This window comes from Halictus rubicundus, unplaced genomic scaffold (assembly GCF_050948215.1).
Source record: "Halictus rubicundus isolate RS-2024b unplaced genomic scaffold, iyHalRubi1_principal scaffold0119, whole genome shotgun sequence".
In the NCBI taxonomy this organism is placed as follows: domain Eukaryota; kingdom Metazoa; phylum Arthropoda; class Insecta; order Hymenoptera; family Halictidae; genus Halictus; species Halictus rubicundus.
The window spans coordinates 1404-73492 of record NW_027488660.1 but is presented as its reverse complement, the minus strand read 5'-3'; the positions used below and the strand labels follow the sequence as shown (position 1 = coordinate 73492).

General features: G+C 38.7%; 5 protein-coding genes and 2 non-coding genes across 7 annotated transcripts in view; 2 read left to right on the top strand and 5 right to left on the bottom strand.

Annotated features, from left to right (window-relative positions):
• Positions 1-413, bottom strand: part of LOC143363761 (uncharacterized) — a 4567-nt gene extending 4154 nt beyond the window's left edge. Inside the window, exon 1 of the mRNA XM_076804299.1 lies at positions 226-413. The gene's annotated coding sequence lies outside the window, so the exon portion shown is untranslated. The remainder of the gene's footprint in view (positions 1-225) is intronic.
• Positions 414-7725: 7312 nt separating this feature from the next.
• Positions 7726-8562, bottom strand: LOC143363765 (uncharacterized). Its single transcript, XM_076804304.1, has 2 exons — positions 8320-8562; positions 7726-8163 (listed from the first exon to the last, which is right to left on the bottom strand). Exons 1-2 carry the CDS (start codon positions 8352-8354, stop codon positions 7881-7883), a joined length of 318 nt encoding a protein of 105 aa, XP_076660419.1. The 5' UTR covers positions 8355-8562; the 3' UTR covers positions 7726-7880.
• Positions 8563-17797: 9235 nt separating this feature from the next.
• Positions 17798-22322, top strand: LOC143363760 (uncharacterized). The gene is made up of 4 exons (XM_076804298.1): positions 17798-17985; positions 18342-18467; positions 18945-19068; positions 22205-22322. Exons 2-4 carry the CDS (start codon positions 18377-18379, stop codon positions 22320-22322), a joined length of 333 nt encoding a protein of 110 aa, XP_076660413.1. The 5' UTR covers positions 17798-17985; positions 18342-18376.
• A 3275-nt stretch (positions 22323-25597) lies between these two features.
• Positions 25598-25700, bottom strand: LOC143363774 (U6 spliceosomal RNA). Its single transcript, XR_013083913.1, has one exon. It is a non-coding gene; the product is annotated as a U6 spliceosomal RNA (small nuclear RNA).
• A 3059-nt stretch (positions 25701-28759) lies between these two features.
• Positions 28760-29596, bottom strand: LOC143363766 (uncharacterized). Its single transcript, XM_076804305.1, has 2 exons — positions 29354-29596; positions 28760-29197 (listed from the first exon to the last, which is right to left on the bottom strand). The coding sequence occupies exons 1-2, from the start codon at positions 29386-29388 to the stop codon at positions 28915-28917; spliced, it is 318 nt and encodes a 105-aa protein (XP_076660420.1). The 5' UTR covers positions 29389-29596; the 3' UTR covers positions 28760-28914.
• A 9235-nt stretch (positions 29597-38831) lies between these two features.
• On the top strand, positions 38832-43356 carry LOC143363759 (uncharacterized). Its single transcript, XM_076804297.1, has 4 exons — positions 38832-39019; positions 39376-39501; positions 39979-40102; positions 43239-43356. The coding sequence occupies exons 2-4, from the start codon at positions 39411-39413 to the stop codon at positions 43354-43356; spliced, it is 333 nt and encodes a 110-aa protein (XP_076660412.1). The 5' UTR covers positions 38832-39019; positions 39376-39410.
• A 3275-nt stretch (positions 43357-46631) lies between these two features.
• Positions 46632-46734, bottom strand: LOC143363773 (U6 spliceosomal RNA). The gene has a single exon (XR_013083912.1). It is a non-coding gene; the product is annotated as a U6 spliceosomal RNA (small nuclear RNA).
• Positions 46735-72089: the final 25355 nt, after the last annotated feature.

The following is a 72089-nucleotide window of genomic DNA, read 5'->3' as shown; positions in this document are numbered from 1 at the left end:
TGGATAATAAAAATCTCCTTGTACATTTTAACCAAAGAACCCTCCCGCGCCCTAAAGAACAAATTCGGTCATTCAAAATAGGCAGAAGTTTACATCAAAATAGACAGTTTTTGCAAATATCTCGGAAAATAAAGAGACCGCCGTACTGTGCGGACAAATGGCCTGTTTTCGGGAAAACTTATCAAAATGTATACTCCAAACCTAATCGCCATAATACGTACTTACAACACACGGCACTGACACGAATGGCTGCTCTGAAGTGAATACTGGCCGACGCTTGCGAGCGAATGTTCGATGGCATTCCTTCGACCGCCTTCGGAACCGATCTTCGCTTCTTTCTCTGCAGCTTCCCGTGGACCGTCGCCGCGCCGCCGCGTATACAATGTATGTTGGCGGTTCGTCGGCGTGCTTGCCGCTGCGCGATGCCCAGGCTGCCACATGTCCATTTTCATCTGTCTTTTTCGGCGGTTTATTTGACTTCGAATAATTTCCGGAGGCGCGTTCGAATGCTGTAACGAGGACAGAGCAGTCAAAGACTGGCGCGCGCGTTGCAATGTATGTGGTTGTATCGCCCAATGACAAAGCAAGGATCAAATAAAACTCTAGTCTATATATAGACACTTATGAATCGTAGTTCTTTTTAGACCTTTGAAATTTTGAATCATTTCATTTTTGGTTTAATTTAGCTTCACACATGAATTTATTGACTCTGTTGTAAACATTTATTTCATAATAAAAAAAGAGAGACCGAGGTGTGTGCATGAATAATAGTGGTAAAGTATTTTTAAGTTATAACATTCGCAAAACATCGTATCCGGACCTAATCTAATCATACATTATCATTATTAGGATCATACTCTTATGCAAATGCACGTAGACTTTTTGACAGTGATACTGAAATAAATGTAATGTAACAATTACAATTTTTATTCTGTTATAACGTCTGACACCTGATCGTTCCATACTCCGGGTAAAAAAAAACATGTCCACTTAGGACCCTCCTCCCTATAAATATCCAACATTTAATAAAATTGAAAGATTCCCTTTTCAGTTCCTTTCTTATTCGTTATCCAACACGCCGGTGTTTCCATCTCGTATTCATCAGTCAGCTACACATCTGTAGGTAATACCATACCACAGACGAGGTATAGGAGTAGACCAATCACCCAATGTATTATTCTGTCTCACGCTCGGGGGGCTCTAGAGCCCCCGTACTATTCCGTGTCACATCCTACCGTATCATCCAGAACTAATATTGTGGAACCGATATTCTACAATGGCGCTGTTGCTGATATAATTTTAAATCTCATGTCGAGGATTCATATGATGAATGAAACAAAAGAATGTTGTTTCCTCTTAATTCCATTACGGCTGACACGCGAGTGCATCGAAGGAGACGTAATGTAATAATAATAATAACGTAACGTCTCCGGCTGAGAATATTTTGGTCCCGGATCGAATCCCGCATGGAACGATTTTTTTTTCGTTAAACACTTTTTTCTTGTTCTTTCTACTACATCAGTCGTCTTCCCTGTGCAATTACAACTACAACAGTGTAATAACATAATTATAAAAAATTAAATTAGTTCAATATTAGCCAAAAGTAAGAATGTAGTTTAAATTTAATTAAATAAAATACGACGTTGATATCATTAATTTCATTTGACTATTTAATAGCTACTTATTCAATGTACTTCTGATATTGCTTTTCATTCGCAGCATATATATTCTAATAAATTTAATTATTTGGGATTGATAAAAGATTGAACAACAATATTTATAATAACTAGTTTTGAACATTTTTTAAGGGTAATTAAATTTAAAAAACAAAAAGAATGATTTAAAAATACAAAATATATTTCAGTATATACCATTAAACCCGATTCTTTTTAATTTTTTCAGTTTAAATTTTACTTTGGTATTGTTCCGTCACAAGACAAAACAAATATTTCAATATAACCAAACATCTGGGTGGCAGACTTCGGCCTACCTCCAGTTTATCATGTTTGTAATGCACTAGCATTTATGGTAGCGGCCCGGGACAAAATTTACAACACTTTACCGGGCGCAGGTTTATAACGCCTTTCCGGACCCATCGAGTGAGGGTACCGCGCGTCCACCTCGGCACAAGGTTACCCTCCCTTTGGCAATGGTAGGCGCCAACGAAGATCAATGACAATGATTGACCAATCACGAACAAATTAGAAGACAGAGATTCTTAGACCCCACCCACACCGAGATTAGCTGCAAGGAGTGAAGAGACGACAAGACCAGTCAACCAACTAGCCTCAAATAAACAAGTATTCCTCCGAGCAACCGTAGAGTCGTAGTCCACCAGAGCAGCAGCGGTCGTAGTATCCGCGTATTTCTTTTTATTTCTTCGGTTCTGTTAACGTCAGAGTCGATAGTGCAAACCGACACGGACAAGAGTGTCCCTTGCACTGCATTCCAGACAGAGTTGGGCACTATTTAGATAACAAATTATTTAAATAAGGATTCGAATCAAAGATATTTTATCTTTATTCGTTATTCGAAAGTTCGAATAAAAAAAGTATCTCTGTCGAATAAATAATTTTATTAGACGAGAATTTATCGGACGAATAGAGAGAATTTTTTTTATTCGAAGCGGATTTATTCGAACTTGGAATAAATTTTCATCTTTTATCTGTATCTTTTATTCAAAGGCTTCGGATAAATCTTCGAATAACTTTTGCCAGCTCGAATAAGCGGCGACGAGGTCCGACGAACGCCGATCTTCAAAGACCCAGCGACTGACAAACGGTATACAATGTAAGCAGATGGAGAATCGCGCACGAATGAAAGTTCAAACTTTTAGATTTTTCAATATACCTCCATAAAATTGCGGCGAGTGAATTGAGGGGCTTTTCCTGATGAAAATGAGTCCAAACTCGAGTGTAATCGAACAATTTTATTGATACGTAATGTTACGATAAAAATTAAAATCTTGTTGAAGATAATCCAAATGATGTCGTGTTTGGACTCATTTTCATCTGGATAAGCTCTACAACTTATTCGTATTAAAAATACTATTCGCATTAACACTATTCCTACCGAAACTTCGCGTATACCTATTTCTACCGCGACCGGTCAAATGACCGGTCTGTAGCACAACTTATATTTTTTAATATAGAATGAAGATAATAGCCAATTTGACAGTATAAAAATATAGTTTCTTTTATTTAGGAGTATATAATGTATATTTTATTCGTTTTCACCGCATAATATTTCGTTTACTATACCCTGTTGGGCCTGATGTTCCCCTAAACATATTATGAATAGGTGCTCTTCCAGGATTAGACCCTTCTTTTACTTCTTGCCAAACAGTTCCGTCTATAGCAGTTTCGATTACCTCTTCCTCATTCTCGCTATCGGAAGTAACTAAAAATCTCCTTCTCTTTCGTCCTCTACGTACGTTCGAAACATTCCCTTCGTCCTCATCGGTGTTCGAGTCGTTCTCAAATAGATCATAATTTTCCGTATTGTCATTTGCAATATCAAAAATTTCGAACGTCTTTACATTTTGGGAATGAATATTCAAGGGATAAAATAAAAACTAAAATATAAAAATGTAAATCAAGATGGATAAAAAAATGAACAAAAGATAAAATGTGAAACTTGCTACGAAGTATTGTTGGTTTGTTCACTTTTTTGAAAGTGACACTTATAACGCGTAATACAATAGAAAATAAAAGTAGAATAATAATAGAATAAAAATACAAAATAGTAAAAGACTGCCGAATATGCTCCTTGTAACTTTCACGTTTTGATGCTCTCTGTCCAGCTCACGAGACTTTACTGATTTGAATTCGTGAGAAGACGTCTAGGCATCTCCTTCGGCTATGATTTTATTTATTTTACAGTCATAGTAGATAAGACGGTGTAAGAAAATCCGAGGTTCTGGACCGCTTCGGATACCAATCAAGCAAATAAAGACCGCGAGGCCGATAGGCGAGCGAGGACTGTAAGCACTTTTCGGCTAAAATCATGCCACAACTGCATTACCTTCCGTTTGTAACGACTTTATAGTTTCGGAATTGAGTCTTTGAAAGAATACTATTACAAAAAGATATAAATCGATCTACCGGTCAAATGACCGGTCGTGGTAGGTAAGACAGACTACAAATTTTTCTCAGAAAATAAACAATAAAAAAAGAAGTAAATATTGAAAAATGTATTATACGCATATTGTAGGAAAAGTCGTGAAGTTTAAAGGCGATTCAACTACGTTGTATATAGGAAATTCTAATCGAAATTTTAAAAACGGTCATTTGACCGGTCGCGGTAGGAGTTTGGACTCATTTTCTTCAGGAAAAGCCCCTAACAATTCACTCGTCACAATTTTATGAAGGTATATTGAAAAATCTAAAATTTGAACTTTCATTCGATGCGGGTTTCGATGGCGGACGAAAAGATTCTCAGCCGGAGACGTTTTACGGCCTGCACCAACCGAAACTGTTGAGAGTCAGAGTTATATATTGAAATGTAACGCAAATAAAATATTTTATACTGCAGTTTTAAGTTTCTACACTGTTTTCCTCAATATAAAAATGTTCAATATTACATAATACACCTACAAAACGATCAGGAGGCATCGAAACAATTGATTTTTTTTTTAACGACGATGCAATTTATAAAAAAATAAGAAAAATTGTTTCAGTATTATCTAACTACTGAATTTTTATAAAACTGGTATCTCGGAAACTTCAATTCGAAATGTGCACTTTCTTCAAATGATTGGACAATTCAATTATCCAATTTTCTTAAACATGTTTGTATAATCTGGAAAATCTTTAAAAATTACACATTAATAATCACGATGAGACACAAATAACATAATAACATAAACGTGGTCAACTGAAAACTTCGATATAAAATCGGCAATTTTATGCTTTCGGATTTATTTAAAAATCTATTTTGCAGCCAAAAATTCTGAAAAAGTCTCAGTCGTGTATGATATTAGGTAGAATATTCAAGAATTCTTTCGTAATTTTTTGTTGAGAATGGTACGACTAAAAATTAATTTGGTTTGGAGACACTTTTGACCATCTTATCTGTCTTTGTCTTAAAAATCAACAAAAAAAATTATTTAAAAAATATATAACATATTTCAGTATACGCCATTAAACCCGATCTTTAAAAAAGATTTCTAGTCCAAATTTCGCATTGATATCTTTTTTAGTTTAAATGTTGTAGCAAAATGTGCGCCTCGCCGAACCACGAATCGATTGTGCTAATCGATTGCGGCTCAGGCGCTCGAAACTTTGGTAACGTGAATTCGGTGGAACGCGTCGAACAGTCGAGCAGGCAGCTCACACGGACAGAATAGAGATACGCTTGTGTGTAGCGCGTGCATAGTAGAAGCAACGTAAAGGCTCGTACAGACCTGAAGATTTCGACGAACATTGCGCCGAACGGCGCGCCGAACAGCGAACGAAACGCAAAATCGACATTCATTTCGGCGAACCGAACGGCGCGATCTTGCGTTTCGTTCGCTGTTCGGCGCAATGTTCGTCGAAATGTTCAGGTCTGTACGAGCCTTAAGGAGACGACGGTACGAGAGCCAACCCTTCACGTGGGACGGCGAACAGTGGTGCCAAGGCGGCAAAAAATCCTTTTTATAAATTTTCGATTTTTATAAAAAAAAATTATTTTTGTATAGCCTAATAGTACGTGCATGATGTGCCAGTCAGATTTTTGAAAAAATTTTTTTTACGGAGATATACGCATGGTAAATAACCATTTCCTCGCTCCTGAGAATTCATCAGTTTTCAGTGCGATAGTTATGTAATTACTCCGCCTATAATTGAATACTTAGGGGTCTACAAATCATATGGGTTATTGCAAATGGCTTCAACTATTAACTGGTAAAAAAAATTTTTCCAAAAAACGTTGTTTAACACTAAGTAATATGGACTAACCTGAATTCCCTTTGCGTTACGCTCATTTTTTATTTATGGAGGAATACAAAAAATCCTTTGAATAGCTTCGATTTGGAACTAATCGTTTTGGCAAGTTATAATATTGATCTAGCTTTGTGCAAAAAATCATGAGATACTTCGAGATGCTTTCGTCGCAATTTAAGTTCAAATATCAACTTTCGGAATTTCCAAGAATGAATCGCGTGTATGTCACGATTATTTGATGTTTCAGGTGGAATTTTTAAGGGATACATATCAGATAATAAAAAAAAATGACATTCATACATATAAAAAAATATTTAATAACAATTTTTTATGTTAAATAAACAAAGTTTTCGTTCACTGGACCACTGTCGCAAAAATGCAACAGGTATTTTTTGGTAGTGCTCCAATGAACGCTATAAAAATAATTTATGTAAGATAAAAAAAATTGTTATTAAATATTTTTGTATACATGAAAAATTAATAAATCATATGCACTTCACATTTTTCTTTATTAATTAGAAATATTCCTAAAAAATTTCACCTGGAAAATCAAATAATCGTAGCTTCCGCACGATTCACTCTTGGAAATTCTGAAAGTTGATATTTAAACTTAAATTGTGACGAAAGGGTCTCATGAATTTTTGCACAAAGTTAGATCAATATTACACCTTGCCAAAACGATTAGTTCCAGACCAAAATCTATTAAAGGATTTGTTTTATGCTTCCATAAATAAAAAATGGGCAGAAAACAGAGATTTTCGATTAGCCCATATTACTTAATATTAACAACTTTGTGCAAAAAGTTTTTGCCAAATAAGCGTTGTAACTGTGGTAATCTTTCCACAGATTTTCAAACAAATTCGTTGGATAGTTTCATTTTACAGATTTTTTGCCGCTTTTTGGCCATTTGGCACCACTGTGCGGCGTCACGCTGTTATGCCGCAGGAAGGGGTAGATGAAGAGTATCCTCGAATAAACTCCAAACTCTTCTAGCACAACTTAGGTTTATTTGGGAATAGGTCGCCAAGCAAGAATACAAAGCGATTTTGTACACGACGAATAACTTTGTAACAAACGAGTCGACTGACGGGTTACGTGTAACTTCTTCTCTGTGTGTGTGTCTTTCTGCGCCCTTTCGCAGGGCCTTATATAAGGGTACAACTATGGAAGTTTGGTGGGGATGGATGACACTAGCACTTAGAGATAGGGAATGACGTGGAGGTCGGAATTTTCGCAGGGTTGGACTTTAATCTGAAATCTCAGTACCAGTGAGTAATTTGCCTTAGTCTAGTAGATGAGAAAGCCCGTGAGTTCTGACTCATCTATTTGTCTGACTTATCTATAGAGAATAGATAAGTCTGGTAGTCTCGCATAACAACGCGATTCTGGCATCACGACTGAACAAGTGTGATCGAGCTCGATGAATGCGGTAGTGTTTGTACGTGTCGTACTGTTATGCCGCAGGAAGGGGTAGATGAAGAGTATCCTCGAATAAACTCCAAACTCTTCCAGCACAACTTAGGTTTATTTGGGAATAGGTCGCCAAGCAAGAATACAAGCGATTTTGTACACGACGAATAACTTTGTAACAAACGAGTCGACTGACGGGCTACTTGTAACTTCTTCTCTGTCTGTCTCTCTCTCTCTCTCTCTCTCCGCGCCCTTTCGCAGGGCCTTATATAAGAGTACAACTATGGAAGTTTGGTGGGGATGGATGACACTAGCCCTTAGAGATAGGGAATGACGTGGAGGTCGGAGTTTTCGCAGGGTTGGACTTTAACATGAAATCTCTGTACCGGTGAGTAATTTTGCCTTAGTCTAGTAGATGAGAAAGCCCGTGAGTTCTGACTCATCTATTTGTCTGACTTATCTATAGAGAATAGATAAGTCCGGTAGTCTCGCATAACATCCCCTTCCTTATTTTAAAAGAATATACCTTGGTAAGGTATGTTCTTTTTACAAGATTGGTTTGAGTACGGTTTTACGCTTTGACGGTTTTACATAAATTGGTACGGGTTCGTCGCTAACTTCATCGACAGTGAATGCTTGGTCATTTTGAGGTTTTGATGTGAACCTGACAGAATACTGAGGTGACGGTGTCGTTACATTTTCGTTATAAACGTGGGTACCTCCTGTATTGAAACAGTTTACATACTGATTGCAAGGTTTGAAGCATAAACTTATGAGTTTCCAGACTTTTAATTTGCATAATACATATAATAGAGCTAGTAGGATTAAACTAACGGTGATAATTTTAAGTGTGGTCCAGATGGTTTCGGTTATACCTAAAGATATGTGATGAATTAAAATATCTTCTTCTTCTTTACACGTTTAGAGTAAAGTTGTATCCAGATGGGATTTAGAATTTTGATGATGGATATTTGATATTTCCTACTTTCTGGGAATATATGAATTGCTTGCGCTATACATTGGTCTTGAAATGATGAAGTGAGAACTGGAGTCGTTCTTTCACAAATTCGGATTTTCTCGAAGATTTTACATTTGTGAATATCCATAGACTCGACAGGGCTGTAGTATTTAGTTGTGCTGTCTAGTAGTATATATCGAACAGTTATGCTAACTACATACATTAGTTTGTCCCGAATAAGGGGGATTGGTACTAGTTGATAAAGGTTATATTGTTCTGGTTCAAGAATTGGAATTTTCATTTCAAAGCAAAATTGTGTATCATGTAAGACAAAAGTATTAACTTCGATGACTCGTTGATATAGGAAGGCTGATTCTTTCGTGGCAGGAAATAGCATCCTTTCAGCTCCAAATTTGGATTCAATGCTTTTTAGAATTGTTACTAAGTCTACTGAATTTAGCAATGTGGGGTCCAATTTTCCTTGGATTCCATTGTTGATTAAACTTCTGAGTTTGTGTGTTAATTCCCCGTATTCAGTTACAAGTTCAGATAATAAAGTTGCTGTACTGAGTTGAATTTGTCGCTGTTCTATCTTATCTGTAACCTGATAGATTGCTTCAGTGGTTACATTTATGAATGATTGAATTCTATCACGATAATTGGAAAAGTCTTTAACAATGCCTTTTACAATGGTTGTTTCTTTATCTAGGTGTACGGCTAAACTTTTACTATCTGTATAAAGTTTATCAAGTTCCGAATCGTAATATTCGGCGTCCTTTTGACTAAGGGTTCCGAATAATACATTGGCTAAATCTCCAATGGGATTCAACCAACCACGTTTTACATGTTTACTTCTATTAGGTAAAGTTATGCCTATACTGTATAACATACGCCATTTTTCGTTAATATCGCGGTTAAAACGTTCGTGTAGGAGACGATAAGTTTGATTAATTACCGGATTTCTACTAAGTGCATCAGCGTTAGAATTCAAACATCCCTTTTTGTATTGAATCTCGTAATCATACTCTTCTAAAATGATCCTCCATCGCGTCTGCATGGCAGTTGGGTTTTTCATGTTATTTAGCCATTTCAGTGGCTGATGATCAGTAATTATAACGAACTTTCGACCATATGAGTAGGGGCGGAAGTGCTTTACACTCCAAACCATGGCAAGCATTTCGCGATCCGTGGTTGAATATTTTTGCTCAGCTTCGTTTAGGGTCCGACTTGCAAAGCTGATTGGTTTTTCTTTTCCGCTCTCATCTTTTTGTGCCAGTACCGCTCCTAAAGCTTCACCGGATGCATCAGTAGATAAAATGAATTGTCTTTTAAAATCTGGGTACATGAGTACACGATCTCCGCAAAGTTCTGTCTTCAGATGTTGAAAAGATTCCTCTTGTTGTTGCTTCCACTCGAAGTTCCTGTCCTTTCTCAGAAGCGTATTCATTGGTTTAGCTAACTGCGAGAAATTTGGGATAAATCTCCGGTAATATCCTGCCAATCCTTGGAACTGCTTGACATATATAGGGGCTTCATCTGTGACAGGTATGCTATGCTCGGTCAGTTTTGTCATAGGCAGTGCGTCGCCTGGCAAAGCAAGGATGTCCTCAAACTCTCGCGATACCTTCCTGACTAATTCAATAGCTTTCGGATCTGTCAAATGGGCTACCCGTGTATTTTCGTCTAATAATTTTAAACGTTTTTCTCGACCCTCAATCGAGTCCTTACTAAAATGTAGGATCCTATGCAAAGTACCTGTTAGTTCTATCGTCCTATGCTTGGTATCTATCTTGGCTTCCTCCCCCTCAAGGAACGGCATGCCGAGTAACCCGTCTTCTTCTATAGGAAAACTATCTGGTACTATTGCTAAAATATGTTCACGATTTCCTACTGTAAGTTTAGCTTCTCTGGTTGAGACGACTTCTCTATCATCAATTCCATAAAAACGATTGATTCGCGCTCGTGTAGGTAAAACAACTGCTGCTGCTGCTTTTATTAAATTTATTCTCGCTCCTGTGTCTAGGAGGAATACTCGACTTGACCTGCTTTGTCCCATTCGGAGAGCAATTGTAATGTTTCCTCGATTTGTAATTCCTCGGTCAGATCCCGTGGGTTTGTTGACTGTATAAACCTGTCTTGATTCTTTCGTTCTCCTGAGCAAAACGCGTTGTTCGTCCGTTGACCGAAAGGAGCTGTCACTTTCATCATCTCTGATTCTAACGTTTACAGGTTCTAGTGGTACTGAAGTTTCCCCATGTCGTAGTTCGTCGATTTCTTTCCGTTGCTCTTCGCAGAGAGTCATTAATTTAAGACATTTTCTCAGTAGTTCAGCCATTTGTTGTTCAAGGCTGCTTCTAACAGGGCTCGCGGGTCGACTCATTTTCTCGAGAGTTTTATGAATAAAACTATGTAACGACTCGCTGCTATCACTTTCGGTGTGAATTTCTGATTTCGGGTTCCAATATGTGTGAAAAGGCATTCACTTACCCGAATAGAATTTTCATAATCGTCTTATATCCTTCCAGATTTCGTCTTGTCGCCTTGTTGACCTCGGTCTTCTTGCTGAATTGCGGCCTATCCCACCGCTGCCACCAAAAATTAGTCCTCTGTTATGCCGCAGGAAGGGGTAGATGAAGAGTGTTCGAAATCACTGCAGGCGTTACCGAGAATCTCGGTAACGCAAACATCATTTCTTGTGCCATAGTTTTTGCGACCTAATCCGCAGGCGAGCGGCCTCGGTGCGACCGTGTCTCGGCGTTGACAATAGCCAGCTGATCGAGCACGGCGCCGAGACCGGGTGAACGCACTCAGACGTAAACTTTGTGTTTACTTCTAAACGTTTACTTGTCGCGTGAGCCACCGTTCCCATAATCCAAAATATCAAATCCGTCACCCACCGTCCTTGTTTCCTGTGCAGTAGCGGCCGTTAGGGCATTGCCCTCGTGCGCTAGCTAACGTTCGACACTGCCAAATCCTTTGTCATTTTCAAAAACCCCACTCCTTATTCCTTCCGACGCCGGTGGCCACGCATAGTATAAATAACCCGCGATAACCGCGAAACGAGGTCTTTAGACACGCTCGATCGCTCGATCACAGTCTCGCTTTACTTTCGTTTATTCGTGCGCTCCACGACACTTCACTCTCCCAAATCGTGCGCTTCACGATTTGCGCGTTACATCTCCGACTACTATCTATTCTCCGCTTTCGTGTACCTCTGCACTTCACCGCTATCTTGTATTCTTTCCGCTTTATTCTTAATACATTATTTATTATTTCATACAGTCCACTATTATTCTCTACCTGTCTCTATCGCAACCTATACCTCTTTCCTTTCGCTATAGTTCCAAACAAAGAGTATCCTCGAATAAACTCCAAACTCTTCCAGCACAACTTAGGTTTATTTGGGAATAGGTCGCCAAGCAAGAATACAAGCGATTTTGTACACGACGAATAACTTTGTAACAAACGAGTCGACTGACGGGCTACTTGTAACTTCTTCTCTGTCTGTCTCTCTCTCTCTCCGCGCCCTTTCGCAGGGCCTTATATAAGAGTACAACTATGGAAGTTTGGTGGGGATGGATGACACTAGCCCTTAGAGATAGGGAATGACGTGGAGGTCGGAGTTTTCGCAGGGTTGGACTTCAACATGAAATCTCTGTACCGGTGAGTAATTTTGCCTTAGTCTAGTAGATGAGAAAGCCCGTGAGTTCTGACTCATCTATTTGTCTGACTTATCTATAGAGAATAGATAAGTCCGGTAGTCTCGCATAACAGTACGTTGCGTTCGTCGTTTATTTTCTCATTAGAAACGTGCAAAAAAATAATACAACTACGTTCTGAGTGAATAGTGAAATAGATTGACATCTCGCAAAAAACGATCAACTACATAATTATTGATTAATTAATTCTTAACTCTTTCGAATTTCACAATTAATATTAATTGATATTTTACATGATTCTTTAAAGCTAAAATTTATGTTGTTTAAATGAAATATACATGGAAATATATAGTAAATTTCAATTTAATTTCTTTTTCAAGTTCAGTTACAAAAGATATTCAAAATGAATGCGTATTAATAGTGTTAAAAAATTGTAGAAATGCGAATAATTATACGTATGGAGAAATGTTATTTACGTTCAAGATTTATGAAAATTGTATTTCTATAATTTGGAAACATGGTATCTATATTTATTAATATTGTATTGATAAAGATAATTGTAGATATATAACATAATGACATCAAATTAAAAAATATAATTTGAACATATAGTCATAACTCTGATCATAACATCAGATATGTACATAACTCGTCAATCATTTGTATTTGACCACATTTGATAATTTTTTATGATCTAGTTCCAACATTTATCGTTCGTCAGCGTAGAGGGCGTAAGAAAACCAGTTGTTTACATGTGAGACACGAAACCGCATATGGTGATTGGTCTACTCTTATACCATAAAATTGCCGATTTTATATCGAAGTTTTCAGTTGACCACGTTTATTTTATTATGTTATTTGTGTCTCATCGTGATTATTAATGTGTAATTTTTAAAGATTTTCCAGATTATACAAACATGTTTAAGAAAATTGGATAATTGAATTGTCCAATCATTTGAAGAAAGTGCACATTTCGAATTGAAGTTTCCGAGATACCAGTTTTATAAAAATTCAGTAGTTAGATAATACTGAAACAATTTTTCTTATTTTTTTATAAATTGCATCGTCGTTAAAAAAAAAATCAATTGTTTCGATGCCTCCTGATCGTTTTGTAGGTGTATTATGTAATATTGAACATTTTTATATTGAGGAAAACAGTGTAGAAACTTAAAACTGCAGTATAAAATATTTTATTTGCGTTACATTTCAATATATAACTCTGACTCTCAACAGTTTCGGTTGGTGCAGGCCGTAAAACGTCCCCCCGGGTTAGTTCCCCGGTGTAGGGGGGTGTCGGTCCGTCCCTCCCCGATTGGGGAGGGGGATCCGTGGGGGGTATTGGGTGAGGAAGGGTCGGGGCGTGCCGGATCACGCCTCCGACGGCCCTTCCTTCCGGTGGCGGCGTCTTCTTGCCTCGGCCGGGGCTGGTTCCTTCGGGATACCGGCCCCGAGCGGGGCACGAAGACTCCGGGAGCTGTGGGTGGACCGAGCTGGGGCTCGGGAAGCCCAATCCGAAGGCTCCAGGGATGGGGACACCGGGCGGGTCCCTCCGCCCGGGGTCTTATAGCGTAGGCAGTGGGGGAGGTTAACCCCTCCCCCGGGGTATGATGATAGCTGGGAGGTGTCCTGTTGAGTACTCGCGTGATCCAGGCACCTCCCGTGTAGCTTAGGTGGGCGTGAGGTTTTAGTGGGTAGTCTCCGGGGGCTTCGCCCCCCGGAGAGAATCCCACATAACCCCGGCTTCCCCCAGGGAGTCGGGGTATGTATAAAACATTTCCTCACGATAAAAAAAAAAAAAAAGGCCGTAAAACGTCTCCGGCTGAGAATCTTTTCGTCCGCCATCGAAACCCGCATCGAATGAAAGTTCAAATTTTAGATTTTTCAATATACCTTCATAAAATTGTGACGAGTGAATTGTTAGGGGCTTTTCCTGAAGAAAATGAGTCCAAACTCCTACCGCGACCGGTCAAATGACCGTTTTTAAAATTTCGATTAGAATTTCCTATATACAACGTAGTTGAATCGCCTTTAAACTTCACGACTTTTCCTACAATATGCGTATAATACATTTTTCAATATTTACTTCTTTTTTTATTGTTTATTTTCTGAGAAAAATTTGTAGTCTGTCTTACCTACCACGACCGGTCATTTGACCGGTAGATCGATTTATATCTTTTTGTAATAGTATTCTTTCAAAGACTCAATTCCGAAACTATAAAGTCGTTACAAACGGAAGGTAATGCAGTTGTGGCATGATTTTAGCCGAAAAGTGCTTACAGTCCTCGCTCGCCTATCGGCCTCGCGGTCTTTATTTGCTTGATTGGTATCCGAAGCGGTCCAGAACCTCGGATTTTCTTACACCGTCTTATCTACTATGACTGTAAAATAAATAAAATCATAGCCGAAGGAGATGCCTAGACGTCTTCTCACGAATTCAAATCAGTAAAGTCTCGTGAGCTGGACAGAGAGCATCAAAACGTGAAAGTTACAAGGAGCATATTCGGCAGTCTTTTACTATTTTGTATTTTTATTCTATTATTATTCTACTTTTATTTTCTATTGTATTACGCGTTATAAGTGTCATTTTCAAAAAAGTGAACAAACCAACAATACTTCGTAGCAAGTTTCACATTTTATCTTTTGTTCATTTTTTTATCCATCTTGATTTACATTTTTATATTTTAGTTTTTATTTTATCCCTTGAATATTCATTCCCAAAATGTAAAGACGTTCGAAATTTTTGATATTGCAAATGACAATACGGAAAATTATGATCTATTTGAGAACGACTCGAACACCGATGAGGACGAAGGGAATGTTTCGAACGTACGTAGAGGACGAAAGAGAAGGAGATTTTTAGTTACTTCCGATAGCGAGAATGAGGAAGAGGTAATCGAAACTGCTATAGACGGAACTGTTTGGCAAGAAGTAAAAGAAGGGTCTAATCCTGGAAGAGCACCTATTCATAATATGTTTAGGGGAACATCAGGCCCAACAGGGTATAGTAAACGAAATATTATGCGGTGAAAACGAATAAAATATACATTATATACTCCTAAATAAAAGAAACTATATTTTTATACTGTCAAATTGGCTATTATCTTCATTCTATATTAAAAAATATAAGTTGTGCTACAGACCGGTCATTTGACCGGTCGCGGTAGAAATAGGTATACGCGAAGTTTCGGTAGGAATAGTGTTAATGCGAATAGTATTTTTAATACGAATAAGTTGTAGAGCTTATCCAGATGAAAATGAGTCCAAACACGACATCATTTGGATTATCTTCAACAAGATTTTAATTTTTATCGTAACATTACGTATCAATAAAATTGTTCGATTACACTCGAGTTTGGACTCATTTTCATCAGGAAAAGCCCCTCAATTCACTCGCCGCAATTTTATGGAGGTATATTGAAAAATCTAAAAGTTTGAACTTTCATTCGTGCGCGATTCTCCATCTGCTTACATTGTATACCGTTTGTCAGTCGCTGGGTCTTTGAAGATCGGCGTTCGTCGGACCTCGTCGCCGCTTATTCGAGCTGGCAAAAGTTATTCGAAGATTTATCCGAAGCCTTTGAATAAAAGATACAGATAAAAGATGAAAATTTATTCCAAGTTCGAATAAATCCGCTTCGAATAAAAAAAATTCTCTCTATTCGTCCGATAAATTCTCGTCTAATAAAATTATTTATTCGACAGAGATACTTTTTTTATTCGAACTTTCGAATAACGAATAAAGATAAAATATGTTTGATTCGAATCCTTATTTAAATAATTTGTTATCTAAATAGTGCCCAACTCTGTCTGGAATGCAGTGCAAGGGACACTCTTGTCCGTGTCGGTTTGCACTATCGACTCTGACGTTAACAGAACCGAAGAAATAAAAAGAAATACGCGGATACTACGACCGCTGCTGCTCTGGTGGACTACGACTCTACGGTTGCTCGGAGGAATACTTGTTTATTTGAGGCTAGTTGGTTGACTGGTCTTGTCGTCTCTTCACTCCTTGCAGCTAATCTCGGTGTGGGTGGGGTCTAAGAATCTCTGTCTTCTAATTTGTTCGTGATTGGTCAATCATTGTCATTGATCTTCGTTGGCGCCTACCATTGCCAAAGGGAGGGTAACCTTGTGCCGAGGTGGACGCGCGGTACCCTCACTCGATGGGTCCGGAAAGGCGTTATAAACCTGCGCCCGGTAAAGTGTTGTAAATTTTGTCCCGGGCCGCTACCATAAATGCTAGTGCATTACAAACATGATAAACTGGAGGTAGGCCGAAGTCTGCCACCCAGATGTTTGGTTATATTGAAATATTTGTTTTGTCTTGTGACGGAACAATACCAAAGTAAAATTTAAACTGAAAAAATTAAAAAGAATCGGGTTTAATGGTATATACTGAAATATATTTTGTATTTTTAAATCATTCTTTTTGTTTTTTAAATTTAATTACCCTTAAAAAATGTTCAAAACTAGTTATTATAAATATTGTTGTTCAATCTTTTATCAATCCCAAATAATTAAATTTATTAGAATATATATGCTGCGAATGAAAAGCAATATCAGAAGTACATTGAATAAGTAGCTATTAAATAGTCAAATGAAATTAATGATATCAACGTCGTATTTTATTTAATTAAATTTAAACTACATTCTTACTTTTGGCTAATATTGAACTAATTTAATTTTTTATAATTATGTTATTACACTGTTGTAGTTGTAATTGCACAGGGAAGACGACTGATGTAGTAGAAAGAACAAGAAAAAAGTGTTTAACGAAAAAAAAATCGTTCCATGCGGGATTCGATCCGGGACCAAAATATTCTCAGCCGGAGACGTTACGTTATTATTATTATTACATTACGTCTCCTTCGATGCACTCGCGTGTCAGCCGTAATGGAATTAAGAGGAAACAACATTCTTTTGTTTCATTCATCATATGAATCCTCGACATGAGATTTAAAATTATATCAGCAACAGCGCCATTGTAGAATATCGGTTCCACAATATTAGTTCTGGATGATACGGTAGGATGTGACACGGAATAGTACGGGGGCTCTAGAGCCCCCCGAGCGTGAGACAGAATAATACATTGGGTGATTGGTCTACTCCTATACCTCGTCTGTGGTATGGTATTACCTACAGATGTGTAGCTGACTGATGAATACGAGATGGAAACACCGGCGTGTTGGATAACGAATAAGAAAGGAACTGAAAAGGGAATCTTTCAATTTTATTAAATGTTGGATATTTATAGGGAGGAGGGTCCTAAGTGGACATGTTTTTTTTTACCCGGAGTATGGAACGATCAGGTGTCAGACGTTATAACAGAATAAAAATTGTAATTGTTACATTACATTTATTTCAGTATCACTGTCAAAAAGTCTACGTGCATTTGCATAAGAGTATGATCCTAATAATGATAATGTATGATTAGATTAGGTCCGGATACGATGTTTTGCGAATGTTATAACTTAAAAATACTTTACCACTATTATTCATGCACACACCTCGGTCTCTCTTTTTTTATTATGAAATAAATGTTTACAACAGAGTCAATAAATTCATGTGTGAAGCTAAATTAAACCAAAAATGAAATGATTCAAAATTTCAAAGGTCTAAAAAGAACTACGATTCATAAGTGTCTATATATAGACTAGAGTTTTATTTGATCCTTGCTTTGTCATTGGGCGATACAACCACATACATTGCAACGCGCGCGCCAGTCTTTGACTGCTCTGTCCTCGTTACAGCATTCGAACGCGCCTCCGGAAATTATTCGAAGTCAAATAAACCGCCGAAAAAGACAGATGAAAATGGACATGTGGCAGCCTGGGCATCGCGCAGCGGCAAGCACGCCGACGAACCGCCAACATACATTGTATACGCGGCGGCGCGGCGACGGTCCACGGGAAGCTGCAGAGAAAGAAGCGAAGATCGGTTCCGAAGGCGGTCGAAGGAATGCCATCGAACATTCGCTCGCAAGCGTCGGCCAGTATTCACTTCAGAGCAGCCATTCGTGTCAGTGCCGTGTGTTGTAAGTACGTATTATGGCGATTAGGTTTGGAGTATACATTTTGATAAGTTTTCCCGAAAACAGGCCATTTGTCCGCACAGTACGGCGGTCTCTTTATTTTCCGAGATATTTGCAAAAACTGTCTATTTTGATGTAAACTTCTGCCTATTTTGAATGACCGAATTTGTTCTTTAGGGCGCGGGAGGGTTCTTTGGTTAAAATGTACAAGGAGATTTTTATTATCCACCCTATGAAATTATCGAGTCGATGTTCTCCCATTTTGCAATCAAATTCACAGAAGTTATTTATTCATGATCACTATAAGTTGTTTCTATATATGTATTCATTGAGTGATACATGTTATTATTTATTTCCAGTGTTTTCAAATGGGTGAGGTTGGCCAACGGATGCAATGCTGGTTCGGTCTTTACCTCACGCACTGGTTCCTCGGTCACCCCAGGGTCTCATGTTTCCTTTTCAACGGTTAAGAAGTAATTTTGCAGGTATTTCCTCATTATTTCTTTATCAATGTTTTAATTTGAATAGATTTTGTTTTCTTGAATTTGGAATTTATAGGATACGGGTCTTAGGGATTGCTATTCCCTTATAACTTCTGCGAAATATATTCTTTAGGTTCCATGAGTTTTAGCGCCTTATATATATATACATTAATATATGAAGGGAGGTATGAAATTATCGAGTCGAAGTGGTCAATGTTTTTTCACTTTGCAATCATATTCACAGAAGTTATTTATACATGATCACTATAAGTTGTTTCTATATATCTATTCATTGAGTTTATAAACGTTGAATGAAGTGCACAAGTGGATGTATTTCAGGTAGAGACAATTTCTAATCGCACCGCAAACGATCCCTTCATTTATTCTCAGGTTGTCCCTATAATTTATTTTCCTTACCGCGTGTAGTAGCTTAAAAACTTTACCTTCTGCCGTTGAATACATGTTATTATTTATTTTCAGTGTTTTCAAGTGTGAGGCCGGCCATTGGATGCAATGTGGGTTCGCTGTTCACCTCACTGACTGGTTCCTCGGTCACCCCAGGGCCTCGTGTTTTGTTTTCAACAGTTAAGAAGAAATTTCACAGGTATTTTCTCATTATTTCTTTATTAATGTTTTAATTTGAATAGATCTTGTTACCTTGAATTTGGAATTTATAGGATATGGGTCTTAGGGATTGCTATTCCCTTGTAACTTCTGCGAAATATATTCTTTACGTTCCTTGAGTTTTCTCGCTTTACATACATACACTAACCAGCAAAACTGAGTCTACACTATTTGAGCCAACATAACTTTTTAAAAATCTGATCAAATGACTTGAATTTTATTGAGAAGTTGGAAGGTTTAGTTTGTTAGACGAGGTGTAAAAAATTTTTGAAAAAAGTTTGAATTGGTCGGAATCGCAAAAGAAATAGTAACAGTTGGTTTTTTTAGCTTTTTTATCTGAGCCTGTATTGAAAATTTAAAAAATGTGTTTGATTCGCTTGAGTAAATTACATCCATGCTGAAAATTTCACCGATATTGGTTAATTCGTTTACGAGTTATAAACGCTTAAAAGTGGAAAAATTGCCGTTTTTCATGATTTTCGACTTAAAACCACACTTTTAATCGTTTATAACTCGTAATCGAATTAACCAATATCTGTGAAATTTTAAGCGTAGATATAATTTATTCGAGCAAATCAAATACATTCCTTAAATTTTCAATACAGGCTCTGATAAAAAAGCTGAAAAAACCAACTTTTACTATTTCTTTTGCGATTCCGACCAATTAAAATTTTTTTCAAAAATTTTGTACACCTCGTCTAATATATATATCAATTATTGATTCCCCTCGGGGTTACAATTTTAATTACATCTCCCTCTTACCCCAATCTTAACCTTAAACTTATCCTAACTTACCCTAACTTAATTAAACGTGTCCTAAAAACACGCCATAGAGAGAGAGAACGATCTTTCACTAATATCCGCCGCGTTATTATTTTTCCCTGTCCCACACATACATGCTTCTCTGCTCTCTCCCCTCCCTGCACCTCACCCATCCTTCCCATGCCTCCTGGACCTCCTCTTTCGGCTGCTCTCTCTTTCACTCCATTCCTATGCATTCTCTCCATTTACTTCATCTCCCATATCTCTCCATTCCTGCTCTTCCTCCATTCATCCACCTTCCTCATCCATTCCTCTCCTCCTTCATCCCCTAATACTTCCCCACCATCCCCTGCCAACCACTCCCCTCAACCCTCCCTTACACATTTCCCACACATGTTCCCACGTTTCCTCCTCTCACCCACAGACCTTACATACTTTCTTCTCCTCCTCCAACCAATACTTTCCACCTCTCATCTCGTTTCCCAACCTGTACCTGGCCACCCTTTGCCACCTGCTCTCTCCCCAGCCTTTCTTCAGATACCCCGGTATCCGCTCTCCCTTCACCCTCCCGTACCACATGTTGTACCTTGCGCTTCCTATCTTTTCCCATCTCTCCCCTGTTGCTTCTTCTTTTCCCCTTTCACTATCTCCTCACTCACTGCCTCTATCCTCTCCTCCATCATCTCCTCCGCCTCCTCCGCTGTCCAGCCCCTCTCTTCCCAAAAACGCCGTCACTCCTTCACCCACCCTACTACCTCCCCTCCCCTTCTGCCCCTTCCTCTTCCCTGCTCCCAGCACAACCTAGCTAGCTCCCCCCTTTTTCCACCCTCAACTTCTTCTGGTACCCCCATGCCCTCAACCCCGCCCTCCCTCTCAACAACTCCCTCTGCAGCTGTTACCGCACCATATACCGCGGTGCGTACCTCTCTACTCCTAGGACCCACCTCAGAAACCTCTCCTGCAACCTTTCCACCTCTTCCCATTCCTTCCTACACCTCGTCTAATAAACTAATCCTTCTAACTTCTCAATAAAATTCAAGTCATTTGATCTAATTTTTAAAAAGTTATGTTGCTTCAAATAGTGTAGACTCAGTTTTGCTGGTTATTGTACATTAATATATACATTAATAACCAAATTACGAGAAGTGCCCGAAGACAGACCATTTGTCCGCACTGTACGGAGGTCTCTTTATTTTCTGAGATATTTGCAAAAAACTGTCAGAGTCTCCATTGCGAATTCTGCCTATTTTCAATGACCGAATTTGTTCTTTAGGATGGAGGAGAGTTCTTTCATTAAAATCTATGTTATGTCGTGCAGTTTCTCGCAATTGTAGGAGAGGTTCTGCGTGTTATTTTGTCGAATTAATGACCCGACACCTTCCTTTGCAATAACAACTTTGGTTTATTAGAACAATGACTATATACAGTTTACATTCGGACTGGTGATTATTCGGTTTCCTTTGAGAACAAGTTTGTATCTAATTTCTGCTCTGGGGTCAGCTCGCTCTTCACCTCGGTGGTGACTTTGGAGAAGAGTGGGAGATGGTCCCATTTTTGGGGGAAAGAAATCTCACTTGCTGATTGACTTGAGGGAGGAGTCATTTGTATGCAACCCCTGTTGGTGGTGGAGGAAGTCCCCACCCCAAGTCAAACGCGTAGAGAAAGTGCCTAGACCAGCACGTGACGATTGCCAGACCCCAGCGTGACGTTTATTACCCCCTTGTCCCATGAGGGCGAGGACCATCGAGTTTGGGAACAATGCTTCCTTGGAAAAGCTAGATTTTCCAAGGACTTGGCAGAAGAGTCACTTTGTTCCAGTCATCTGGCAACTATGTTTATTAGGGGTCCCCAAACTGATGGCCCAAGGGGTCTGCCTTAGGGTCTCTAACCCTCACGCACTACGCGGATGCCTAACCCGTGACGATTAGGCCTTAACTGGTAACGTGTATATAAAAAATGCTTAGGCCTTCTCGAGACCCTTGTAAAAGTATCCCGAGGTCTAATGGTCTTTCCTCGGAAATGGCTGTGTGTCATAACAATCTACAAGGGAATTTTTATTATCCACCCTATGAAATTATTGAGTCGATGGGGTCAATGTTCTTGAACTTTGCAATCAAATTCACAGAAGAAATTTATTCATGATATACTATTGTATATGTATCCATTGAGTTCATCAACGTTGAATGAAGTCTTCACAAGTGCAAGTATTTCAGGTAGAGACAATTTCTAATTGCACCGCAAACGATCCCTTCATTTATTCTCAAGTTGTCCCTACAATTTATTTTCCTTACCGCGTGTAGTAGCTTGGAAACTTCACCTTCTGCCGTTGGATACATGTTATTATTTATTTCCAGTGTTTTCAAATGGGTGAGGTTGGCCAACGGATGCAATGCTGGTTCGCTCTTTACCTCACGCACTGGTTCCTCGGTCACCCCAGGGCCTCATGTTTCGTTTTCAACGGTTAAGAAGTAATTTTGCAGGTATTTCCTCATTATTTCTTTATCAATGTTTTAATTTGAATAGATTTTGTTTTCTTGAATTTGGAATTTATAGGATACGGGTCTTAGGGATTGCTATTCCCTTATAACTTCTGCGAAATATATTCTTTACGTTCCATGAGTTTTAGCGCCTTATATATATATACATTAATATATGAAGGGAGGTATGAAATTATTGAGTCGAAGTGGTCAATGTTTTTTCACTTTGCAATCAAATTCACAGAAGAAATTTATTCATGATATACTATTGTATATGTATCCATTGAGTTCATCAACGTTGAATGAAGTCTTCACAAGTGCAAGTATTTCAGGTAGAGACAATTTCTAATTGCACCGCAAACGATCCCTTCATTTATTCTCAAGTTGTCCCTACCATTTATTTTCCTTACCGCGTGTAGTAGCTTGGAAACTTCACCTTCTGCCGTTGGATACATGTTATTATTTATTTCCAGTGTTTTCAAATGGGTGAGGTTGGCCAACGGATGCAATGCTGGTTCGCTCTTTACCTCACGCACTGGTTCCTCGGTCACCCCAGGGCCTCATGTTTCGTTTTCAACGGTTAAGAAGTAATTTTGCAGGTATTTCCTCATTATTTCTTTATCAATGTTTTAATTTGAATAGATTTTGTTTTCTTGAATTTGGAATTTATAGGATACGGGTCTTAGGGATTGCTATTCCCTTATAACTTCTGCGAAATATATTCTTTACGTTCCATGAGTTTTAGCGCCTTATATATATATACATTAATATATGATGGAGGTATGAAATTATTGAGTCGAAGTGGTCAATGTTTTTTCACTTTGCAATCAAATTCACAGAAGTTATTTATTCATGATCACTATAAGTTGTTTCTATATATGTATTCATTGAGTGATACATGTTATTATTTATTTCCAGTGTTTTCAAATGGGTGAGGTTCGCCAACGGATGCAGTGCTGGTTCGCTCTTTACCTCACGCACTGGTTCCTCGGTCACCCCAGGGCCTCATGTTTCGTTTTCAACGGTTAAGAAGTAATTTTGCAGGTATTTCCTCATTATTTCTTTATCAATGTTTTAATTTGAATAGATTTTGTTTTCTTGAATTTGGAATTTATAGGATACGGGTCTTAGGGATTGCTATTCCCTTATAACTTCTGCGAAATATATTCTTTACGTTCCTTGAGTTTTAGCGCCTTATATATATATATATACACATTAATAACCAAATTACGAGAAGTGCCCAAAAACAGGCCATTAGTCCGCACAGTACTGCGGTATCTTGATTTTCCGAGATATTTGCAAAAAACTGCCTATTTTGATGAAAAATTCTGCCTATTTTGAATGACCGACTTTGTTCTTTAGGGCGGGGGAGGGTTCTTTCGTTAATACCTACAATGCACAACAAACTTTCTTTAATACACCCTGTGAAAGTATCGAGTCGAAGGGGTCAATGTTCTTCCACTTTGCAATCAAATTCACAGAAGTTATTTATTCCTGATCACTATAAGCTGTTTCTATACTATATGTATCGATTGCCAAATGATTCCTTCAAATATCTCGATGCTTTAAATTTGACTGTGATTTCGGACCTGACATGAGTATAGAAATGCCGCGAGTGGAAATACTGGAACATTTCGGCAAGAAAAAAACGTAGATAAAGCGAATATGTACGAAATAGACATAATAAAGGATTTATTTTGTACATATTAAGAAGCAATATTTTATTCACTATATTGTCTTTTAATCTATTTCTTTTTTTTACTAATTATTTCGCCAGTCTTTGAGAATACTCTTTCGGAAGGAACAGATGTTGCCATAACACAAAGATACTCCTTTGCAAGCTTTGATAGTGTTACGTCCCGAGTGGGATGAATTACGATTTTAAGAGGATAGGACGCAGTTTCAAACCTACCTGCATACACCGGCTATGGTTCGGGAAATTGAGGATCGTTTAAATAACTTTGTACCCTTATTTTGAAAACAACAATATTATTGATTTATTCAAAGTGTGGTTCTGAATCAGAGATTACAAATTTGATTTTACAAATATGGTTTATATAGCGCATATACTGGAGTGCTTATAAATAGTTTGATAATAATAATAATAATATTAATATTACCGTGATCACGGGTTCGAATTCGGTTACAATATACTCCGACTGCTGACACTGGTCTTTGAAACGGTTTGTCGCGAAACAACTGAACGAACTATTTTAACTTCAAAAGAGACTACTGGACTATTGACTATGACTGAATAACTGATTGTTCACGATTGTCTGACTGACTGACTGACTATTTATAACTGAATTTTAGGAGTTGGTCCCCCTTTTTATAAGATGCACAATCCTTTGTTTTTCAAAGATGCTGGCACAGGAGTCTCTACCTTGCATCTTTTTATCTTCTTGATGTCTCCTGACTAGTCAGCTGTACGCCGACAGGATCTTTTTACCATGAAGTCGGCGTCTTTTCTTATAATTTGGCATATTTGGACACCTTTCCTGTTTGTTCTCAGCGTGTAAACTGAGAACTTCATCTGCGTGTCTTGCAGGAAGAAAAGTTGGAGTCGTTTCTCGTGCTACCTTACTGCGTAGAATTTTTAACATATATCTTAATCCTATTTTTACTTCTCCTCGTGCGACATAATCGGATGTCCATAATAATTCATAATAATTCTTCATCTGAGGGTTTATTCGTTGGCGGTCGAACCACCGGACGTTCACTGCCTCTGTCTGCTGGGACTGTGATTGACTGCAATTCTGTTCCCCGCGGGGAAAAAAAAAACAGTAATAATCTATCTATCTATTATAACGTATCTATCTATTATAATCTATCTATCCATCTATCTGTGCATTGTGCGGCCACTTCTTACTTACAGTAACGAGCAAAACTGAGTCTACACTATTTCAAGCAACATAACTTTCTAAAAATTAGATCAAATGACTTGAATGTTATTGAGAAGTTAGAAGGATTAGTTTATTAGACGAGGTGTAAAAAATTTTTGAAAAAAATTTGAATTGGTCGGAATCGCAAAAGAAATAGTAAAAGTTGATTTTTTCAGGCTCTTTTATCTGAGCCTGTATTGAAAATTTAAAGAATGTATTTGATTCGTTCGAATAAATTATGTCCATGCTGAAAATTTCACCGGTATTGACTTATTCGTTTACGAGTTATAAACGATTAAAAATTGCGATTTTAAGCCGAAAATCGTGAAAAATGGCAATTTTTCCACTTTTTCTCTAAAGGGTGTGTGCCTGGATCACGCGAGTACTCAACAGCACAGAACGCTTCACGATTTTGCGTGTTATCCTTGCGCAGGGACCATGCTAATCTTCTCTGTATCGTTCCAAATTTAGTATATGTGCTGTCGAAGCAATTACATGTCAGACACAACCTCCATAATTTCCAACCAGGGCGTTTGATATGTCCCACCGGATATCTGGTGCAGCGAACGGACGATTATCGTCTGTGAGTTATGCACGATCTAACCACGAAATTATACTAAAGGCATAGAACATGTCAAGACACAACACAATCGTCCTACATATTTCATCGTCCATTACACAAGTATATATCATCGGAATTAAATCATATTTGGTTTAGTTTTAATCAGAAACATGTTGGTAAATATGTTGGTAAAAGTTTCATAAAAAAAAATAATGACAAATAAAGAAGTTTTGTAACTGGATTCGATTAGTCTTCTGGTCTCACACCGATATAGCCGACAATGTGTGCCACACTTCTCGGCGACGACGGCTCTTGACCTTTGCTGTTTTCGCCGTTTTCATGTCAGTAGCGTTTTCAAGTTATAGGTTTCTTATGACTTGAAGAGGGTACGACGGTTTCCAGCGTTCCCTGTGTAGTTCAAATGGGACGCTCGGCGAGAACCTCCGATTTCGTATCTTGTCAGTAAAAACGGCGGACTGACAAACAACGAGATTTCACTGTAATAGGCAGTCCTTATAGTAATAGTTATATAGTATTTGTATGGAGTTTTCTATTTTTTAAATATTTACCTCTTTGTGTATGCACAGGATCACGAGCAGGTTGAACCCATTTACGAGCAGACCCAGGAGGGAGCACAGCAGGATGGGCACGTCAACAAAAGAAGCGTCCATCTTCGAGTCTCTTGCTGAAACACGCCATTCGTAGCTTTATCTTAGTATTAAATAACGAATTTGTACGGTGTCACGTTGCCCTGATTTTCGGCCCGTCCGACGGGAGAAAAACCCGGGCAACGGCGGGTTTTTACAGACCGTGAAGCCGGGCCACGTTCGGCCGCGCGAAACGTGGTCCACCCGGGACAAACGGCGCACAGTGGTGCCAAGGCGGCAAAAAGTCCATTTTATAAATTTTCGATTTTTATAAAAAAAAATTATTTCTGTATAGCCTAATAGTGCGTGCATGATGTGCCAAAGTCAGATTTTTGAAAAAAAATTTTTTACGGAGATATACGCATGGTAAATAACCATTTCCTCGCTCCTGGGAATCCATCAGTTTTCAGTGCGAAAGTTATGTAATTACTCCGCCTATAATTGAATACTAAGGGGTCTACAAATCATATGGGTCATTGCAAATGGTTTTAACTATTGACTGGAAAAAAAAGTTTTCCAAAAAAAGTTGTTTAACATTAAGTAATATGGACTAACCTGAAGCCCCTTTGCGTTACGCTCATTTTTTATTTATGGCGGAATACAAAAAATCCTTTGAAAAGCTTCGATCTGGAACTAATCGTTTTGGCAAGTTATAATATTGATCTAGCTTTGTGCAAAAAATCACGAGATACTTCGAGATGCTTTCGCGGCAATTTAAGTTCAAATATCAACTTTCGGAATTTCCAAGAATGAATCGCGTGTATGTCACGATTATTTGATGTTTCAGGTGGAATTTTTAAGGGATACATATCAGATAATAAAAAAAAATGACATTCATACATATAAAAAAATATTTAATAACAATTTTTTATGTTAAATAAACAAAGTTTTCGTTCACTGGACCACTGTCGCAAAAATGCAACAGGTATTTTTTGGTAGTGCTCCAATGAACGCTATAAAAATAATTTATGTAAGATAAAAAAAATTGTTATTAAATATTTTTGTATACATGAAAAATTAATAAATCATATGCACTTCACATTTTTCTTTATTAATTAGAAATATTCCTAAAAAATTTCACCTGGAAAATCAAATAATCGTAGCTTCCGCACGATTCACTCTTGGAAATTCTGAAAGTTGATATTTAAACTTAAATTGTGACGAAAGGGTCTCATGAATTTTTGCACAAAGTTAGATCAATATTACACCTTGCCAAAACGATTAGTTCCAGACCAAAATCTATTAAAGGATTTGTTTTATGCTTCCATAAATAAAAAATGGGCAGAAAACAGAGATTTTCGATTAGCCCATATTACTTAATATTAACAACTTTGTGCAAAAAGTTTTTGCCAAATAAGCGTTGTAACTGTGGTAATCTTTCCACAGATTTTCAAACAAATTCGTTGGATAGTTTCATTTTACAGATTTTTTGCCGCTTTTTGGCCATTTGGCACCACTGTGCGGCGTCACGCTGTTATGCCGCAGGAAGGGGTAGATGAAGAGTATCCTCGAATAAACTCCAAACTCTTCTAGCACAACTTAGGTTTATTTGGGAATAGGTCGCCAAGCAAGAATACAAAGCGATTTTGTACACGACGAATAACTTTGTAACAAACGAGTCGACTGACGGGTTACGTGTAACTTCTTCTCTGTGTGTGTGTCTTTCTGCGCCCTTTCGCAGGGCCTTATATAAGGGTACAACTATGGAAGTTTGGTGGGGATGGATGACACTAGCACTTAGAGATAGGGAATGACGTGGAGGTCGGAATTTTCGCAGGGTTGGACTTTAATCTGAAATCTCAGTACCAGTGAGTAATTTGCCTTAGTCTAGTAGATGAGAAAGCCCGTGAGTTCTGACTCATCTATTTGTCTGACTTATCTATAGAGAATAGATAAGTCTGGTAGTCTCGCATAACAACGCGATTCTGGCATCACGACTGAACAAGTGTGATCGAGCTCGATGAATGCGGTAGTGTTTGTACGTGTCGTACTGTTATGCCGCAGGAAGGGGTAGATGAAGAGTATCCTCGAATAAACTCCAAACTCTTCCAGCACAACTTAGGTTTATTTGGGAATAGGTCGCCAAGCAAGAATACAAGCGATTTTGTACACGACGAATAACTTTGTAACAAACGAGTCGACTGACGGGCTACTTGTAACTTCTTCTCTGTCTGTCTCTCTCTCTCTCTCTCTCTCCGCGCCCTTTCGCAGGGCCTTATATAAGAGTACAACTATGGAAGTTTGGTGGGGATGGATGACACTAGCCCTTAGAGATAGGGAATGACGTGGAGGTCGGAGTTTTCGCAGGGTTGGACTTTAACATGAAATCTCTGTACCGGTGAGTAATTTTGCCTTAGTCTAGTAGATGAGAAAGCCCGTGAGTTCTGACTCATCTATTTGTCTGACTTATCTATAGAGAATAGATAAGTCCGGTAGTCTCGCATAACATCCCCTTCCTTATTTTAAAAGAATATACCTTGGTAAGGTATGTTCTTTTTACAAGATTGGTTTGAGTACGGTTTTACGCTTTGACGGTTTTACATAAATTGGTACGGGTTCGTCGCTAACTTCATCGACAGTGAATGCTTGGTCATTTTGAGGTTTTGATGTGAACCTGACAGAATACTGAGGTGACGGTGTCGTTACATTTTCGTTATAAACGTGGGTACCTCCTGTATTGAAACAGTTTACATACTGATTGCAAGGTTTGAAGCATAAACTTATGAGTTTCCAGACTTTTAATTTGCATAATACATATAATAGAGCTAGTAGGATTAAACTAACGGTGATAATTTTAAGTGTGGTCCAGATGGTTTCGGTTATACCTAAAGATATGTGATGAATTAAAATATCTTCTTCTTCTTTACACGTTTAGAGTAAAGTTGTATCCAGATGGGATTTAGAATTTTGATGATGGATATTTGATATTTCCTACTTTCTGGGAATATATGAATTGCTTGCGCTATACATTGGTCTTGAAATGATGAAGTGAGAACTGGAGTCGTTCTTTCACAAATTCGGATTTTCTCGAAGATTTTACATTTGTGAATATCCATAGACTCGACAGGGCTGTAGTATTTAGTTGTGCTGTCTAGTAGTATATATCGAACAGTTATGCTAACTACATACATTAGTTTGTCCCGAATAAGGGGGATTGGTACTAGTTGATAAAGGTTATATTGTTCTGGTTCAAGAATTGGAATTTTCATTTCAAAGCAAAATTGTGTATCATGTAAGACAAAAGTATTAACTTCGATGACTCGTTGATATAGGAAGGCTGATTCTTTCGTGGCAGGAAATAGCATCCTTTCAGCTCCAAATTTGGATTCAATGCTTTTTAGAATTGTTACTAAGTCTACTGAATTTAGCAATGTGGGGTCCAATTTTCCTTGGATTCCATTGTTGATTAAACTTCTGAGTTTGTGTGTTAATTCCCCGTATTCAGTTACAAGTTCAGATAATAAAGTTGCTGTACTGAGTTGAATTTGTCGCTGTTCTATCTTATCTGTAACCTGATAGATTGCTTCAGTGGTTACATTTATGAATGATTGAATTCTATCACGATAATTGGAAAAGTCTTTAACAATGCCTTTTACAATGGTTGTTTCTTTATCTAGGTGTACGGCTAAACTTTTACTATCTGTATAAAGTTTATCAAGTTCCGAATCGTAATATTCGGCGTCCTTTTGACTAAGGGTTCCGAATAATACATTGGCTAAATCTCCAATGGGATTCAACCAACCACGTTTTACATGTTTACTTCTATTAGGTAAAGTTATGCCTATACTGTATAACATACGCCATTTTTCGTTAATATCGCGGTTAAAACGTTCGTGTAGGAGACGATAAGTTTGATTAATTACCGGATTTCTACTAAGTGCATCAGCGTTAGAATTCAAACATCCCTTTTTGTATTGAATCTCGTAATCATACTCTTCTAAAATGATCCTCCATCGCGTCTGCATGGCAGTTGGGTTTTTCATGTTATTTAGCCATTTCAGTGGCTGATGATCAGTAATTATAACGAACTTTCGACCATATGAGTAGGGGCGGAAGTGCTTTACACTCCAAACCATGGCAAGCATTTCGCGATCCGTGGTTGAATATTTTTGCTCAGCTTCGTTTAGGGTCCGACTTGCAAAGCTGATTGGTTTTTCTTTTCCGCTCTCATCTTTTTGTGCCAGTACCGCTCCTAAAGCTTCACCGGATGCATCAGTAGATAAAATGAATTGTCTTTTAAAATCTGGGTACATGAGTACACGATCTCCGCAAAGTTCTGTCTTCAGATGTTGAAAAGATTCCTCTTGTTGTTGCTTCCACTCGAAGTTCCTGTCCTTTCTCAGAAGCGTATTCATTGGTTTAGCTAACTGCGAGAAATTTGGGATAAATCTCCGGTAATATCCTGCCAATCCTTGGAACTGCTTGACATATATAGGGGCTTCATCTGTGACAGGTATGCTATGCTCGGTCAGTTTTGTCATAGGCAGTGCGTCGCCTGGCAAAGCAAGGATGTCCTCAAACTCTCGCGATACCTTCCTGACTAATTCAATAGCTTTCGGATCTGTCAAATGGGCTACCCGTGTATTTTCGTCTAATAATTTTAAACGTTTTTCTCGACCCTCAATCGAGTCCTTACTAAAATGTAGGATCCTATGCAAAGTACCTGTTAGTTCTATCGTCCTATGCTTGGTATCTATCTTGGCTTCCTCCCCCTCAAGGAACGGCATGCCGAGTAACCCGTCTTCTTCTATAGGAAAACTATCTGGTACTATTGCTAAAATATGTTCACGATTTCCTACTGTAAGTTTAGCTTCTCTGGTTGAGACGACTTCTCTATCATCAATTCCATAAAAACGATTGATTCGCGCTCGTGTAGGTAAAACAACTGCTGCTGCTGCTTTTATTAAATTTATTCTCGCTCCTGTGTCTAGGAGGAATACTCGACTTGACCTGCTTTGTCCCATTCGGAGAGCAATTGTAATGTTTCCTCGATTTGTAATTCCTCGGTCAGATCCCGTGGGTTTGTTGACTGTATAAACCTGTCTTGATTCTTTCGTTCTCCTGAGCAAAACGCGTTGTTCGTCCGTTGACCGAAAGGAGCTGTCACTTTCATCATCTCTGATTCTAACGTTTACAGGTTCTAGTGGTACTGAAGTTTCCCCATGTCGTAGTTCGTCGATTTCTTTCCGTTGCTCTTCGCAGAGAGTCATTAATTTAAGACATTTTCTCAGTAGTTCAGCCATTTGTTGTTCAAGGCTGCTTCTAACAGGGCTCGCGGGTCGACTCATTTTCTCGAGAGTTTTATGAATAAAACTATGTAACGACTCGCTGCTATCACTTTCGGTGTGAATTTCTGATTTCGGGTTCCAATATGTGTGAAAAGGCATTCACTTACCCGAATAGAATTTTCATAATCGTCTTATATCCTTCCAGATTTCGTCTTGTCGCCTTGTTGACCTCGGTCTTCTTGCTGAATTGCGGCCTATCCCACCGCTGCCACCAAAAATTAGTCCTCTGTTATGCCGCAGGAAGGGGTAGATGAAGAGTGTTCGAAATCACTGCAGGCGTTACCGAGAATCTCGGTAACGCAAACATCATTTCTTGTGCCATAGTTTTTGCGACCTAATCCGCAGGCGAGCGGCCTCGGTGCGACCGTGTCTCGGCGTTGACAATAGCCAGCTGATCGAGCACGGCGCCGAGACCGGGTGAACGCACTCAGACGTAAACTTTGTGTTTACTTCTAAACGTTTACTTGTCGCGTGAGCCACCGTTCCCATAATCCAAAATATCAAATCCGTCACCCACCGTCCTTGTTTCCTGTGCAGTAGCGGCCGTTAGGGCATTGCCCTCGTGCGCTAGCTAACGTTCGACACTGCCAAATCCTTTGTCATTTTCAAAAACCCCACTCCTTATTCCTTCCGACGCCGGTGGCCACGCATAGTATAAATAACCCGCGATAACCGCGAAACGAGGTCTTTAGACACGCTCGATCGCTCGATCACAGTCTCGCTTTACTTTCGTTTATTCGTGCGCTCCACGACACTTCACTCTCCCAAATCGTGCGCTTCACGATTTGCGCGTTACATCTCCGACTACTATCTATTCTCCGCTTTCGTGTACCTCTGCACTTCACCGCTATCTTGTATTCTTTCCGCTTTATTCTTAATACATTATTTATTATTTCATACAGTCCACTATTATTCTCTACCTGTCTCTATCGCAACCTATACCTCTTTCCTTTCGCTATAGTTCCAAACAAAGAGTATCCTCGAATAAACTCCAAACTCTTCCAGCACAACTTAGGTTTATTTGGGAATAGGTCGCCAAGCAAGAATACAAGCGATTTTGTACACGACGAATAACTTTGTAACAAACGAGTCGACTGACGGGCTACTTGTAACTTCTTCTCTGTCTGTCTCTCTCTCTCTCCGCGCCCTTTCGCAGGGCCTTATATAAGAGTACAACTATGGAAGTTTGGTGGGGATGGATGACACTAGCCCTTAGAGATAGGGAATGACGTGGAGGTCGGAGTTTTCGCAGGGTTGGACTTCAACATGAAATCTCTGTACCGGTGAGTAATTTTGCCTTAGTCTAGTAGATGAGAAAGCCCGTGAGTTCTGACTCATCTATTTGTCTGACTTATCTATAGAGAATAGATAAGTCCGGTAGTCTCGCATAACAGTACGTTGCGTTCGTCGTTTATTTTCTCATTAGAAACGTGCAAAAAAATAATACAACTACGTTCTGAGTGAATAGTGAAATAGATTGACATCTCGCAAAAAACGATCAACTACATAATTATTGATTAATTAATTCTTAACTCTTTCGAATTTCACAATTAATATTAATTGATATTTTACATGATTCTTTAAAGCTAAAATTTATGTTGTTTAAATGAAATATACATGGAAATATATAGTAAATTTCAATTTAATTTCTTTTTCAAGTTCAGTTACAAAAGATATTCAAAATGAATGCGTATTAATAGTGTTAAAAAATTGTAGAAATGCGAATAATTATACGTATGGAGAAATGTTATTTACGTTCAAGATTTATGAAAATTGTATTTCTATAATTTGGAAACATGGTATCTATATTTATTAATATTGTATTGATAAAGATAATTGTAGATATATAACATAATGACATCAAATTAAAAAATATAATTTGAACATATAGTCATAACTCTGATCATAACATCAGATATGTACATAACTCGTCAATCATTTGTATTTGACCACATTTGATAATTTTTTATGATCTAGTTCCAACATTTATCGTTCGTCAGCGTAGAGGGCGTAAGAAAACCAGTTGTTTACATGTGAGACACGAAACCGCATATGGTGATTGGTCTACTCTTATACCATAAAATTGCCGATTTTATATCGAAGTTTTCAGTTGACCACGTTTATTTTATTATGTTATTTGTGTCTCATCGTGATTATTAATGTGTAATTTTTAAAGATTTTCCAGATTATACAAACATGTTTAAGAAAATTGGATAATTGAATTGTCCAATCATTTGAAGAAAGTGCACATTTCGAATTGAAGTTTCCGAGATACCAGTTTTATAAAAATTCAGTAGTTAGATAATACTGAAACAATTTTTCTTATTTTTTTATAAATTGCATCGTCGTTAAAAAAAAAATCAATTGTTTCGATGCCTCCTGATCGTTTTGTAGGTGTATTATGTAATATTGAACATTTTTATATTGAGGAAAACAGTGTAGAAACTTAAAACTGCAGTATAAAATATTTTATTTGCGTTACATTTCAATATATAACTCTGACTCTCAACAGTTTCGGTTGGTGCAGGCCGTAAAACGTCCCCCCGGGTTAGTTCCCCGGTGTAGGGGGGTGTCGGTCCGTCCCTCCCCGATTGGGGAGGGGGATCCGTGGGGGGTATTGGGTGAGGAAGGGTCGGGGCGTGCCGGATCACGCCTCCGACGGCCCTTCCTTCCGGTGGCGGCGTCTTCTTGCCTCGGCCGGGGCTGGTTCCTTCGGGATACCGGCCCCGAGCGGGGCACGAAGACTCCGGGAGCTGTGGGTGGACCGAGCTGGGGCTCGGGAAGCCCAATCCGAAGGCTCCAGGGATGGGGACACCGGGCGGGTCCCTCCGCCCGGGGTCTTATAGCGTAGGCAGTGGGGGAGGTTAACCCCTCCCCCGGGGTATGATGATAGCTGGGAGGTGTCCTGTTGAGTACTCGCGTGATCCAGGCACCTCCCGTGTAGCTTAGGTGGGCGTGAGGTTTTAGTGGGTAGTCTCCGGGGGCTTCGCCCCCCGGAGAGAATCCCACATAACCCCGGCTTCCCCCAGGGAGTCGGGGTATGTATAAAACATTTCCTCACGATAAAAAAAAAAAAAAAGGCCGTAAAACGTCTCCGGCTGAGAATCTTTTCGTCCGCCATCGAAACCCGCATCGAATGAAAGTTCAAATTTTAGATTTTTCAATATACCTTCATAAAATTGTGACGAGTGAATTGTTAGGGGCTTTTCCTGAAGAAAATGAGTCCAAACTCCTACCGCGACCGGTCAAATGACCGTTTTTAAAATTTCGATTAGAATTTCCTATATACAACGTAGTTGAATCGCCTTTAAACTTCACGACTTTTCCTACAATATGCGTATAATACATTTTTCAATATTTACTTCTTTTTTTATTGTTTATTTTCTGAGAAAAATTTGTAGTCTGTCTTACCTACCACGACCGGTCATTTGACCGGTAGATCGATTTATATCTTTTTGTAATAGTATTCTTTCAAAGACTCAATTCCGAAACTATAAAGTCGTTACAAACGGAAGGTAATGCAGTTGTGGCATGATTTTAGCCGAAAAGTGCTTACAGTCCTCGCTCGCCTATCGGCCTCGCGGTCTTTATTTGCTTGATTGGTATCCGAAGCGGTCCAGAACCTCGGATTTTCTTACACCGTCTTATCTACTATGACTGTAAAATAAATAAAATCATAGCCGAAGGAGATGCCTAGACGTCTTCTCACGAATTCAAATCAGTAAAGTCTCGTGAGCTGGACAGAGAGCATCAAAACGTGAAAGTTACAAGGAGCATATTCGGCAGTCTTTTACTATTTTGTATTTTTATTCTATTATTATTCTACTTTTATTTTCTATTGTATTACGCGTTATAAGTGTCATTTTCAAAAAAGTGAACAAACCAACAATACTTCGTAGCAAGTTTCACATTTTATCTTTTGTTCATTTTTTTATCCATCTTGATTTACATTTTTATATTTTAGTTTTTATTTTATCCCTTGAATATTCATTCCCAAAATGTAAAGACGTTCGAAATTTTTGATATTGCAAATGACAATACGGAAAATTATGATCTATTTGAGAACGACTCGAACACCGATGAGGACGAAGGGAATGTTTCGAACGTACGTAGAGGACGAAAGAGAAGGAGATTTTTAGTTACTTCCGATAGCGAGAATGAGGAAGAGGTAATCGAAACTGCTATAGACGGAACTGTTTGGCAAGAAGTAAAAGAAGGGTCTAATCCTGGAAGAGCACCTATTCATAATATGTTTAGGGGAACATCAGGCCCAACAGGGTATAGTAAACGAAATATTATGCGGTGAAAACGAATAAAATATACATTATATACTCCTAAATAAAAGAAACTATATTTTTATACTGTCAAATTGGCTATTATCTTCATTCTATATTAAAAAATATAAGTTGTGCTACAGACCGGTCATTTGACCGGTCGCGGTAGAAATAGGTATACGCGAAGTTTCGGTAGGAATAGTGTTAATGCGAATAGTATTTTTAATACGAATAAGTTGTAGAGCTTATCCAGATGAAAATGAGTCCAAACACGACATCATTTGGATTATCTTCAACAAGATTTTAATTTTTATCGTAACATTACGTATCAATAAAATTGTTCGATTACACTCGAGTTTGGACTCATTTTCATCAGGAAAAGCCCCTCAATTCACTCGCCGCAATTTTATGGAGGTATATTGAAAAATCTAAAAGTTTGAACTTTCATTCGTGCGCGATTCTCCATCTGCTTACATTGTATACCGTTTGTCAGTCGCTGGGTCTTTGAAGATCGGCGTTCGTCGGACCTCGTCGCCGCTTATTCGAGCTGGCAAAAGTTATTCGAAGATTTATCCGAAGCCTTTGAATAAAAGATACAGATAAAAGATGAAAATTTATTCCAAGTTCGAATAAATCCGCTTCGAATAAAAAAAATTCTCTCTATTCGTCCGATAAATTCTCGTCTAATAAAATTATTTATTCGACAGAGATACTTTTTTTATTCGAACTTTCGAATAACGAATAAAGATAAAATATGTTTGATTCGAATCCTTATTTAAATAATTTGTTATCTAAATAGTGCCCAACTCTGTCTGGAATGCAGTGCAAGGGACACTCTTGTCCGTGTCGGTTTGCACTATCGACTCTGACGTTAACAGAACCGAAGAAATAAAAAGAAATACGCGGATACTACGACCGCTGCTGCTCTGGTGGACTACGACTCTACGGTTGCTCGGAGGAATACTTGTTTATTTGAGGCTAGTTGGTTGACTGGTCTTGTCGTCTCTTCACTCCTTGCAGCTAATCTCGGTGTGGGTGGGGTCTAAGAATCTCTGTCTTCTAATTTGTTCGTGATTGGTCAATCATTGTCATTGATCTTCGTTGGCGCCTACCATTGCCAAAGGGAGGGTAACCTTGTGCCGAGGTGGACGCGCGGTACCCTCACTCGATGGGTCCGGAAAGGCGTTATAAACCTGCGCCCGGTAAAGTGTTGTAAATTTTGTCCCGGGCCGCTACCATAAATGCTAGTGCATTACAAACATGATAAACTGGAGGTAGGCCGAAGTCTGCCACCCAGATGTTTGGTTATATTGAAATATTTGTTTTGTCTTGTGACGGAACAATACCAAAGTAAAATTTAAACTGAAAAAATTAAAAAGAATCGGGTTTAATGGTATATACTGAAATATATTTTGTATTTTTAAATCATTCTTTTTGTTTTTTAAATTTAATTACCCTTAAAAAATGTTCAAAACTAGTTATTATAAATATTGTTGTTCAATCTTTTATCAATCCCAAATAATTAAATTTATTAGAATATATATGCTGCGAATGAAAAGCAATATCAGAAGTACATTGAATAAGTAGCTATTAAATAGTCAAATGAAATTAATGATATCAACGTCGTATTTTATTTAATTAAATTTAAACTACATTCTTACTTTTGGCTAATATTGAACTAATTTAATTTTTTATAATTATGTTATTACACTGTTGTAGTTGTAATTGCACAGGGAAGACGACTGATGTAGTAGAAAGAACAAGAAAAAAGTGTTTAACGAAAAAAAAATCGTTCCATGCGGGATTCGATCCGGGACCAAAATATTCTCAGCCGGAGACGTTACGTTATTATTATTATTACATTACGTCTCCTTCGATGCACTCGCGTGTCAGCCGTAATGGAATTAAGAGGAAACAACATTCTTTTGTTTCATTCATCATATGAATCCTCGACATGAGATTTAAAATTATATCAGCAACAGCGCCATTGTAGAATATCGGTTCCACAATATTAGTTCTGGATGATACGGTAGGATGTGACACGGAATAGTACGGGGGCTCTAGAGCCCCCCGAGCGTGAGACAGAATAATACATTGGGTGATTGGTCTACTCCTATACCTCGTCTGTGGTATGGTATTACCTACAGATGTGTAGCTGACTGATGAATACGAGATGGAAACACCGGCGTGTTGGATAACGAATAAGAAAGGAACTGAAAAGGGAATCTTTCAATTTTATTAAATGTTGGATATTTATAGGGAGGAGGGTCCTAAGTGGACATGTTTTTTTTTACCCGGAGTATGGAACGATCAGGTGTCAGACGTTATAACAGAATAAAAATTGTAATTGTTACATTACATTTATTTCAGTATCACTGTCAAAAAGTCTACGTGCATTTGCATAAGAGTATGATCCTAATAATGATAATGTATGATTAGATTAGGTCCGGATACGATGTTTTGCGAATGTTATAACTTAAAAATACTTTACCACTATTATTCATGCACACACCTCGGTCTCTCTTTTTTTATTATGAAATAAATGTTTACAACAGAGTCAATAAATTCATGTGTGAAGCTAAATTAAACCAAAAATGAAATGATTCAAAATTTCAAAGGTCTAAAAAGAACTACGATTCATAAGTGTCTATATATAGACTAGAGTTTTATTTGATCCTTGCTTTGTCATTGGGCGATACAACCACATACATTGCAACGCGCGCGCCAGTCTTTGACTGCTCTGTCCTCGTTACAGCATTCGAACGCGCCTCCGGAAATTATTCGAAGTCAAATAAACCGCCGAAAAAGACAGATGAAAATGGACATGTGGCAGCCTGGGCATCGCGCAGCGGCAAGCACGCCGACGAACCGCCAACATACATTGTATACGCGGCGGCGCGGCGACGGTCCACGGGAAGCTGCAGAGAAAGAAGCGAAGATCGGTTCCGAAGGCGGTCGAAGGAATGCCATCGAACATTCGCTCGCAAGCGTCGGCCAGTATTCACTTCAGAGCAGCCATTCGTGTCAGTGCCGTGTGTTGTAAGTACGTATTATGGCGATTAGGTTTGGAGTATACATTTTGATAAGTTTTCCCGAAAACAGGCCATTTGTCCGCACAGTACGGCGGTCTCTTTATTTTCCGAGATATTTGCAAAAACTGTCTATTTTGATGTAAACTTCTGCCTATTTTGAATGACCGAATTTGTTCTTTAGGGCGCGGGAGGGTTCTTTGGTTAAAATGTACAAGGAGATTTTTATTATCCACCCTATGAAATTATCGAGTCGATGTTCTCCCATTTTGCAATCAAATTCACAGAAGTTATTTATTCATGATCACTATAAGTTGTTTCTATATATGTATTCATTGAGTGATACATGTTATTATTTATTTCCAGTGTTTTCAAATGGGTGAGGTTGGCCAACGGATGCAATGCTGGTTCGGTCTTTACCTCACGCACTGGTTCCTCGGTCACCCCAGGGTCTCATGTTTCCTTTTCAACGGTTAAGAAGTAATTTTGCAGGTATTTCCTCATTATTTCTTTATCAATGTTTTAATTTGAATAGATTTTGTTTTCTTGAATTTGGAATTTATAGGATACGGGTCTTAGGGATTGCTATTCCCTTATAACTTCTGCGAAATATATTCTTTAGGTTCCATGAGTTTTAGCGCCTTATATATATATACATTAATATATGAAGGGAGGTATGAAATTATCGAGTCGAAGTGGTCAATGTTTTTTCACTTTGCAATCATATTCACAGAAGTTATTTATACATGATCACTATAAGTTGTTTCTATATATCTATTCATTGAGTTTATAAACGTTGAATGAAGTGCACAAGTGGATGTATTTCAGGTAGAGACAATTTCTAATCGCACCGCAAACGATCCCTTCATTTATTCTCAGGTTGTCCCTATAATTTATTTTCCTTACCGCGTGTAGTAGCTTAAAAACTTTACCTTCTGCCGTTGAATACATGTTATTATTTATTTTCAGTGTTTTCAAGTGTGAGGCCGGCCATTGGATGCAATGTGGGTTCGCTGTTCACCTCACTGACTGGTTCCTCGGTCACCCCAGGGCCTCGTGTTTTGTTTTCAACAGTTAAGAAGAAATTTCACAGGTATTTTCTCATTATTTCTTTATTAATGTTTTAATTTGAATAGATCTTGTTACCTTGAATTTGGAATTTATAGGATATGGGTCTTAGGGATTGCTATTCCCTTGTAACTTCTGCGAAATATATTCTTTACGTTCCTTGAGTTTTCTCGCTTTACATACATACACTAACCAGCAAAACTGAGTCTACACTATTTGAGCCAACATAACTTTTTAAAAATCTGATCAAATGACTTGAATTTTATTGAGAAGTTGGAAGGTTTAGTTTGTTAGACGAGGTGTAAAAAATTTTTGAAAAAAGTTTGAATTGGTCGGAATCGCAAAAGAAATAGTAACAGTTGGTTTTTTTAGCTTTTTTATCTGAGCCTGTATTGAAAATTTAAAAAATGTGTTTGATTCGCTTGAGTAAATTACATCCATGCTGAAAATTTCACCGATATTGGTTAATTCGTTTACGAGTTATAAACGCTTAAAAGTGGAAAAATTGCCGTTTTTCATGATTTTCGACTTAAAACCACACTTTTAATCGTTTATAACTCGTAATCGAATTAACCAATATCTGTGAAATTTTAAGCGTAGATATAATTTATTCGAGCAAATCAAATACATTCCTTAAATTTTCAATACAGGCTCTGATAAAAAAGCTGAAAAAACCAACTTTTACTATTTCTTTTGCGATTCCGACCAATTAAAATTTTTTTCAAAAATTTTGTACACCTCGTCTAATATATATATCAATTATTGATTCCCCTCGGGGTTACAATTTTAATTACATCTCCCTCTTACCCCAATCTTAACCTTAAACTTATCCTAACTTACCCTAACTTAATTAAACGTGTCCTAAAAACACGCCATAGAGAGAGAGAACGATCTTTCACTAATATCCGCCGCGTTATTATTTTTCCCTGTCCCACACATACATGCTTCTCTGCTCTCTCCCCTCCCTGCACCTCACCCATCCTTCCCATGCCTCCTGGACCTCCTCTTTCGGCTGCTCTCTCTTTCACTCCATTCCTATGCATTCTCTCCATTTACTTCATCTCCCATATCTCTCCATTCCTGCTCTTCCTCCATTCATCCACCTTCCTCATCCATTCCTCTCCTCCTTCATCCCCTAATACTTCCCCACCATCCCCTGCCAACCACTCCCCTCAACCCTCCCTTACACATTTCCCACACATGTTCCCACGTTTCCTCCTCTCACCCACAGACCTTACATACTTTCTTCTCCTCCTCCAACCAATACTTTCCACCTCTCATCTCGTTTCCCAACCTGTACCTGGCCACCCTTTGCCACCTGCTCTCTCCCCAGCCTTTCTTCAGATACCCCGGTATCCGCTCTCCCTTCACCCTCCCGTACCACATGTTGTACCTTGCGCTTCCTATCTTTTCCCATCTCTCCCCTGTTGCTTCTTCTTTTCCCCTTTCACTATCTCCTCACTCACTGCCTCTATCCTCTCCTCCATCATCTCCTCCGCCTCCTCCGCTGTCCAGCCCCTCTCTTCCCAAAAACGCCGTCACTCCTTCACCCACCCTACTACCTCCCCTCCCCTTCTGCCCCTTCCTCTTCCCTGCTCCCAGCACAACCTAGCTAGCTCCCCCCTTTTTCCACCCTCAACTTCTTCTGGTACCCCCATGCCCTCAACCCCGCCCTCCCTCTCAACAACTCCCTCTGCAGCTGTTACCGCACCATATACCGCGGTGCGTACCTCTCTACTCCTAGGACCCACCTCAGAAACCTCTCCTGCAACCTTTCCACCTCTTCCCATTCCTTCCTACACCTCGTCTAATAAACTAATCCTTCTAACTTCTCAATAAAATTCAAGTCATTTGATCTAATTTTTAAAAAGTTATGTTGCTTCAAATAGTGTAGACTCAGTTTTGCTGGTTATTGTACATTAATATATACATTAATAACCAAATTACGAGAAGTGCCCGAAGACAGACCATTTGTCCGCACTGTACGGAGGTCTCTTTATTTTCTGAGATATTTGCAAAAAACTGTCAGAGTCTCCATTGCGAATTCTGCCTATTTTCAATGACCGAATTTGTTCTTTAGGATGGAGGAGAGTTCTTTCATTAAAATCTATGTTATGTCGTGCAGTTTCTCGCAATTGTAGGAGAGGTTCTGCGTGTTATTTTGTCGAATTAATGACCCGACACCTTCCTTTGCAATAACAACTTTGGTTTATTAGAACAATGACTATATACAGTTTACATTCGGACTGGTGATTATTCGGTTTCCTTTGAGAACAAGTTTGTATCTAATTTCTGCTCTGGGGTCAGCTCGCTCTTCACCTCGGTGGTGACTTTGGAGAAGAGTGGGAGATGGTCCCATTTTTGGGGGAAAGAAATCTCACTTGCTGATTGACTTGAGGGAGGAGTCATTTGTATGCAACCCCTGTTGGTGGTGGAGGAAGTCCCCACCCCAAGTCAAACGCGTAGAGAAAGTGCCTAGACCAGCACGTGACGATTGCCAGACCCCAGCGTGACGTTTATTACCCCCTTGTCCCATGAGGGCGAGGACCATCGAGTTTGGGAACAATGCTTCCTTGGAAAAGCTAGATTTTCCAAGGACTTGGCAGAAGAGTCACTTTGTTCCAGTCATCTGGCAACTATGTTTATTAGGGGTCCCCAAACTGATGGCCCAAGGGGTCTGCCTTAGGGTCTCTAACCCTCACGCACTACGCGGATGCCTAACCCGTGACGATTAGGCCTTAACTGGTAACGTGTATATAAAAAATGCTTAGGCCTTCTCGAGACCCTTGTAAAAGTATCCCGAGGTCTAATGGTCTTTCCTCGGAAATGGCTGTGTGTCATAACAATCTACAAGGGAATTTTTATTATCCACCCTATGAAATTATTGAGTCGATGGGGTCAATGTTCTTGAACTTTGCAATCAAATTCACAGAAGAAATTTATTCATGATATACTATTGTATATGTATCCATTGAGTTCATCAACGTTGAATGAAGTCTTCACAAGTGCAAGTATTTCAGGTAGAGACAATTTCTAATTGCACCGCAAACGATCCCTTCATTTATTCTCAAGTTGTCCCTACAATTTATTTTCCTTACCGCGTGTAGTAGCTTGGAAACTTCACCTTCTGCCGTTGGATACATGTTATTATTTATTTCCAGTGTTTTCAAATGGGTGAGGTTGGCCAACGGATGCAATGCTGGTTCGCTCTTTACCTCACGCACTGGTTCCTCGGTCACCCCAGGGCCTCATGTTTCGTTTTCAACGGTTAAGAAGTAATTTTGCAGGTATTTCCTCATTATTTCTTTATCAATGTTTTAATTTGAATAGATTTTGTTTTCTTGAATTTGGAATTTATAGGATACGGGTCTTAGGGATTGCTATTCCCTTATAACTTCTGCGAAATATATTCTTTACGTTCCATGAGTTTTAGCGCCTTATATATATATACATTAATATATGAAGGGAGGTATGAAATTATTGAGTCGAAGTGGTCAATGTTTTTTCACTTTGCAATCAAATTCACAGAAGAAATTTATTCATGATATACTATTGTATATGTATCCATTGAGTTCATCAACGTTGAATGAAGTCTTCACAAGTGCAAGTATTTCAGGTAGAGACAATTTCTAATTGCACCGCAAACGATCCCTTCATTTATTCTCAAGTTGTCCCTACCATTTATTTTCCTTACCGCGTGTAGTAGCTTGGAAACTTCACCTTCTGCCGTTGGATACATGTTATTATTTATTTCCAGTGTTTTCAAATGGGTGAGGTTGGCCAACGGATGCAATGCTGGTTCGCTCTTTACCTCACGCACTGGTTCCTCGGTCACCCCAGGGCCTCATGTTTCGTTTTCAACGGTTAAGAAGTAATTTTGCAGGTATTTCCTCATTATTTCTTTATCAATGTTTTAATTTGAATAGATTTTGTTTTCTTGAATTTGGAATTTATAGGATACGGGTCTTAGGGATTGCTATTCCCTTATAACTTCTGCGAAATATATTCTTTACGTTCCATGAGTTTTAGCGCCTTATATATATATACATTAATATATGATGGAGGTATGAAATTATTGAGTCGAAGTGGTCAATGTTTTTTCACTTTGCAATCAAATTCACAGAAGTTATTTATTCATGATCACTATAAGTTGTTTCTATATATGTATTCATTGAGTGATACATGTTATTATTTATTTCCAGTGTTTTCAAATGGGTGAGGTTCGCCAACGGATGCAGTGCTGGTTCGCTCTTTACCTCACGCACTGGTTCCTCGGTCACCCCAGGGCCTCATGTTTCGTTTTCAACGGTTAAGAAGTAATTTTGCAGGTATTTCCTCATTATTTCTTTATCAATGTTTTAATTTGAATAGATTTTGTTTTCTTGAATTTGGAATTTATAGGATACGGGTCTTAGGGATTGCTATTCCCTTATAACTTCTGCGAAATATATTCTTTACGTTCCTTGAGTTTTAGCGCCTTATATATATATATATACACATTAATAACCAAATTACGAGAAGTGCCCAAAAACAGGCCATTAGTCCGCACAGTACTGCGGTATCTTGATTTTCCGAGATATTTGCAAAAAACTGCCTATTTTGATGAAAAATTCTGCCTATTTTGAATGACCGACTTTGTTCTTTAGGGCGGGGGAGGGTTCTTTCGTTAATACCTACAATGCACAACAAACTTTCTTTAATACACCCTGTGAAAGTATCGAGTCGAAGGGGTCAATGTTCTTCCACTTTGCAATCAAATTCACAGAAGTTATTTATTCCTGATCACTATAAGCTGTTTCTATACTATATGTATCGATTGCCAAATGATTCCTTCAAATATCTCGATGCTTTAAATTTGACTGTGATTTCGGACCTGACATGAGTATAGAAATGCCGCGAGTGGAAATACTGGAACATTTCGGCAAGAAAAAAACGTAGATAAAGCGAATATGTACGAAATAGACATAATAAAGGATTTATTTTGTACATATTAAGAAGCAATATTTTATTCACTATATTGTCTTTTAATCTATTTCTTTTTTTTACTAATTATTTCGCCAGTCTTTGAGAATACTCTTTCGGAAGGAACAGATGTTGCCATAACACAAAGATACTCCTTTGCAAGCTTTGATAGTGTTACGTCCCGAGTGGGATGAATTACGATTTTAAGAGGATAGGACGCAGTTTCAAACCTACCTGCATACACCGGCTATGGTTCGGGAAATTGAGGATCGTTTAAATAACTTTGTACCCTTATTTTGAAAACAACAATATTATTGATTTATTCAAAGTGTGGTTCTGAATCAGAGATTACAAATTTGATTTTACAAATATGGTTTATATAGCGCATATACTGGAGTGCTTATAAATAGTTTGATAATAATAATAATAATATTAATATTACCGTGATCACGGGTTCGAATTCGGTTACAATATACTCCGACTGCTGACACTGGTCTTTGAAACGGTTTGTCGCGAAACAACTGAACGAACTATTTTAACTTCAAAAGAGACTACTGGACTATTGACTATGACTGAATAACTGATTGTTCACGATTGTCTGACTGACTGACTGACTATTTATAACTGAATTTTAGGAGTTGGTCCCCCTTTTTATAAGATGCACAATCCTTTGTTTTTCAAAGATGCTGGCACAGGAGTCTCTACCTTGCATCTTTTTATCTTCTTGATGTCTCCTGACTAGTCAGCTGTACGCCGACAGGATCTTTTTACCATGAAGTCGGCGTCTTTTCTTATAATTTGGCATATTTGGACACCTTTCCTGTTTGTTCTCAGCGTGTAAACTGAGAACTTCATCTGCGTGTCTTGCAGGAAGAAAAGTTGGAGTCGTTTCTCGTGCTACCTTACTGCGTAGAATTTTTAACATATATCTTAATCCTATTTTTACTTCTCCTCGTGCGACATAATCGGATGTCCATAATAATTCATAATAATTCTTCATCTGAGGGTTTATTCGTTGGCGGTCGAACCACCGGACGTTCACTGCCTCTGTCTGCTGGGACTGTGATTGACTGCAATTCTGTTCCCCGCGGGGAAAAAAAAAACAGTAATAATCTATCTATCTATTATAACGTATCTATCTATTATAATCTATCTATCCATCTATCTGTGCATTGTGCGGCCACTTCTTACTTACAGTAACGAGCAAAACTGAGTCTACACTATTTCAAGCAACATAACTTTCTAAAAATTAGATCAAATGACTTGAATGTTATTGAGAAGTTAGAAGGATTAGTTTATTAGACGAGGTGTAAAAAATTTTTGAAAAAAATTTGAATTGGTCGGAATCGCAAAAGAAATAGTAAAAGTTGATTTTTTCAGGCTCTTTTATCTGAGCCTGTATTGAAAATTTAAAGAATGTATTTGATTCGTTCGAATAAATTATGTCCATGCTGAAAATTTCACCGGTATTGACTTATTCGTTTACGAGTTATAAACGATTAAAAATTGCGATTTTAAGCCGAAAATCGTGAAAAATGGCAATTTTTCCACTTTTTCTCTAAAGGGTGTGTGCCTGGATCACGCGAGTACTCAACAGCACAGAACGCTTCACGATTTTGCGTGTTATCCTTGCGCAGGGACCATGCTAATCTTCTCTGTATCGTTCCAAATTTAGTATATGTGCTGTCGAAGCAATTACATGTCAGACACAACCTCCATAATTTCCAACCAGGGCGTTTGATATGTCCCACCGGATATCTGGTGCAGCGAACGGACGATTATCGTCTGTGAGTTATGCACGATCTAACCACGAAATTATACTAAAGGCATAGAACATGTCAAGACACAACACAATCGTCCTACATATTTCATCGTCCATTACACAAGTATATATCATCGGAATTAAATCATATTTGGTTTAGTTTTAATCAGAAACATGTTGGTAAATATGTTGGTAAAAGTTTCATAAAAAAAAATAATGACAAATAAAGAAGTTTTGTAACTGGATTCGATTAGTCTTCTGGTCTCACACCGATATAGCCGACAATGTGTGCCACACTTCTCGGCGACGACGGCTCTTGACCTTTGCTGTTTTCGCCGTTTTCATGTCAGTAGCGTTTTCAAGTTATAGGTTTCTTATGACTTGAAGAGGGTACGACGGTTTCCAGCGTTCCCTGTGTAGTTCAAATGGGACGCTCGGCGAGAACCTCCGATTTCGTATCTTGTCAGTAAAAACGGCGGACTGACAAACAACGAGATTTCACTGTAATAGGCAGTCCTTATAGTAATAGTTATATAGTATTTGTATGGAGTTTTCTATTTTTTAAATATTTACCTCTTTGTGTATGCACAGGATCACGAGCAGGTTGAACCCATTTACGAGCAGACCCAGGAGGGAGCACAGCAGGATGGGCACGTCAACAAAAGAAGCGTCCATCTTCGAGTCTCTTGCTGAAACACGCCATTCGTAGCTTTATCTTAGTATTAAATAACGAATTTGTACGGTGTCACGTTGCCCTGATTTTCGGCCCGTCCGACGGGAGAAAAACCCGGGCAACGGCGGGTTTTTACAGACCGTGAAGCCGGGCCACGTTCGGCCGCGCGAAACGTGGTCCACCCGGGACAAACGGCGCACAGTGGTGCCAAGGCGGCAAAAAGTCCATTTTATAAATTTTCGATTTTTATAAAAAAAAATTATTTCTGTATAGCCTAATAGTGCGTGCATGATGTGCCAAAGTCAGATTTTTGAAAAAAAATTTTTTACGGAGATATACGCATGGTAAATAACCATTTCCTCGCTCCTGGGAATCCATCAGTTTTCAGTGCGAAAGTTATGTAATTACTCCGCCTATAATTGAATACTAAGGGGTCTACAAATCATATGGGTCATTGCAAATGGTTTTAACTATTGACTGGAAAAAAAAGTTTTCCAAAAAAAGTTGTTTAACATTAAGTAATATGGACTAACCTGAAGCCCCTTTGCGTTACGCTCATTTTTTATTTATGGCGGAATACAAAAAATCCTTTGAAAAGCTTCGATCTGGAACTAATCGTTTTGGCAAGTTATAATATTGATCTAGCTTTGTGCAAAAAATCACGAGATACTTCGAGATGCTTTCGCGGCAATTTAAGTTCAAATATCAACTTTCGGAATTTCCAAGAATGAATCGCACGGAAGTCATGATTATTTGATGTTTCAGGTGAAATTTTTAAGGGTTACATATCGGATAAGAAAAAAAAAAGTGACATTCATACATATAAAAAGATATTTAATAACAATTTTTTATGTTAAATAAACGAAGTTTTCGTTCACTGGACTACTGTCGCAAAAATGCAACAGGTATTTTGTGGTAGTGCTCCAATGAACGCTGTAAAAATAATTTATGTCAGATAAAAAAAATTGTTATTAAATATTTTCTTATACATAAAAAATTAATAAATCGTATGCACTTCTCATTTTTCTTTATTATTTAGAAATATTCCTAAAAAATTTCACCTGGAACATCAAATAATCGTAACGTCCGGAAAATTCACTCTTGGAAATTCTGAAAGTTGATATTTAAACTTAAATTGTGACGAAAGGGTCTCATGATTTTTTGCACAAAGTTAGATCAATATTACACCTTGCCAAAACGATTAGTTCCAGACCAAAATCTATTAAAGTATTTGTTGTATGCTTCCATAAATAAAAAATGGGCAGAAAACGGAGATTTTCGATTAGCCCATACTACTTAATGTTAATAACATTTTACACAAATTTTTTTTGCCTAATAAGCGTTCTACCTGTGGCAATCTCTCGACAAATTTTCAAACAAATTCGTTGGATAGTTTCGTTTTTATAGATTTTTCGCCGCTTTTTGGCCATTTGGCACCACTGTGCGGCGTCTCGTCGACTCGATTTTCGCGACGGTTCTCTCAAGTTCGGTACTCAGAACGGGCGCCAGACACGAGGACGGTGCCACACGAAAAATTACGCTAAGACGCGAATCGGCCGCCGCGATCTCGATTCGACGAGCACCGCGCGATATCCTGGAAAGCCCCTACACGTGTCAGGGTTCTACGGGAAAGAAGGACGGGGCATTCCCCGCGGCGGGAAAGTTGCTCAGAATTACGACACACGAAAGTGGGCTTCTACTTTACATTTATTGTCGTTCGGGTGTTACAAAAAGCTGCCGGCAAAACCCGGCAGCGGTGGTCCGAGAAGCCCGCACGATTGTACAAAATACACGACGGATGGACGGTCGCTCGCGCTTATCGTACCCGAAACACAGCGTCTCGCAGGTGTATTCGGCAGCTGCCCTCAAATCGTTATCATACGCCGCAAACTGTTACTTATTGTAGGCAACCGTTAAGGTCCAGCTTTCCCAGGTGGCCTTGATCCGCCACAGTGTGCGTGCCGTGTGCGTGTGCCATGGTGTGCCGCACACAACGCTAGATCGTACAAGATTGCAAGGGTTCGGGAGGCGTCAATTTATGGCTCGATAATGTAAAGATGGGGCATGTCAGTGGTCAAAAGCGGTAGATGAAGGATAAATCTAGAGCGTTTGCCACCAGGCAGGTCCTACTTTTGCGTTGTCGAGCAACATTTTGCATTATTCGGTCGCATGATGCCGAATGCCCGAAATCTGCTATGCAGATGACACCCTGATTTATGCCGTGGGGGAGGACTGGAGGAGGACCAGGCACCACGGTGAGGCCGTCCTGGACTGCATGGTCGGGCGAATTCGGAGGATGGGGCTGACCGTGGCCGCCGCAAAGACCGAGGCGATCTGGTGGTATGGATCGCCTCGGCCGTGGCGGCTACCCCGTGGTCAAGACCTCCGGATTCGCGTCGCTAAAACCTCCGTCGAGATCGGGCCCAGGATGAGGTACCTGGTCCTGGTCATAGACGGCCGCTGGCGATTCGAAGGACACTTCGGGCTCCTCGCCCCCCGACTGGAGAGGACGGCAGCCGCCTCGGGAAGCTCAATCCGAAGGCTCCAGGGATGGGAACACCGGGTGGGCCCCTCCGCCCGGGGTCTTATAGCGTAGGCAGTGGGGGAGGTTAAAACCTCCCCCGGGGTATGATGATAGCTGGGAGGTGTCCTGTTGAGTACACGCGTGATCCAGGCACCTTCCATTTAGCTTAGGTGGGCGTGGGTTCTGTAGTGGGTAGCCCCTTGGGGATCTTTCCCCAAGGGGTAGTCCCACATAACCCCGACTCCCCCCAGGGGGTCGGGGTATGCGTAACGTCATTTTCCCTACGGAAAAAAAGGGGGGGGACGTGGGCAAATTTTGAAGCATAAACCTCGTTTTCATAATATCCCTAATATTTTTACTTGACAGAAACATATACAACAATACCTCCCGACCCCAATATAACACTAGATTTATTATTAACAATAAGTAATGTGCCGACTAAAGATAAAAGATTTAATAGACAAGTCGATGCACTTAATCCATGTAAAAAAAATGTTAAGGAGATAAGTAATACAGCCCGTAGATGACTAAAGGCCGAAAGTACTCCAAAAATATTTTTCCGGAAAATTATTAAAAAATAGTTTAAACATAGTTAAAAAATGTTTTTACAACAGCGTAACAACAATCATACGGTTAGAAATCGAAAAAACATCTAATTAAAGAAAAAAAAAATTGGACCCGGGCGAGATCCGAACCTGGTCCACAGCTACTGCACCAACCGGCGCCGTTGAAAATACCTTCGAAATATTGGGATATATCCTGCGTAGTATAATTGTTGTTTTTTGTATTACGCAATTTTTAAAGTCTGGACGATGTTTCCCTGAACTTAGAGATGTTTAATATTACATAATATATTTTTACGATAATCATAACTTAGTTTTTAACGGAAAAAACGCCGAAAAAAGTGGTTTTTATTTTTTCCTACTATGACGCACCAATCGCAGGAATTTGAAAAAAATTGAGCATAATGCTTAGGGCAATATCTCATTGTTAAATTAATTCTGTTCTAGTGTCTCTTCGATTTCCATATGAAATCTGCATTTTTTCGATTTTTACAGCCAGAGTTTGCAACCGAAAAATCTGAAAACGACTCGAAGTATGTGGTTTGGTGTCCGAAACGTGTCAGATTTTTTTCAGAATTTTAAATGGGGAAAATGGGCCAAAAACTGGATTTTCGTTTTTCCTCTATAACTACCTTTACAGATGTGCTATAGGACTAAAACTTGGCTGAAAGGTATCTTTTTTGGTAGGCTATCGAATGGCGCAAATTGGAATAAAATCCCTTCCAGGGCACATTTGACCCCCAAAACCGGCTATAGCCTTACTAAACATTTCAGTATTGCACCAGTAAATTCTACCATTTTCGTATGTATAGCATGAAAAAATATATATAGAAGGGAAATATTCTAGAAGAAATTTTTCGTTTTGCAGTTAAAATGGCTTCGTATGCAAAGGGTTAAAAGGTACCTGGCTCTTCTCCAGTGTTTATTTTTACGATATTCACGTTCGAACTGTGTGTACATTGCTACGCAACTGGTTATCATGGCGTCCATTGGTGAAAAATATTCCATGTCAGTGTGAGACCTTGTGCGCTCTTAGCGTCTGTTTTAAAATTTGTTCTGCTCGAATTAATAATTTGAGATTCAAGTGAACTGAACAGCACCACTGAACAAACGAAGAGCAGCACTCTTGCTCTTACAAATATTGCAGTTCTGCCAGCAAAAAATGTTAGCCGGATTTTCTGCCGCACCTGGCTCACGGTCGTATGAATTAAACTCTTCGTTGTATTTAATGTGTTCACCGGGATTACGTTCCCCCGACAGGCAGACCTTGCCACGGTCGAAGATTAACCCTTTGCGAACGAGTGTCGGCAAATAGCCGCCCAAGTCTTTTTACCGTTGCGGACGAGTGTCGGCATACCGGGTGGTTCACGACAAACAGGCCACCTAAATAGCTCCGTTAGGATTAGAGATAGAAGAAAATGTTAGAGAGAAAAGTTGTACTGTTAAAGGGGGCAAATATGGTGATATAAAAAAATGTTCCTATTGTAGTCGTTTTCAAGGTCTTTTGAAGGTCATCGATGATTTTCAAATAGCACCACATATTTTTAACCACCACACCACCATATTTTTTTTTTTACTATATAGTCTTTGTATTGATAAGATCTTATCTTCCGTATAGTGTAAACTTACGATGCGAGACCATGGTAGGTTCAGAACGAATTCAGTCTGCCGCGTCAGTCTTTCAGTGTCACTACCAGAGAAACCAGCAAAGTTTTCATACATTTTATACATTTTCACATATTTTACATCTTATAACATCTGAAGCCAGACGTGGTTATAAATTATAATAAATATATGGGTGGGGTAGATAAAGCAGATCAGTACACAGGCACGTACTGTTTCATGAGAAAGTCTCAAAAATGGTGGCGAAAATTATTTTTTTGGGGATTGGAAGTTTCAGTGATAAATTCCTATCTATTACATGAAGAACATCACAAGACATACAACATAAAAAAAGTTATCCCATTTACAATTTGTACGTCACTTGGTAGGTCAATTGATTGGCGATTTTTGAGACGCTAATCCCAAGGCTCCTGCGACTTCTGGAACAGCAGAAAGGCTCAACGGCCTTCTACATATTATTAGGCGAGATGAGACAGGAAGAAGTAACGATTGCGTCGTCTGCTCTAATCGAAAAATAAAACACGGAAGGAGAGAGTCGAGGTACTATTGTGCTACTTGTTCGGCTAAGCCGGCCTTGCACATAGGTGATTGTTTCGAACTATATCACACAAAGCACGAATATAAAACATCGCCTATGTAAAGACGACTAAATTTGTTTCTTTGTGATTTTATAAAAATGCTATTTGAATAAAGCTTTAGATTTTATAACACAAACGTGCGACCTGAACACTTTATTTACTGCGCGCTCCAATACCTATCGTCCACAGCGACGCTCGCCCGTCGAGCGCCCCCGTCCGCAAAGGGTTAAAGTGAATAGAATGAAAATCTTCCTTTCTCCGAAAAGGATTAGTTGACCGTAGCAAAAGCTAGCAAAACGGTGCACTTCTTAGGACAATTTGCGGATTATGGAGGTGGATCCGAGGTTAAGACTCCGTAGATTCGCGATAAGATAGAGCGACCACGTTACCGACAAGAATAGGCGAAAAATCGTTTTTCCTGGCTCCGAGTTTTCTGACTCCGCAAAAGTCACGAGACTACCCTTAGCTCCTAGATCGGATGACGCACATCGTCCCGTTCCACCGCTTCGATGAATAGTCGAATCGATTTCTCGATTGTTTGCGGAAGGGGAATCATACGGCAAATGATCAATTAAGCGGAGCCCGATGCGTGCCAGGTTTTTAATTAACCGACCGTTATCACTTCAAGAATTAAAATATACGTGCTCGCAGCTGTGCGCGCGGTTTTGTTCTCTTTGCAAATGTCCCCGGTACGAAACAAATGAAACAATGAGATTTCCATAAAATTACTCGTGTGCACGGTGTACGCAAAGTGCTCGTAATCCGGCCGCGGCGCTTCCCTTCCGCAGTATTGACAAACGTGATAATAATGTGCTCGCTGATGCGGGACAGACACGTGCACCCTTCCTCCGAAACGAAGTTTATTCTTCCATTCTATTGTTTTTTTACATTTTCATTACAGGCTGAAATGCGTTTTGTTTGAAATAACAACTGATAACATTGTTTCTGTGCCTTTGAAAGGCAAAGGTTCTACTGCAATCTTACCGCACTTCTGCAATAATATCCATCGAGTTGAGGATTGATGGAATAGTTTGCGAACAATGCATCAACCGGGGAAGCATAAAAGCAATGACCGTGGTTACAGTTCTACGTACCCAGAGAGAAATTTCATTGTCCGGATAACGGTGCAAAAGCCCTTTGATGGTTAGCAAAACCACGAACATGCAAAGCTGGTATTTATATTTGGATGTTTACGGTCGGATAATATTGCCTGGGCTAACAGATCTCTCTGTGAAACGAACGTTGCAGGGGTTATTACATGAAGCTGCAACGTTTCCGAACGCACTGTATCCAGTTTTATCATCCATTTCTGCTTATTTTTCGTTGATTGATTAACTACAACTGAACCGAAAAATATACAATTTTTCCGATTTTAAATAACTACAACGACTTACAGTCATATTCGGGCACTTTCAAAATCAATTTCCTTAAAGTCAGTTGATTTTTACAGAAAAAGTAAACGAATACTCGATCGATGTCAATTATGAATTATTTACTATTCCTCGCATCGAATAGGGCTGTTACTTTCCCGAAGCTTCGACACTTCGAAGCTTCGAAGGATTCGAAGGAGCGAAGGGACCTTCGAAGGTGATGAAAATCGAAGGTTCGACACTTCGAAACTTCGAACCTTCGATTCGTTTCCAGTTAACGGATAAAAGGAATAAATTTTCATAATTTGTTTCTATCTGAAAACATTAAATTTAGTGCGTCAAGCATAATCGAACATGTCGTCTACCCTAGCAAATATTTATTCTGCATTAAGTGATATAGAGTTTCATGTAAATAGTTTTGTAGCATGTCGAGTACTGATTTTAGTGGAGTTAATCGTTATTTCAGAGCAACAGGATGCTAAATGTTAAATTTTGTTAAAATTGTCTTTGAGCATATCCGAATTTCCGCACATGTACTAGCGAGAAATTAACCATCGTTTTCGCGCCACTGTAGCGATTTCAAGCTATTGTTCTACGAAACAACGTAACAAACATTGAACGTGCCAGAAATTCAGAGTATATGTTAGGAACAGTTTGGAAATCGTTGTACTGTGTTAAAAGTTACGTTACGAGGTAGTTTAACCGGTGAATACTAATTATGCAGAAGACATAGACAGAGAATAGACATAAAGTACATTTTTATTTATATGTTATATTAGTAAATTGATAATGTTGCGGATAAAATAAATCTTATACTATTGAAGACTTTATCAGCGAAGCTTTTTATGTTTTTGTGGTTAGTCCAGTCAATTTTTCAGTTGAATGAATCCAGCACGAAAAGAAACAAGAACACTGCAGGAACATATAATGACATTCAACCGTCTCAAACCTTGACAGTAAAGTATGAAGGACATAGCCACGCGAAAGAGAATTTTCGACAGACACCCCTAAATATCAGCGACAAAGAAACCGGGTTGACCTTCACATCGCGCGAAGTTTACTATTTAGAAATTGATTATTAATTATTTTAAAGTAATTCATTATGTTTCCGTTGACTTGGCGTAGGCTCAGGAATACGAAACGTGTAACGTCTAGAATGACTTACAATTAGCACACCTTTGAACCGATGAGACTTTATGTACCGAACAAGCAGCCACCGATCGCCCCTTAGTAGATAATATCTGATAACTGTATCCACCCACCCCCAAAATCCAACGCATTCGTACCGATAGGAAATAGTATTTAAGCCTGTAAAACTACAATAAAGTGTCAGAGTTCTTGTGTTAGTCGAAGAAACTAAACGCTTTGTTTAATTCTAACGCCTATCCGACCGAGTATCTACGGAACGCGATCGTGAGGCGCACCCACTTCATTACAGTACGTTTTCCCCGTAGCAAGCGTTCTCCTCGTGCGACACAGTAATGTCGCAGAAGAAGGCGTCGTAGAGGGAGAGAGAGCGGGACTCCCTCTGAACGAGATGGCAAGCTGCTGCGCTGTGGAACGTCACAACAGTGCTGGTCGGTCCCCACTGCAGGGTGGGCGAAGTTATAAACCCCACCACCGCCATTGGGACCGGGGGGTGCAATGTACTGTCCTATCTCAGGGGTGGTTGCCACCACGTTTAAAAATAAAAATAAAGGAATACGAATCGTTCTGCTACTGTAGCCACAGAAACGAAGCGTATACTTCAAGTTATCCAACGCCTAAATAAATTCACTCTTGTAATTTTTATAAGGCAACACACATCAGTCACTTTTTATTCTTAATCCTACAATTATTGAAATTATAATCTTGTTTTCAACTTCACCTCTTCATGTTTATCATAAATTTATAAAGCCCACCGTCTACTATTTATACATCTACAATCTAGAACGGTTCTCTTGTTAATTACCTTACATAAAGCACTGTTGCTCCATGGAACATATTGACATACCATGAACTAATAAGAAACTGATCTAATGAAATCGATCTTGAACAAATATAGAGTAAAACAGTGATACGGGAGGATCAATATCAATCAAACTGGATCTCGAGGCTATTCGGATCATGCTTGAAGCGAGATTCCGTGGGCCAACAGGTTGTTCAATGGGGCTCCCGGTTCGAGCATGAAACAAGAAGAAAGACGAATGGTTGGCTGAAATCGAATGAGTGTCTTTTGTTTTGTCAGTAGAACGAGGAAAAGTTGAACGAATTGTAACGTGAGGCGTCGTGTCGCGTCGTGTCGACTTTCCCTCGACGGTACCGGAGCTTGTTGGGGTACTCTGGGTGGAATCACGGGCTGAACGTTAGCGGAGATCGTTACCGAAACCACTTCAGTCTTTGTAAACTACAGGGGTATCTCCATAACAGACATATTGTCGGGTCTGCCGAGCGACAGTTCTAGTAGAAGTGCTACATTCTATGTAATGTCCCGAACGTAGAGAGGGATAGCGATTTAAAGACAAAAAGGGACTGATGTTCGACGCTTCGACACTTTGCTTCTCCTTTGTTTACATTCGTCGACCTTTTCACGCCTGAGACTTGAATCGTTTATTACACGAGTAATTGTAATCGTAATTATATCGCGTTTGGTGTCATTTCGCTGGTTCGGTCGCCGAGCGTGGATTGTTAAAGTAATTCTTACTTTTTAAGAAAACTCGCCATCTGGCAAAAAGGAAAGTTTTGCTATGTCCAAATGGTCAGGATGGCAGGACTTGGGAAATACCCAAGGACAAGGTTTTTATGACAAGCAGGTAAAAAGCCTAGACTGGTGAAAACGCTAGGACACCAAGGCAGTCAGTCTCAGCAAAGGAACTGAACCGTGCGGACATGGTTTAAGCAGACCGAATACTGTAATTCTTTTTCTAAATATATCCATTCAATCTTTTTCTGTTACACATCTCCACGCGTCTCTTTCTATTCAAACCAATCCTTTAACAGGTTATGGGCCCAGATCCGCGAAGTGTCTGATAGAAACGTGAAATAAGTGATATAGTGCAACGTAATGTAAATAAAAAGTAGTGTGACGAACAATATAGAAAATATGGAATCAAAAAGTGTGAAAATCGAGAAGTTGCGTGGTAAAGACAACTGGCTCCAGTGGCGTTTTGTTATGCGTACACTTTTGGAGGAAGATGACGACGTAATCGCCGTGTGTGACGGTACGTTGATTCATCTAGCAGCAAATTCAGATGCTGACAACAAACGATTCCAGAAGGCAGATAAAACTGCAAGAAGATTGATTGTCACAGCAGTAGAAAAGAAGCCACTAGATTTACTTCTAAGTTGCACAACAGCGTATGAAATGTGGAAGAAATTGAATGCAGTATACGACATGAAGTCAGACGAAAATTTAGGCATGGTTCAGAAGCAGTTCTTTAACTTTAAGTGGGAAGAATCTGAAAGTGTAGCTCAGAACTTATCAAAATTGGAGCAGTTAGCAGCGAAAATGAAAGCCCTTGGAGGTGACGTTGGAGAAAAAATGCTAATCACTCGAATCTTAACGACACTACCAAGAAAATTCAATCATTTCCATAGTGCGTGGGATTCTGTGGACGAGAAAAAGAAAACTTTGGACAGCCTTACTACTAGACTAATAACGGAAGAGTCTAGATGGGATGAATACGAAGAGCATCAAGATACGTCAGTAGCACTGGTAACAAGGGGTAATAACTACAAAGGAGATCCAAAGAAATCGACAAGCTGTTTTAACTGTGGAAAACCCGGACATTTAAAGAAAGATTGCTTTAGATGTTTCATATGTAAAAGGAAAGGCCACACGAGCAAAAATTGTTTCCAAAATAATCGGAAGGACAATAACAAAGGGAATTGGAAATCTAAAAATCAAGATCTACATGGAGATAACGAGACAACACACAAACTAGGCCTACTAGGAAGTAGTACAACGTCAGCGGAGAACGACGATATATGGATCATCGACTCAGGAGCATCAGAGCACATGACAGGTCGACAAGAATGGTTCAGTGTCCTCGAGAAATACGACGAAAAGGTAAAGATCGAAATTGGCAACGGAAAATTTATGTATGCGTGCGGAAGAGGAAAGGTAGAAATAGAGACTTTTGTTAACGGCAAATGGCTACCAGCAACAATGCACGGTGTTTTGTACGTACCGGAAATGAGAAGAAACTTATTCTCGGTTAAATTTGTTGCAAAAAAGGGAATAGATTTTAGTATTTCGAAACTAGGAAAAGAATGCATGTTTGTAAAAAATGGGGAAATAATCGCGAAAGGGTCAGATATGGGAAATCTGTATAAACTAGATATGCGCATTGTAGTACCGCTAGTTTGTAATTTAGGAAACAAAATAGAGTCAAAATCGGACACGCTGCAAGTATGGCATGAGAGGCTTTGTCATCAAAACGTTAGACACGTAAGAGAATTCCTAAAGAATTTAAATTTAAATGTTGCATACAACGATTTTTTTCTGCGAAGGCTGTGCGTACGGGAAACAGCATCGGTCGAGTTTCCACAATAAACTTGAGCGCGCGACTAAACCACGCGAAATCGTTTATGCGGATGTATGTGGACCTATGGAGGTAGAGTCATTAGGGAAAAAACAGTATTTTCTTATTTTTAAGGATGATTTTTCAAAATTTACGAAAATCTACTTCTTACGGCACAAGTCAGAAGTAATCGATAAATTAAAAGCCTTTTGTTCAGAAATTGAAAATCAATTTGGTAGCAACATTAAAGAACTTCATAACGACGGAGGTAGAGAATTTAAAAATAAAGAAATAGAGAAATTTTTGAGTAATAAAGGAATTAAAAATACAATAAATGTTCCATACACTCCTGAACAGAACGGTGTCGCTGAAAGGGAAAATAGAACCATAGTAGAGGCCGGTCGTTCGATGCTATATTCAAAAACTAATTTACCCTTGTTTTTATGGGCCGAAGCCATGAATACCGCAGTATACGTTATTAATAAGACGGGTCCGACGAAAGTAAGCCATAAAACACCGTATGAATTATGGTACGAAAAATCGCCAGATATAAAGAACCTTAAAATTTTTGGTACCGAGTGCTTTGTTCATATACCTAAAGAGAAGAGAAGAAAGCTAGATCCGAAAGGGAAAAAGGGATATTTGGTAGGATATCTAGAAGAAGGCAAAGGATACCGTGTTTATGTACCAAAAGCGAGAGATGTAATTTTAAGTCGCGATGTAAAATTTAAACCCGAACAAGTAACACCAGAAGTTACGAATGTGCCGATAAATGTTACTGAAAGGGAAGCGAGTGTTAGCGAACAGAGTGATGATGATGAATTTATGGATGTAGAGAGCGAAGATGAGTTGGTACAACAGCCAACTGTAATTAATGAGGATGAAAGACAATTGCGTAATAGACGAACAATTAGACGACCTGATTATTATGGGTGTCCACTCACATATTTAGCAGATAAAATACCAACTGATTTTAAAGAAGCCATAAACTCTCAAAAGAAAAATTTCTGGAAAGAAGCTATGATAGACGAAATGAATTCATTACAAGAAAATAGAACATGGGAACTAGTAGAGAAACCAGAAAAGCAAAGGGTTATAAACAGTAGATGGGTTTTTACTAAAAAGATTAACTCGGATAATTCGGAACGTTACAAAGCGCGTCTTGTTGTAAAAGGATATTCACAGAAGGAGGGTATAGATTATACAGAAACTTTTAGTCCTGTTACACGCTTTGATACAATTCGATTAATGCTGGGCACTGCTGCGCGAAATAATATGTATCTTGGGCAGTTCGACATAAAAACTGCATTTTTGTACGGTAAACTAAAAGAGAGTATCTACATGAAACAACCTGAAGGCTTTACTGACGGTACTAATCGGGTATGTAAATTAATAAAAAGTTTATATGGTCTTAAACAATCTCCCAGATGTTGGACAGAACGTTTTACAAAATATATTACAGAGTTAGATTTTAAACAGAGTAAAGCAGATCCGTGTTTCTACATTTATACAGAAAACGACAAACTAATGTTTTTAACTGTATATGTAGATGATGGTCTTGTAGCAGCTACGGAAGAATCTCTAATTGACAAATTATTCAGTGATTTACATAATGAATTCAAAATTACAAGTACAAAAGAAGTGAAACATTTCCTTGGAATCGAAATTTACAGACTAAATAGTGGAGAGATATTTATTCATCAGAGCAAATATATCGAAAGTATATTAGAAAAATTTAATTTGACCGAGGCAAATCCTGTGTCTACACCTATAGAGACAAACTGGAACGAAATCATAAACAATAATTGTTGTAAAGCTCCTTACAGAGAAGCAGTAGGTAGTTTGATGTTTTTGCAAACCACTAGTAGACCCGATATTAGTTTTGCCATAAATATAGCAGCGAGAAATCTAGAAAAACCGAGCGAACATCATTGGCAATTAGTCAAAAGAATTTTGCGTTACCTTAAAGGCACCATAAAAATGGGCTTATTGTACACTAGAGAAGGTAATCTCGAAGCATTTAGTGATGCTGATTATGCGGGCGATAGAGATACTCGAAAATCGACGTCAGGTATAGTATGCAAGTATGCGGATGCGGCCATTACATGGCAAACCAAGCGTCAACAGTGTGTAGCTCAATCAACTACAGAAGCTGAGTATATCAGTGCAGCCTTGGGTGCGAAAGAAATAATCTGGCTTAAAAAATTACTGAACGATTGTAAAATAGAAAACGCAAACTATGTTTTAAAAATAGACAATACGAGCGCATTGAAACTTATCAAAAATCCAATATTTCATCAGCGAAGTAAACACATCGATGTTAAATACCATTTTATACGAGACTTGTATGATACAGGTGAAATTGATGTAATGTATGTAAGTACGAAAGAACAACTTGCAGACCTTTTTACAAAGGCACTACCAAAACCGAGATTTGAGTATTTACGACATAGACTAGGTCTTAGAAATAAGCAAGACATTGAAAAACATTGATTGTAAAGATGTCGAGTTTTAAGGAGGGTGTTAAAGTAATTCTTACTTTTTAAGAAAACTCGCCATCTGGCAAAAAGGAAAGTTTTGCTATGTCCAAATGGTCAGGATGGCAGGACTTGGGAAATACCCAAGGACAAGGTTTTTATGACAAGCAGGTAAAAAGCCTAGACTGGTCAAAACGCTAGGACACCAAGGCAGTCGGTCTCAGCAAAGGAACTGAACCGTGCGGACATGGTTTAAGCAGACCGAATACTGTAATTCTTTTTCTAAATATATCCATTCAATCTTTTTCTGTTACACATCTCCACGCGTCTCTTTCTATTCAAACCAATCCTTTAACATGGATACCGCTTGACTGATATCAAGGGGGATTCCCCAGTAGTGGGGACGAAAATGTTGACAGTCATGGTACTGATCTTTGCGACAGTTATGGAGATAATAATCTGCATTGTAACAATGAAGTCGGGTCCATAACTATTCAAAGCGTATAGCCGGATAAGATGGTAAAAAATGCCCTTAGACTGAATGGGCCACTGATAGGGCGTCAAGAAATAGTGCGTTCGCATAAAGAATCCTGACAATTGCGAAGCAACGGGGAAAGACACGCCGAATAATTTCAATCAACCTGCGGGAACCACGTCACGGTAAATGCGAAATTCGTAATGCGTCGCATATGACTCAGAAATCGTGATCGAGACGGATCGACACGCAATTTCAATCCCCTGCTAATATTTTTGCATTCCTGAAATTGGAATCTGTGCTAATGTGTACGACTCCATTTCAAGGAAACTGTTCGTACCACAGAAAAATTGTCAAGACGTTCTGTTTTTTCAGTGAACAATTTAGCTACTCAACAAAGTTTTTCAAAATAAACCGACCACTCTTTCTTAAACTTCTGAAATTGTGATCTGTGGTCGAACGGAGGACATTACTCGAAGTAAATAGTGGAAACAATTCATTCTACACGAAAATTGTACAGATAAATATTGTTCAATGTTCAATTTAACCCTTTGAGTGTTCTCAAATATCGATTTGTTTAAATAGTTCGTGCATTAATACTAAAACTAGATGCCGTGTAAAAACGACGGATTAAATGATTTTTAATCTACGATCGCTGACGAGACTGTGCAAACGCATTCACGGAATAATGGTACTAGAATAATGATGCAAAATAAAACACTTGAGTTGCACAAGAACGTGCTGGGAAAACAAGGAATTTATTTATCCGAGGAAGTACCTCGGAACGATCAAGTAAGAAGAAATACGACCCAGATTTTCTCTGTCTAGAAATTTTCCAATGAGAAATGAAAATTTCGTGTTCATGACAAATATTTACCAAATGCAGTTGTTAAATATTCAAGACAGGCCCGAGTAAAGAAAAATAATAAAAAGTAACACTGAGATTTTTCTCTACGAAAAAAAAATAAAAAAAAAATAATTGCAATTTTTTAAAAAAATTTGTGTTACTTCAGGACATTAATTCTTCTGATATCTTAAAAACATTAAGGTCGTTTAATCCAATTTTTAAAAAGTAGTCTTTTTAGCAGTGTCCGAATATTACGGTGACAGATTGTATGTCTTTGGTCGTTACAGTTTTATACATTACACGACGCTGTAATACTGGTACAACACTATCATCGAATAGGGAGTGGAAACGGAATCACCAGGTAGCAGTGCAACGCACGTATGCATCTTTCGCCCCAACAGATTTCATTAAGTTCTCGAACTCCTCCGATCGAATCGTTTGCATCCCGGCTGAATGGAAAACGATACCGCTCGAGAATGTGGCTGAAAAAACGCAGTATGCACAGTTTGTTACGAGGGAGCCTTAGGTATGTGTCGACCGTGGCCACATTCTTTGCAGGAAAAATCTGACCTAAAGGATACACAAAACGAAGAAATTGAATATATTGACGTGGAGGTGTTCTTTTAACTAAAATCTTCCTAGAAGCACCTTTTTGCACTCAAGCCAGTACTTCTCGTGATATTTTTACCGTTTTCCATATAGTGTACAAAATATACTATTCTAAAAATATTTTCAGTTGTTCAGGGTAATTGTTTAAGGACTCTTCTATTTCATAATGCACCTCTAAGCATTCCTCGAGCCCGACTCGTTGATAAATCAAGTTGTGGCAGAACTTGTACCGTTCGCCCTTTGTCCCCCACTCACACTCTGCGTCTTTTCTGCGTCGATTATTGAGGAACAGCAACAGGTGCGTCTAGGCAGCTCTGCTCTAAAGCCAGATCAAAATATTATTGCAATAAACGATTCATTTTATTTCAAATCGTTTGCATACTTCGAGAATAAAGCATTTTTTATTATTTCGATAAATCCACGTTCGCGAAAGCTCAGAGCATTTGATTTGAACAATAAAGCAATTCACTCATTGAACCTTCACTTCTCTTTCAAAATACTATTTTATTTAAACTGTGTAATAACGATCGTGTTACGAATGTTGAAAATAATATTGCTTTATTTGCTATCCATTTGTTTTATTTGATTTTCCGTCAATGAATTCACAGAGACGTTCGCTGAAATTGTCGCGCGTGTGAGGCAATCAGGATTTCATTTGTGCAAAAAGAAAAATCAAATTAATTTTGCACACCTAGTCATTCGATATTATAATGCATCGTACTATTCAGAGAGAAATTCTTCACGCTTCTGTAACCGTATGTTTCTCACATTTCGTAAGAAGACGTCTTCCGTTTAACAAATTGTAACAGATTAAAAGATGTTGCTAAAACGAACGTCAATATCGAGCGCGTTAATTAAGTATTCTTTCCATCGCATTGTTGTCTCACCACCCAGATAGCACACAGACGTCTTAAAGACGTCTTGAAAGTCCTACGAACGTCTCCCGAACGTCTCTAGAACGTCTCTAGAACGTCTTTGTTACAAAACTGTACGACTGTAAGACGTCTTTTAGACATCTTTTAGACGTCTTAGAGATGTTCATAAATGTTAATTAAAATAAAATAAATTTTAATGAATAAAGCAATATTTTATTGTTATTGTTAATATTTATTATAACATTCAAAGTAGACATTAAAATTAAAATTAAAATTAAACATTTTTACGTCCCGCGGTCGATCGCGCGAATCACGAGGTCGCGGACAGGACGCCAATAATAATAGTTCAGCTTTTGAGTCCACACGGCGAGTATAACCGTGTCTGCCTCGGGACACGAGACTTTCGGACCCGCGTAATATTTGGCCGACACTCGGCGGACCAAACCCCTTCGGCTGACTCTCACCGGGCTAGTCTCCTTCGGACGATGCTCGCTGGTCGTGTTGCTCAAGCTCGGTGTTGCGGACGCTGGTCGTCCCGTGGAAGAGGCTCCTCTGGGTGCTCGGCGGGCTGAGACTGGGCCCTCTCTCGGCTACGGTCGACAGGAGCCAGCGTGATCCGGGCGGGCGGCCTCCAGGGGATCTGCTCTCGTTGACCGGTCACGACGCGCACTTTCCCGGAAAAATTAGTTACGCGGGCGATCGTCAGGGCCCCTTCCGCGCCCAGCAACCGCACGAACTGGTCCTGACCTGCCGCTGCTAGGCCGTACTCACGGGCGAGCTTCCGCAGCTGATATTTCCGGCCAGCGCGACGAGGCATGTGATTTCTCAATAGAACAATGTACGCGAACTAAAACAACTACGAAATCAATGGAAAAATCTGGTTCTCGAAGGCGTACCGGGCCACTGGTGGGCTACGAGGGTACGGATAAGAACACAGATTCAGTTCAATAAACAATCTGTTTTCTCGGAGGGTGTACCGAGCCACTGATAGGCTGCAGACGTACGGAAGAGAACACAGATTTAATACGGATATCGGAAATGACAATTGGCGAAATCAGATACGACGTATGGTGGGGATTTGATTAAATCGAGACGTGGTTAATATAATGATTATTTAATATAACGAAACTGTGTATATATACACCTTGCACTTATGGTTTAATTATAGTACGCGAAAGAAATTGCAAAGCTTGAAATAAGACGTGGAATGGGAAGGCGGAAGAGCTTCAAGAGACGTCGTCTTGCGGTGGAGTTCAGGACAGAACGAACTAATCAATTAATTATGGGCCACACTCGGCTCCTTCGGTTCGGAGTGGGTCAGTGGAGCGGGGGTGAGTCTGGGCATGAATGAATGGTGGAGTAGGAGGCATTAACGCTCGGAGTGGGGATCGCTGGACGCGATGACGTACTATCGATCGTCGTCGCGCGGTTTAGGGTGAGGTGTTTAGCGGGAAGGTGCGTGTGATGGTAAGGTGGATTGGTAACTCAACTATCGGATTGTTCTTATGTTCTATCGTGTTTGTGTTACAATGGTTGTGTACTTAGCGGCTGTGAGTATAGAACAATATAATACAAAACAATATGATGACTTAAAACTACGCACACGTCGCGTGACGTCACAATTACTTTTTTAAAAACATGATTTCTGGGAAATAACTGTTGGGGTCACGCGCATGCCCAGCCGAGCGCGGCCGAACGTGCACGAGCTGGCGCGGCGGGAAAAACAAGTTCGCATCTCGTGAAGATGTTTGTCTTGTGTTTGCTATCGATCGTTTACCTTTCGTGTTATGCTATGGAGTGCATATCGTTATGAATAAATGTAGTTTACACTACGCGTACCAAGTGTCTCCCCGAATACCCCGGAACATCTCAACCTCAACAATAACATCAATCATTCTCAACCAAGTAATTTATTAAAGGGTTCGAAGGATATTTTTCCAGAATACAAAATTCCGTGCGATTCCCGCACTCGGTTGAAAACTAAACGATCATCAAATATTGTGTCCGCTATAAATAAGCATCTATTAAACTTGTAACAAACTGAAATAGGTATATTTCTTGAAATCAAAGAAACTTTAACAATTCGATTAATTTTCAATATCGATAGTGTTCCAGTTTCAAAAAATTCGAACAAGCAATTTAGGGCAATTTTATGCAAACTCGTATTAAACAGTTATATCGTGTCTCTGTTATAATTAGGTATAAGGATATGGCAGTGGATGTGAATGTACAACAACGTAGTCTTACTTTTAAGTATGTTTATAGTAGGAAGGTCCTAGAGCGACTGATCAGGTCAACGCGTGTGCGCTGTTCAGACGCGTGTCAGTATTATGTTTATAATTGTATAGATGTCGTTAGACAGGTATTACATTGATTTCTACCTTATCGATAGCTTACAGTTACAAGTATATATGTGTATATATAAACACTTCCTCTTAACTGTAAGTTCTTGTGATTATTGCAGAGGAAACACTTGTTTACTTTTTTCTTCTTTTAACAACAATACTTATCCTAAACTATACTTATATAAACAACAGTTATATCGTACATACTAGATTATTTTTACATTGTTCGAATTTTACATTACTTAGCTGTTTTGTTAGTAAGTCTGCAAGTTGCTTGTTAGTAGGACAATATTCTAGCGTATTCAGTACATCATTAATTTCATTGTGTTCTGTCCTAATTATTGCTCTTGAGGTTTTACTTTCGTTAATTGGCTCCTCTTCAGTTTCGCTGGTATTATTGAATATTACGTCTCTTACAATTATTATTCTTTTTTTATATTCGTCCCATAGGCGGTATCCATTGGTGGAATATCCTACCATAGTATATTTTTTACTTCTTTCGTCTAATTTCTTTAAATATCCCAGTTCTTTTGCGTGGGCGTCACAGCCAAAGATTTGTAAATTAGTAAGATCAGGTTTTTTCTTTATCCAATTTTCTGCTTGCGTTTTATCGCTTGTAGTTGTAGGACTTCTATTTATTAGATATATTGCCGTTCGAACTGCTTCACCCCACATTACTTTATTTATTTTTGAATCTAACGATAGAGCTTTTTCTAAAATAGTACGATTCAGCCTTTCTGCTTTACCGTTTAGCTGCGGCGAATACGGTACTGTAAAGTCTAAGATTGTTCCATTATTTTTGCACCAATCCTGTAATTCTTTGTTGGCGTATTCTCTGCCATTATCGCACCTTAGTTTTACTACTTTCCTCTCCCATTTTGCTTGACACTGTTTTAAGTATGATTTTACTATTTCGGTTACCTCGTGTTTACCCCTTATGGGAAAAACGGCAGCAAAGTGAGTAAAGTCGTCGAGAAAAGTTATAAAGTATTTCATCCCATCCCAAGTGGTGGGTTCTATGGGACCACATACGTCTGTATGGATAATTTCCAAAGGTTTCGACGCTCTATCTCTCTCTCCGTTAAATGGATTGCGTGTTTGCTTAGCCTTTATGCATATATCGCAAATTTCCGGATTATTATTGAATTTAGATATTGAATTCATACCTTCGCTTATATTTATTAGTTTTTGCATGTTTGCGAAGCTGAGGTGTCCTAATTTTCGGTGCCATTGTATGGTGTCTCTGTTTGTTGTCAACAGACTTTCCAAGGTGTTTGTTTTTTTCATGTCTATGACGTACAGCCCGTTCTGACTTCGTGATCCTTCAAGGAATTTGAAGTGATCCCTCTGGAATTAATATTACATTTTTTAATATACAGTTCTCAGTTACGACTTCACCTATGCATTTACCTTCCATTTTTACGGACTTTTTTGCGGTAGAAATGTCGTTATTAACGATTTTTACGTTTGTTAGCTGATTAATATCGTTAATCGTATGATTTGAAGCTCCTGAGTCGATTACCCATCCATTCGTTTTTATATTATTATTAACAAAGAAACATACCTTTTCATCAGTATATCTACCTGTTGCTGCAGTTTTATTTTTCCTAAAATAACAATCTCTCTCAGCGTGGTTGGTTTTTTTACAGATACTGCACCTCTGATTATTTCTTGAGTGATTTCCCGTATTTGTTTTAGGTTTTTCCTCGATTCTGTCTTTGAAATAATTACGTTCTGCTGATTTTTGCCTACAATACTTTGCTATATGATTAAGACCATTACATTTGTAGCATTTTTTAATTGACGACTTGAAGGTCAGATTTTCTTGCGCGGTTTCCTCTAATTTTAACCGGTTTTCCTCAAGTTGCAATCTAGCTATAAGATTACTTAACGTTTTTTCTGCTAATGGCGTGGAATCCCAAGCACTAGCGAAATGTACGTATTGAGCAGGTAACGTGGCTAGTATTTTTGTGATTAGCATTGTGTCATCTATCGTTTGATTTAATGAATGTAATCTACAAGGCAGATTTTCAAGGGTGCTCACGTGTGTTGCTATATCACTCTCTTTTACGAAAGAATAGTTGAAAAATTCTTGTAGCAGTGCACACTTCTTTTGTTCGGTATCCTTCCCGTATATCGATGTTAATTTATCAAGCATCTCTCTTGAAGTTTTACAATTTAGGAGATGCATTAGCATTTTTCTATCAATCGACAAGATTATTGCCTTTTGCACTTTTGTGTCAAGAAGTTCCCATTCCTGCCTTTTGGCTTCTGACCAACTTGAGTCAGGTACGTTCTTTCCGGTAATTATGTCTTCCATATTTTAGTTTTATACGTTTTTTCTGTCCTTGACCTTGAATGACCTTGGACTAATTATAGTCACTGAATTCCTAATGAAAGGGACTATCATTGTAGGTGTTTAAAAAAGGGTGGTTCCATTTAAAAAAGTCAAGGTGACCTTGATATCTCCAAAAAAATGACATTGGTGACTCACCCTGTATATTCTGAATTGAAATAATTACAAGTGTTGTTGTTTGTGTCGCGAATGAATGTAGTAAGTGTAAAATTGGAGAAATTGTTACCTACGACGCACGGTTTTGACGCACTGGCAATGCGGGGTCAGAGAGCGATTGTTGAATGCCAAATAGAATATATACCGAACTAACGCAATCTATAAGGTTACGTTTTGATTCGAAAGGGACTTTAACCCGATCTCACTAGAATTGACTCTTATGCGTGTAACGCGACATGACTGCACGATTACTGAACCGCTACTGCACCAAAAAGAATGAAAATGAACGGGTTTATATACCTTGAAAATGAAAGGGTACCGTGTTTAAGATTTAATGTCACGTAGGGTCACGGTCACATTTTTTTGTCACTTCTAATGAAAAGCAATATTGCACGTAGAAACCGACAGCGAAGCTCGAGAGCTAGTTATCCTCACGATGGAATTTTATCTTCGTCTCTTCCTCATTTTCTGTTCTACATCACCCCCGGTTTTGCTGGTAGCTTTCACGTTCGTGTCGTCACCACCCTCGCTTCTCTTCGCTATTGCGTCAGAGCAACAAGTTTTAGCCGCGAATTATTTAATTTAATTTAACCGACCGCGAAATATCAAAAATCGTTATATCCATCCCGTATGCTGATTTATTATAATTCTGCCCGCTGTGATTTCTCCCCCCCCCCCCCCATCGCTTGGCTGCTTCGATTATGCAATTAATAAATAATATAAATCTGTTTGTACGTAGAAACGTTAAACAACAGTATCTGCTTTGTATTTTCCACATTTTGTCACAGGCGAGGTGAAGTATTCTCACTTTTGATAGTACACATAACACAATTTTTTCCATCCACAAGTATCAAGGGAAACAGTTTCTCGGAAAATAAAACACCGCCCACGGAAAGAGCAAAGTCTTTCGCGCGACACAGGTACGCTCGGTTTTCTAGTCTTTTACATAAATCTCTGTCGCGGTGTGCACCAGCCACGTGCTCTCAGAAAATACGACTCTTTTCGTCAGTCGTCAGTAACAATATGTCCACCCTCCTTTTTTATGTATTAACTCAAAAACATGATTGTTCATACTGTTAACTAGTTTTTTCAAAGTTTCTTCAGTAATATCATTCCACGCTTCAACAACAGCTGTTTTTAGCTCCAAAATGTTTGAAAATTGTTGATTATTTTTATAAACATGCCGTACCATGATACCCCACAGATTTAGGATTGGTTTTTGATTTGGGAAGCATGCAGGCCATTTCAATACATTGATATCAAACGTTTCAAACCATGCTGTAGTTTGTCGACTTTTGTGAATTGGAGCATTATCTTATCGATAAGTCCATGAATCATGACCGTTTGGATGAATAAACGGCATTACATGATTTTGAAGTATTCCAATATACTCCACAATATTCATTCGTGCAGTTGAAAAAGCTAAACTGAACTTGCCACTGCTGGAGAATGCACCCCACACCATAAGTGTGCCTCCACCAAAATGGCACATCTACAGTGACTCCCATAAATATTCGGACACTAGGTACAACTAACTTTATGATTTAATAATTCGTTTGTTGATAAAGCAATCGCCCTGGAAATTGTTTTCAGCAATAAAACATTTATTAAGGATGATAAACATGTATAATTTATTTGAAAAATATACATACGTTTCATAATAAAAATTATTAAACGAAATAATGGACCATTTGTGGCTCACAAAAATATTCGGACACGTATTATATTTCTCTGGCAATCGCCTTCTGGGGACGCGATATTCGAAGATCGGGAAAACGTTTGTTTATAAACAGAATCTCGTGGACCATTAGATGTCCATGTCACCTCACTACTGTCAGTAGTAAATGTGAATTCGTTCAAAATGGGTCGCAAAGGAAAGAATACGAGTTTCGATGTGCGACAGCTTGTAATTTGTCATCGAGAAAACGGAAAGGCCTATCGCGAAATTAGTGCAATGCTTCGTATAAGTAAGAGTACTGCTGCAGATATCTGTCGACGATTTTATATTGAGAATCGCATTGATTCTATTCCGCAAACTGGAATACCAAGTCTCTTATGTACGAGGGAGAAAAGCAAAATTATTCGGAAAGTGAAAAAAAATCCGCGCTTAAGTGCTCCAAAACTAGTTAGTGAACTATTAGGCGAAAGCTCCAAAAATGTTTCAGCCGAAACAGTTCGGAGAGTGCTGAGGCAAGCTGGTTACAATGGAAGAGTAGCTAGAAAGAAACCATTTATCAACGAAAAGAATAGGAATAAACGAAAAACCTTTGCAAGAGAGCTAATTTCTAAGGCTGAGACGTGGTGGAAGGATGTCATATTTGCTGATGAAAGCAAATTCAATCTGTACAATTCCGACGGAAGAACTATGGTGCGGCGGAAAGCGAATAAAGAGTTTAATTTTGAAAATACAAGAGGTACAGCGAAACACGGCGGAGACAGCGTAATGGTCTGGGGTTGCATTTCGTCATATGGAGTCGGTAACCTAGTGTTTATTGACGGTATCATGGACAAAAATCATTATTTAAATATACTCAAAAATAATCTCATTCAAAGTGCTGAAAAGATGGGGCTTAATAATACTTCTAAGTTTTACCAAGACAACGACCCCAAGCACAAGTCACGTATTGTGCAAGAATTTGTATTATACCGCTGTCCCAAAATTCTTCATTCGCCGCCCCAATCACCGGACCTTAATCCTATCGAGAATTTATGGGATGAATTGGATAGAAAAATTCGAAAAACCCCAATTACATCGATAGCTGAATTAAAACAAAGACTTGCAACTGAGTGGTCGAATATAACTGTTGAATATTTAAAAAAAATTACAAACAATATGCCAAACAGGTTAAGACATGTTCTTAAACAAGATGGTTATGCCACGAAGTATTAAACAAATGTTGTAATGCTAAATTACATTATCTAAATTGAAAAATTAATATTGTCCGAATATTTTTGCGAGCCAAAAATGGTACATTATTTCTTTTACTAATTTTTATTATGGAATTTATGTACATTTTTCAAATAAATTATTTATGTTTTTCAACATTAATAGATCTTTTATTGCTAGAAACAATTCCCGGGACGATTGCTTCATTAACAAAGGAATTATCAAGTCGTAAAGTTAGTTATAGCTAGTGTCCGAATATTTTTGGGAGTCACTGTATATGTATACAACTTCAATCAATATCAACTAGAATCCATTATTTATACTCCTCTGTCATACCATATTATTGGCTTTTCCGAATTATTTTCTTACAGGTCGAAAATATAAAAAATGTTAGTGGTGCTATAGTTATGCGCCGCAATCTATATAGA

What these genes read in the sequence shown, in the direction of transcription:
- LOC143363765 (XM_076804304.1), bottom strand. Translation starts at nt 8,354, where the DNA reads ATGTATAGCGCAAGCAATTCATATATTCCCAGAAA. An exon ending in AATTCATATATTCCCAGAAA is followed by an intron (nt 8,164 to 8,319) that starts GTAGGAAATATC and finishes TATCACCGTTAG; the next exon opens with TTTAATCCTACTAGCTCTAT.
- LOC143363760 (XM_076804298.1), top strand. Translation starts at nt 18,377, where the DNA reads ATGCTGGTTCGGTCTTTACCTCACGCACTGGTTCCTCGGTCACCCCAG. An exon ending in GTTAAGAAGTAATTTTGCAG is followed by an intron (nt 18,468 to 18,944) that starts GTATTTCCTCAT and finishes ATTTATTTTCAG; the next exon opens with TGTTTTCAAGTGTGAGGCCG. An exon ending in GTTAAGAAGAAATTTCACAG is followed by an intron (nt 19,069 to 22,204) that starts GTATTTTCTCAT and finishes ATTTATTTCCAG; the next exon opens with TGTTTTCAAATGGGTGAGGT.
- LOC143363766 (XM_076804305.1), bottom strand. Translation starts at nt 29,388, where the DNA reads ATGTATAGCGCAAGCAATTCATATATTCCCAGAAA. An exon ending in AATTCATATATTCCCAGAAA is followed by an intron (nt 29,198 to 29,353) that starts GTAGGAAATATC and finishes TATCACCGTTAG; the next exon opens with TTTAATCCTACTAGCTCTAT.
- LOC143363759 (XM_076804297.1), top strand. Translation starts at nt 39,411, where the DNA reads ATGCTGGTTCGGTCTTTACCTCACGCACTGGTTCCTCGGTCACCCCAG. An exon ending in GTTAAGAAGTAATTTTGCAG is followed by an intron (nt 39,502 to 39,978) that starts GTATTTCCTCAT and finishes ATTTATTTTCAG; the next exon opens with TGTTTTCAAGTGTGAGGCCG. An exon ending in GTTAAGAAGAAATTTCACAG is followed by an intron (nt 40,103 to 43,238) that starts GTATTTTCTCAT and finishes ATTTATTTCCAG; the next exon opens with TGTTTTCAAATGGGTGAGGT.